Source organism: Anopheles gambiae, chromosome 2 (assembly GCF_943734735.2).
Source record: "Anopheles gambiae chromosome 2, idAnoGambNW_F1_1, whole genome shotgun sequence".
NCBI lineage: Eukaryota > Metazoa > Arthropoda > Insecta > Diptera > Culicidae > Anopheles > Anopheles gambiae.
This window is the reverse complement of record NC_064601.1, coordinates 107,304,692-107,359,784: the sequence shown is the minus strand read 5'-3', so window position 1 is coordinate 107,359,784 and position 55,093 is coordinate 107,304,692. Positions and strand designations below refer to the sequence as shown.

At 46.7% G+C, this 55,093-nt stretch overlaps 1 protein-coding gene across 1 annotated transcript; it reads right to left on the bottom strand.

Moving 5' to 3' along the window:
• Positions 1-14,124: 14,124 nt before the first annotated feature.
• LOC1270271 (mucin-5AC) lies at positions 14,125-46,672 on the bottom strand. Its single transcript, XM_061644033.1, has 3 exons — positions 45,816-46,672; positions 45,068-45,667; positions 14,125-16,863 (listed from the first exon to the last, which is right to left on the bottom strand). The coding sequence occupies exons 2-3, from the start codon at positions 45,648-45,650 to the stop codon at positions 14,480-14,482; spliced, it is 2,967 nt and encodes a 988-aa protein (XP_061500017.1). The 5' UTR covers positions 45,651-45,667; positions 45,816-46,672; the 3' UTR covers positions 14,125-14,479.
• Between the last annotated feature and the right edge of the window lie 8,421 nt (positions 46,673-55,093).

Genomic DNA, 55,093 nt, shown 5'->3' with positions numbered 1-55,093 from the left:
CATCACCCTTCCTCTAATCGCACTATTTACTAATCGAAGCGTAATGCGCTAATTGATCCGGTACAATAATAGGCTCTGGTGTCGATTTCTTGCTTCTCTGTGAGTGCTGCTACTAAAGTTTTGAATCAGTTTTGTTTAACGTTTATTACTTTTGATTCATTTCCTTGACAGGTTTTCATTGCAAACCGAACCGGTATCAAACGAAATAAATTGCTTTGACTCTCTGCAGTATGCAGTTTGCTACTAAGTATATCGTACAACTGGCGTGACAGTTAAAGCAGAGCAATGCCGCGAGAGGGCGCTTTCAGTAAAATAATTAAAGAAACATTTTGAGTTTTAAAAACATAAAGAAACAATGTAATTGTACTGATTAACTCATTGTAACAAAAACAATCTCTTATTACTAAGAGGGTGTACTATTATCGTAAGTCGTTGCAGTTTGAAATCTTTGCACTCTGCGAATTAAAACCTTTCTCTTCCTCGTCAAGTGGGGTTTAACCTTACTTAATATGGTTCGTAAAGAGGTTTTCCCTCCCATTCGTAGCGGAAGCCCAACCGCCGGACATTAAATATTCATTCCCGCTCTCATTACTTGGAAATAATTGCACAAACATTCCCACCGCCTGAACAACACGGTATGGAAGGTCAAAATACGTGTGCGAAAAATCGTAACATTCAGACGTCTCAAATGACGTCCAATATTGGGTACGCCAGATGAGTGGAACTGTGGCCGCGATTCTTCGTGGAAAAAGCATAAACCTTGTGCTGCCGAAAAGTTCTGCTCTAGGAACCGGGAGCACCTTTTACCCCGAAGTAATGGCGCAATGGTGCAGAATGTAATAAAATTTGATTCAAAATTTATTTCCCCCATTTCACGCTGCACGGCCGTACGGTTGTTCTGGGGTAGGACCGTTTTGGTTGGTGGCTGGTGCGACCCGGTGGCTAAGGTATTCCCGGGAATGTATACTGGTAAGGCCCGTGTTGCTTCTGTTTCAGTTATAAAGTCGCATGAAAACATTTGGTTTGAAAGCAAGCTTAAGCAAGTATCGGGGAAACAACAGCGGAATCTTATATAAAGAACATCTACGGGAATAATGCTACAGTTTAGCGGGGCGAAAAGAATTCATCTCCCGGGGAGTGACATATTTTACGGGCTTAAACTGCTTCACGCTCTCCTCGTCCTCAGCCAAAAATGCGCCGCGAAAGAAACATTTAACTGTCGTAATTATCACATGGCAGGCAGGTCGTAACCTCTTGCCTCCACGGTGCTAATTGAATTTAAAACAATAATAATTTTGGTTTTCTCATTAATTTAACCCAAGCCGCTACTCGAGCAACGCGTCAGCTTTGTGTGCTGTGAGAGTGTGCTGATTAGATCACTGGAGCAGCGACTGGTGGCAAACCCCACCACCGAGCTTCCTGCCGTAAGGAATAAGGTCAATGGTGCAACAACGTCCAAGCTAGTCCACTTAAATTGTCGTCCTTTTGCCGCACGGCAGGCAGCAGCATGCAGTAGGGCTGCATTGTCTGTTCTCAGGGAGGGACTCTTTCATGTGAAGAACGGCTCTAACGAACGACGAACCGCTTGTTTAAAGTGTGTGCTTGGCGAGAAACAACAAGTGCCGCTTCATCGAGTTGCGGCACTGGTTGTGTGTGTGTGTGGCGCGTTGTACAACGTTGTCATCCACTACCACTACACTGTTGCGCGCTACAGCTGCGCCATCTACCGTATTATCGTAACAACAGCCACTGCAATGGAGGCGCGCGGACAAGCAAAGTGTGCCACGTTTCCGCATACCCCGGCCCTTGTGTGGAAGTATTCACTTATGCAACTATTTAGCTACGCTAGATTAGTTCCAGCCGTGGCAGACACGCGGCAATGGAATGTGTGCCGGCGATTTCCCAACGATCTTCCCGCTTCCCGGAGCGCCAAACCGCACGCTGTCCATCGTTCGCCATCGTGCCAGCATCGCTCGAAGCAAATGTTCTGTCTAGTGTGTGCGACAGGTTTTCACACATTTTGATTTCGGACAAGCGGCAGGCTGACACCGAGCTTTTGAAGGCTCTTCATAGCGTGTGCCTCCGCCCCCGGCGGGCGCATCAGCATTGGCTCAGCCGGCCGAAACTAATTCCGCAACGTCTCGGATGTGGCCCGTTTTGGCTGGGCGTTTTGGCAGCGTAAGGAAAGTTTGCCCATCATCATCATCTTCTGGTCGTCATACGTGCTTGTAGGGGAATTTTCGGGACTGTGTGTGTGTGTGTGTGAGTGCGGAATAGACAAATGAGCAAAGTTTTACCGATACCTGGAACAAGAGCTGGTTTGCTGCGTGTCCAGCTCTTGTTCCATACTTTTTTTAATATTTTAATAATTCTAGTTGAGATAAAGGAGGATGGGATTTTCTGTTTCTTTAGAATCTCTTTGGAACCACTAAGTGTAAATTTTAAACTTACGAAGTTTTGCTATCTTAAAAAATAATAGAAAAGAATAGAAATTAGAAAGAAATTAAGGGACATTCCTAATACTTCGCATAGAACACTTCCATCCGGGTGCAATAGATAACTTCCCAAGTACAAGTGAATATGATCTAGTTTGGAGACGTTTTTATCTCAGAAAAAGAGACATAGCAAAGCAAAGCAAGAAATAGCAACACACGTCTTTCTACACCCCTTCACCGGACGGGTAGTCTACACCCCGCAACCGTCTATACCGTGTCCAACCTCATTTCCATCCAGTGCCACCGTCACCACAACAATAGGGGTGTCATAGTGTGCGAGATTTTCAGGAGAGTCGTGCTGTTTTTTGTGCTGTTTTTGCACCACATCTTCTTATCACATTCGCCCTGTTCTGCCATGACGTTTTTTTTTCTTCCCCCTCAACTGCACTGAAGCAGCGTACGAAGCTGTCGCAAAAGAAACAATACCATTCCGCTAAAGAAGCTACTTCTACCCCGGAGGAGCGAGAGGGACCGGCCTATTCGACGACGACGGGGTCGCAAAGTGCCAGGAAGCGCTCGCTTGTACCGCCAGCTGGCACTTGTTCCTTGGCCGGGCGGTAGTTGCCGTCGCCATCATCATCACCATCGCCAGTGCTCCCCGTGTTTGCTAGCAGTTGGAAGCAATCCCTGGGCAAAGCGGGAAATTGAAAATCGAGCGTTTCGCCTCTTTACCCGAGCAAGCTGCTTTTGTTCTGTGTGTGACCGGCTCCCGCCCGCTTAAGGGGTTTTCGTATGCTTCTTCTTTTGGCCGCCTTGCCGTTCGACGGTTTGGGGCCACAGTGTGTCGGATGGAGAGGATGGAGTCCCGGTTGCAATTGGAAATAGAATCATTTCTTTTGTTCATTATAAAATCGCAATTTCTCCCTCACTTGCTGCGAAAGGGCATGGTAGGGCGATGGCGTTTAGTGCTGGCCAGGAGCCCTTACTAGTTCCTGCTGGCCCCTCCAGAATGGGTTTGAAATTATGTAATTATTTTTAATTGAATTTAAAGAAAAAGCATTCGTTGCATTCGTTTGTGCTGGCGTGGGGCAGGATAGCGCGGCAAGGCGCAAAGATTCGCCATGATGTTCCACGGTGGAGCACGAAAAACGACACACGCGCGCGGGCAGTGAAATGCTCCACACGCCGGCTCAGTTTGGCCTGTCAAAAGAGGCGCACACCAAAAACCACGTTTGGTTCGTTTTCGCGATTGCAGGGGAGAGGTTGACAATGTTTCGGGTTGCGTTCAACCGTCGTGAAGCTTCATCAGCAACTCTCGATCTGGTGGTGGTGAACAGGTCTGTGTTCGCCTGTTCTGTCTCTTCTTGTTCCGCGTGGTCCACCGCTTTAGAGCCACTTTGTTTCGGGCCTCTTTCGCGCGGACACTACCGCTTGTAGCGGACAGGAAACGAACCATAGCCCATTCGCGTGGCTATGGTCCGTTTAAAGGCAGACTTTGGGGCACAGTTTTGTGTGTTCGGCGCGAGTTTTACACACTCTTTTTCACCCGTTGGTTGACTCTCTCTGTGTGTGTGGATGAGTAGCCGTGGAACTGTAGCGCAATTCAACTGGGCAGGGGAAATGAAAACAACACTTCCAGACACAAGCGAGAACTTTTGCTGGCGTGCAAAACCGCACCACAACCACCGGGGAAGGGGGTGGACGGTTTGTGGTGGTGCTGGTGGGTGGTTTCAGAATTGCCCTCCCGAGGCGAGGTACCATGAATTTTAATGACTTTTACAACCCGGGCTCGCTGGAGCGAGCATTAATCGAACTTTTTGCGTTAAAGAGTGGCGGGGACTTTGATTTTTATTCGAGTGACTGCCAGGCAGCCAGGGATGCTGGGCTGTTTTCCCGGTTCCCTGGTTCTCGGTCGGGCTGTCGGGAAACACGAGAAAAAAACAAACGCGTGGAAAAAAGGGCAGCTTCAGTGGGCAGTTGGTGCGCTTAGTGCTTAGTGGTAGATTAAACTGCCCTTTTGCAGTACGCAAGTAGTCCCCAGATGGAATTGAACTATTGGAGCTGTTGGGTTCGTGCGATTCTGTACTGGTGTTATCAACTGTTATGACCTTGACTTGAACGACTATTTTGTGTACTGTTTTGTTTGGAGCATTGTCGTTGAAAAGGTATTTCATCGATTTTCTTTTCGATTATTTGCTTTTAAAAGCTTACTTTTGAGAGCGTTGCTCTTTGCCCTTGTAGAAGTACAAATTTAGTGCCAACTTGTTATGAATTTTTGTCAAAATTGCCATACAATTGTATTACGAAATTATCTCTTCTTCAATACATTTAACATATAACAAATATAACGTTCTTGATAAGGAAAGATGAAAACAGAACAGCAACAGAAAGCGAAAAAATCAATTTCCACCCTACCCAAAACGCTATTCCGTATGTTCAGCCAACCAATAACATCCTTATCCAGACACTTGCATCGTTTTTTTGTTGTAGATCACATCAGCACTTCGAGCAATACTCCATTGCGCGCAAAAACACACACTTAAAAAAGGCGCACAACCAATCAATAACCATAAAACCGCCAGTGGCCAGCAGCGCCCACGGGGGTTGAGTCGAGTCTGGGATGTCTTTTTGCCCGGCGCGTAAGGTAAGTGCGCGACTTTACACACACACCCGTGGCCGCTTTACGGCCACCAGAGTGTGTTAATGATGACGCTGTCCAGTGCAATGGCATAGGTTCTTGGGGTTGTGTTAAATCCGTTTGGTGATAATAATAAAAAAAAAACAAACCCATCCAGCATGTTTGGTGTTACCTCTCGTGGCAAACGTGGGAGGAACAAATGGTAAAAGGGTGACAACAAACCTAAGGGCTAGAGGCTAAGTCAAGTGACTTACGAGCGATGAACTGTTGGAAAATTGGTGGCGATGGCGTTGGATCCATCGGCTTGGTCAATGGGATCATAAAATTCGGCCACGGTCGGGCTCGATGGTCGTACGACCGTTTGGCGAAGTCGCAAGCCGATGCGAGCATATTAAATCGTTCGAAATGGCCCCCCTAGAATGGGGTGTAAAGTGGGATTGTTGTTCCTTAGGTGAGCTAACGCCATTTTTTTGTGTTTGGCCGTAGCCACTGCAGTACGGACCGTAGTAGACAGATCGAGTTGATTTTGAGCACGTCGGAAGTCGGAAGCTAGGCGCTAGATAATCGTTCCGCTCGTTCAGCAGCGAACAAGTGGGAGATACCATAGATTGTGCTTTTGCAATCTCAAACCGTTTTTTTTTAGATTGTGAGGTACGGAAAGCCGTACTTTACACTGTGCACTGCGAGCACTGTCCACACGTGGCCATTGAATCCACTTACTTGACTCTCGGTTCGGTTCCGGCGCTGGTTCTTATTGATTCGCTGATTGCAGCAGCCAAGCATCATCATGCAGCGGGCGTGGAATCAAAGCGGGCAACAGAATCAATCTAAAAAGCTTCCCGTTTTTTTGGATGTACGGCCACGGGCGAGCTTGGACGGGTTGGAAAAGGTGGATGCTTCGAACGACCGACACGGTGACCATCGAATGCATGGACGGGGGGGACAAAACCGCAAACGCGCAAGAGCGAAAGTTATAAATTCGATCGGAAATTGAATTCCGTTTAGATAATATTTTAGATAAAATGATGATTCAATTTCACCCGCCGCGGACACGCGAACGTGGACGGTGGTGATGATGATGCGATACGAGCGGCCATTTTCTGGTACCGGCACCGTGATCATGTCCAATCCTCCACTCCCCCGCAGCATTCACCGTGTGCTGTGTCACTTTCATTCGACACGATACGAGAAATGTGCCCACTATCACTGCCCCGTGTTCCGAGCGGGTGTTATCAATTGCAGACACTGGAATGCCTGGTCCCCAAAAAGGGGAGTGCGAGAGACAAAGAGCGAACAAAAAATTGGGGAAAAATGTACGCCCATTTTTCATTCGCTTCATTCATGCGGCGTTACAGTCCCGACCGTCACGGATCGGCCCAATGGATGGGTTAAAATTTATTCTTATCGCCCTGCGCCGGAATCAGGTCCATCCTGACTGATTTCACGATTATGTGGCAGGTCACAGCCAGACTCTCGGCAGCTCGGCGGTGTTTGATGTCACACGCATGTGCTCGTCCAATCGTGATCATTGATTATGGAAGTTGTTCACTGTTTTTTCGTTGTGTTTTTCGTTGCGTGGGTTGTTTCAACTACGTGGTTTAGAAGTTCTTTAAAACATCCAATCCATTGTCTTGCGCTCTCGCTTTCTATCGTTCCCATTACGGGGGCATAATTTTCAATCGCTTGGATCCTTTTCACATTCTCAATGTTTTTTGTGTGTCCGTTTGTGGGAAGACCGATTTGCTGTATAAGTTATCGGCTGGGATCGTAAGACTGAGATTGATTTCGGGACAGCCCCCTGAAGCGCCTTTCGTTGGTGGCGCCTTGTTTGTCGGCTCTGTATACATATATATAAGAATAAAACCTTTTGCTCTGCCCGAGGGCTGCGACAAGGATCGAATCGCCAAGGATAAGTGAATTGACATCCTGCACCATCCAATCAATCGTGACACGTCCTTACTTGCCATAGCCCGGCCAAGGGATAGGAAGTTAATCTTATCGGTCAGGCGATAATGGGTGTGATACAAAAATTTATCATCTGCCAGTGACACAACAGCGCGTCGTTGTGGTTGTGTTGGGGCTGGCGAGATCGTGATTGAATTTTGGGATCCTTTTGCTCACCGAAGGCGTGTCACGGAAGGGTAAAAATAGATCAAGAATATATGCCCAAGACATTGCGGTTGGTGAGTGTTGGCTTTTTGCTGGAATTTACGATTTAAGTAGACGCTAACTGTACAGCGTACACCTTCCAGGATTCGAGCGTCATGGTAATTAATGAATAAACGACTACTTACATTACGCACTACTTGTACCAAGAACCCAATCCAAGCCTTTTCCCTTTCCAGCATCAAAATGGTGGACAAATTTATCGCATGTGTTGCGTGTGCGGTTGCAATTACAGGGTCCGGTTTCTGTGAATCATTTGTCATTGCACACGGTGACATACGGTCAATGGGGGGAGGAGAAGTAGTGGGCAAGGTGCGAAAAGTGAACCGACGGCTGGAATTTGCCGCATTTGTCCCGTGACAATTCCCGCGGTCACACCATCGTACACCACCGGAAGGAAATGCCCGGGAAATGGAGTGTGATTGAATTAAAATACACTCACCCAGAGGTTTAGTGTCTAGTGTGCTGTTTGACGAAAAGGGATGGTGCCAGCGTAATGCAACAACGGGGGCTCATTAGTCGCACCAAGCGTCAAGGGAGAGAGCAATTGTAAATTTCGTGGCCGCTTTTGGTGCGGTGCGGTGGTGAGACTAAAATCCCGCTCATCAACGTTCATGAAGTCATTGGTTCGATGTATTTAGTACTAGTTGTACTTGTATGTATAGCATTATGGAATGTTTGATGATTATAACATGGAGTTTGACATTTAGTGAAAAAAAATATATCAAAACTCCATACTTAATCACACGTCAAATGAATTTGAAATTTGTTGGTTTATATGTTTTTGTTTGAAGAAGTTTACATAAATCCAAATACCTGTAATAGCAGGACAAGGTTACCCAATATTTAATTGCATTTTTACTAAAATAATGTGTAAGAAAATGTTAAAACCAGGTAAAATCGTGATATAAACTGTTTGCATAAAATTATGATTATTTTAAAGCGGGAAAATAAAATAATAATAATAATAATAAGTTACATAATTGTTTGCACACAATTGTCTAATTCAAATACGCTGGTACGCAACTGTCAATTAGAGATGAAAAATTCAACTCGGTTGATGAATTTCACCAATAACACAGACTAGACATTCAGATTTCCAACTGAAACCGTCAAAGATACCTGTAGTTAGATTAGTTTTAAAAGATGACCCAATAAAACTGAAGTAATTAAGCAAAGATAAAAGTTGTAAGGTAGATGTATAAAGTAAAAGTGAAAGATAAAAAATAAAGATGTACCGCAGGATTAGATAGTGATTAAGTAAATCATTTAAGTTCAAATGCGAGGGATCATTCGCCATCATTTAATAATAATTATTATGAAGCTATTTGTGCATTAGCTAAACCTTTGGCTCATGTGTTATAATGAACATCTCACTTAGGAGTTAATTTTAAATAACTTTAAGGATACTAATGAAATAATTCTACTTTTCAAAAATTACCTTTTTTGCACGCTCTTCCAATTGTACGATCACCGTAGCTAGATTGCTCCTGTCCACTCTGTAAATGTCTCCAACATCTCCATCTCTCTCTCTCTCTCTCTCTCTCTCTCTCGCAATGCACCGTAAAACTGTACCGCAAGAAACGAACTCAACCGAAAATCTATCATTTAAGTAATCAGTTTTGTTTTATACACCCTCCTCAAACTGCTAGCGCATTGACACACGTTCCAAAACATCACAAAACCTAACCTTGCTTGCAAAAAACGTACTCCCTTTAGTGCTCGTGTGGCTTTTCATATATGTATGTATATATCTATATTGCTTATCCTCATTTGGTTTACGCACGCAATGGATGACTCTAACGACGGAAGTGTGGCTACTGACTAGCGGTGAAAACTTATCTATACAACCTTAAACACTACGACTAGCACGCATGAAAATCACTGCCACTACGCCTACAGTTACAGCCGCAGAAGCGTTACTACGTTTTGGACGCTTCTTCGTCTAAAAACTCCCAACCCCGCAGCTTAAAGCAAAAAATGTGCACAAAGTGCAGGCATATCTAGTGCCGGTGTGTGTATTTGCTTGTGTCTGTTTCTGTCCTGTTGTTCCGGTCGGTGTAAAATATACCCCATACAGGCGGAGCATTGCATATTGGTGTTTGGTAGGACTTTTGCATCTCTGTTACAAAAAGGGAACGAGTTTAATGGGGGAGCCTCTTGTTGCCGTAAGTCCTATCGTGTGTTTTTCGTTTTGATTCTGGATGGTCCAGGGTCCATGGGGTTGTACACACGGTTGTAGTACAGTCGATCTGCTTTGCAGTGTGCAGCTTTTGTATAGTTTGGTTTGGACTTTTCTTCTGTTTCTGTTCGTTCGTTTCCAGTTTTTCGTTGCTTGTTTGGTTTCATTTGGTATTGCTTATACATTTCGTTCATTGTTTCACTTGTTTGTTTTCTGCTTCTCTTGTATGTGTTGTGTGTCGTTTTCTTTAAATGCCATTTTCATGTTCTAAAGATTGCTTTTAAATTCCGGTACTACACGGTACTCATTTTTCATTTTGTTCTGTCTCATTACGATACTATTTATGCCTACACTTGCTTATACTTACTTATAGTGTAATTTTGCTTACTTAAAATAAGTGTATATATAATTTTGCATCTGTATATTGGTTTGCAGATTTTTGTCCCTTCCCTTCCTGGCGACAATCATTTTGATCACTCTGGTTTGCATGTATTGCGGGTTTTCATCTGCCCCACCTTCTGCTTATTATCTTATCTCATCAATGAGTGGCTACGCTTGTATTGCTACCGTCTCATTACACGCACATTGTATTGCACTCGCTCGATACTAAAACTACCGTTACCGTTCGTTCGTTCGTTTGCTTTTTGTCTTGTAAGTTTTAAATTGCTCGTCAAGAAGAATTGGCTTGGATAGTACCAGGGGGAAAAATGTTAAATCTCAAAGCTAACCGAAGCGTTATACAATTTCGAATAACAATCTAACGGACCACGCCACCGTAAGCCTGTCCCTTTTTAAATTTAGTTTAGTAATAACGCAAAGCCAAAACTCTCAAAACTACGTTTCTAAATGTCGCTAAATAAATCTATTTAGTAAGTAGTAAGTGTTTAAATGTTTTCCCTCTCTCTAGTAGAAAAGTTCAGCAAACGCTACGCTTTATGGAAGAATGTGTTCGTTGACCTCCCGGTTCGCAGGCCGTCCCTCGCGCAGTTGCCGTCGAGCTAACCTGGATCCTGGGAGGTCCAATTGATGTCAGAAATTGATAGTAGATAGAGTTTGTTTGTTTTTAGTTTTGTTTCATTTAACAACCATTTTGTTATCAGCCGTGTGGGTTACAGCTATGTATTGCTTTTCATTTAAATCTCTTTGTGTGTGTTTCTGTTCTCTTCTTTTACACCGTTTTCCGGAAAGGGGTCTGATGTCTTTATGTTTTTTTTCTTCTTTCCCTTCCCGTTATTACTTCATCTTCTGCACTAGAATGCTCCGAAATCGAATCACCGTTTTTTTGTTGTTGCTTTTTCTTATTTACCACAATCGCTTCTGTATTTCATTCTGTTTCCTTTTCTTTTTTCCTGCGTATTTTCCTTACATTTGGGGCGGTTTGAAACTGCTCGACCGTTCATTAAATGGAAAAAAGCACAACTCTCTATAAAATAATTGACATTTGCGATAGCAAAACGCAATATTTTTTCCAGTCCGATTTTTTCAACCCTCTCCTTTGCCTCGCCATTGCTCGTGTGGGGGTCAGTTTTGACGTGTGATGCTTTACGTGATTTGTACTGTCGGCCCGGAAGGACGGAGATCGACGATGAAGAAGCGTTACGCGAAGCGTTGAGTGTTGTTTGGTGTGTGGAGAATAATTTTAGCGACTGACGGAGAAAAAAAAGAACCACCCAAAAACCTGATTGCACTGACTACGGTAGCTCCAAGGGTTCGCGTGAAGTCTATGCCCCAGCCTTACCGAGGGGGTAATGAAGATTGATAATGATTTTACCACCGTGAACCGGTTTGTTGACGACGGACGATACGGACTTGATAGATGCTGTGCCTTCGTGTAGGCTCGCGGCATTAACCGGAAGCGGGTGGAAATGCGATAGCGTTCCGGAGTGAACTGGAGAGGAAGAGTGTCTTTTTTTACATCGTCTCTCGTTGTGCGATGTGAACCCTTATCGATCGTTCCGTCAACTAGTACTGTACTACTGTATGACAAGCACAAGCACCGATCGGGACGTTCAGATATTGGGACGGGTCAGGGGGGGGGGGGGGGGGGGGGGGGTACTGCGGGTGCTGTATTTTGATCGGTTTCGGTCTAAAATGGAGCGACAGCATTCCGGCACTGGTGGCGTTTTTGCGGTCCAGCTTGCCACCGCCAAACGCTTTGACGTAAAGTAGTGAAGATTGATGGAAGGTGTCATTATGAGCTCAGTACGGGAACTTCAGTACGGGTCTGGGGCAGGGAATGTTTTTTTTAACTGTCACCCATTTACCGACCCACGTCTACATGTTATGAATTTTTATTTTGTTCGTTGATGAGTGCTGACCGTCGGTGGAAATTTAAGCTCAAAGGTTCAACGTACTCTCAACGCGGGAGGTGCAATTCGTCTAATAGCACACCACACTGATTAGGCGTAACTCCCATCCATCCGTAACCGATGGAAATTGTCACCTTTTCAAATCAAACCCATCGCCAACCTCGGACACACAGCTACACGATTTGTTGAAATAAAAACGGAAACGCACACACACAAACACACAGCGCCAACAAATCTGCCCAGGCCTGAACCGCTGGGAAACAAATTCTGGTTGTCATTTGCCGGCCGAGAAGTCATCAATTTCCAATAACGCAATTTTTCAAACGAAATTGACTGTCGCAAGATCGATAGATAAGCGGGAAACATGGGGAAGAGATGCCGGGATCTGTATCACTCCGAACTCGCGTGGGGGCTTCACCGTTCAATGGTCGGTGCTGATGGATTCAGCCTGATGGATGGACGGGGTGAGCGGGCGAACCAGAAAAGAATATAAAAAAAATCCGCGGCAAAAACGGAAACCAAACTAAACCATTCTTTGATGGAAACGCTCGAAAGGACTCGCTCTCGCAGGAGGGGTGGGCGAGGGGCTTGAGGACTGCCTTACAAAGGACTCCATTCCACGATGGGTCGGATCCATTAATAAACTGGCTAGCAGTGTGTTTGTGTGTGTGTGTGTGTGTGTGTCTGTGTTTGGTGTGCGTTGAAGCACAGTCGCTCGTTACGTCCACGTTGGCAAATAGACTGCCGTGAGAGGGTGAAACACTAAGACCACCCACTGGAAAGGGGACAACGTCGGTACACATCCTGTTGCGCCATTTTCATCCTTATCATCATCATCATTATCATCATCGATCGAGAGAGTACGGTACGGAACCGAGGGTGAAAGTGGCCGGAAGGAATGGTAAGCTAGTTTAGAATGTGGTCGTTCCAAATACACAGCAAAAGAAAAAGAAGAAAAAAACGTTGTTTCAATGCGGGACATCGTACCTACCCCGCTAAAAAGCGGGTGCTAGTTCCGGTGAAAGACTCCATTCTTTTGCGCTCGGTAGCTTTGCTACTTTGTAACGAGTCGAGGATGTTTCGTTCCAGAGAATTCGGTTTTGTTCTCGCAAAGTGCGCTCCTAGTGAGGGAAAATCGCATTCCCATTCTCCGCAGGTGACGCGTGTCCTGCTGGCGCGCCAACAACGCGCGTTCGACAGGCGGGTGTCGAACGAGTTGTTTTGCATTCCGCTCAACTTGTCATGGCTTACTCGCGCTTCGCCGCTCGAAGGTAGCTCTGGGTGGTGCGAGGCAAAATATTTGTGTGTGTAGCTCCAGTAAATGAAAAAAAAGAAAGGAAAACCATCGCCCTTTAATGAACGTCTTCCAGGGCGAACCTTGCCGGGAGATGGAGGACCAAAACACCGTTTCGCCTAGGACACATCACCCACCTTTTTGCCATAAGCGCAGCAGAGTGGGCTAAATTTGAACGCGCCAGTAGCGTCCGCTTCCGGTGCGCGTTGCGACGTTGCGATACTGTGCTGGTGCGTTCCGCGCAAAGCGTTTGGGCCACTGCGTATCGGCGTACCACCAATAGGGCAATGAGTCATCATTTAAAAGTAATTTATTTTCTTTCAAAATTACTTTTCATCAATGTGCGCCTCCCGGTCCCGGTTTCCTTAGCTAAATAGCAGCCGAGCCAAGAATAGTAGCAGGGGTGTGTGTGTGCGCGCAAGCTCGCGCTTGCTACGCGCAAATGGAATGTCATTGGCGTGCGCTTTTGGGTGGCATCATAGTACGAGTGAGAGAGAGAGAGTGTGTTTCTTTGCATAAGGTGGACTAAAATGAATGATGTCTCTTTCCTTCGTTTTCCAAACGAGCAATCTTAAGATGCTCGTGCGCTCCATGCAAATTCTTCAATTTGTTGTAATTTGGAGTGAAGTTATTTAAATTTTCAAGTCGTTGGGTTTCGTTGGGTTGATTAGTTTGGAGAGAAATTCGTGGCAAAGCCAGCGTAGGTCCTTCATAAAACTGGTTGATGGAATGTTGTATCCATGTTCGAGATAGCTGCCCAATATTGTCCCTTATCAATCTCTCTCCCCCGAGGACACTTAAATATCACTATGTCCTAGGGTTCTTACATCAGCAAAAGTTACATCAAGCTAACAGTTTGTTGTACAGCCGCTGTACAGTAGATTCCCGCTTCGGCTGCTCTAGCAATTGATCCACTGCTAAGCGAGCCGGATTCGAAAATCCAACTAATTTCCGTTTTCCGGCCCCCGAACGGTCGTTTAATTTTTCACACCTGTCCCGTTGGGTGCCGACGGAGAAGTTTTGCTGCCGAGCGGCAATTTTAGATTTGCCTGTCAATTTCCTGTCGCGGAGCTGCTGCTGCAGGTCAGGAAGAGTGAGGGTTCTTTTTTTTTAGTTTGAAGAAGAGGCCCTAAAAGATATTGAAAGGAAGGTGGTTGAGGTAGGAAACCGGGTTTGTGACATTTCCGGTACAGCTTTCCGAGCCGAGGCGGTACGGATGACAGTAATTTAGAGGGTTTGGTGGTTTGGCTACTGATGCCTTGATTGCTGTGAGTCAACTTGAGCCTATGAGACAGGAAGGCAGTGAAGGGCTATGAAGGGAACGCAAAAAATGTTATTGGAGACTTCGGAGATGATTGGATCAGAGGAAAGAGCAGACATTTTCGCGAAAGGGGAGTCGAAATCAGTCGCAAGAGAAACAGTTCAAAGAGTACAGAGCATTGCCGGTGACGTCCATTACGTCGTAATGATATCGATATCTTCTTCATCGTCGTCCTCATCCCCCGGATCGGCCGTCACGACATCGATCGTGGTCGTCGAGCAACTGTCATCGTTGTGATAGTTCTGCCTACCGCTAGCCATACGCATCGCGTACTCATCCCGATCGATGTCCTGGCTGCTGTGGTAGATCTTCCGCCCACCGATCACACTGACAGGCGAGTTGTCACCCTCCCCGGGTCCAGGGCCGTTCGGATCATCATCCTTGTAGCATGCCGACTCCAGATGCTTGTTGAGGTACGACTTAAGCGCGAACGTTTTGTGACACCGGCCACACTCAAAGTTCTTGTCCGTGGAGTGTGTCTGCATGTGGGCGCGCAGGTTGGACCGATCGGCAAACGCCTTGCCGCAATGACCACAGCCGTACGGCTTTTCGCCCGTGTGCGACCGCAGGTGGCCCTGGAGCAGCCAGGGCCGCGAGAAAAGCTTCCCACAGACGCCGCAGCTGTGCGACAGCTTGTGCGTAAGCAGATGCATTGCCAGTGCGGGCATGGAGACGTACGCCTTGCCGCAGGTTACACACTTCTTGGCCGACTGCGAGTCCAGGCTGCGGTGCGTTTGCTTGTGGCGCGACAGATTGCTCGAGGTGGCGTACTGCTTGCCACACTCGGGACACTTGTACTTGCCCTTACCGTTGGACGTTCCGTTCGAGGCGGTCGCCGACTCGCCGGACGAATCGCAATCCCCTGCCGTTGATTGGTCCGGACTGTCCGCTTTCGAAGCGGCAGAAGCCGGCGGGCCCGCTTTGGAGGAGTGTGAAGCGGCCACGGCCTGCACCGGAGTGGTTTCCTTGGAAGCTTTCTTGCGATTTTTCGACCGACCGTCGCTCGATATCAGATCATCGTACGTGTACAGCTCGGCCGTCTTACTGCCCGAGAGCTTTTGGCCGGGCGCGGGAGCAACCACCTTGGCGCTGGCGCTTACGGCGGGCACCTTGGCCGCCGTGCCACCGGAAGTGGAAGGTGTGGAAGATTTATGCTTGCGAGTTACTGGCGCCGTCCCAGCGGCAAGCGCGGAACCGTTGACAATCACCGACGTGACGGAGCTGCTGGCCGATGGTTGCTGGTGTGGCCGGCGACTGGTCCGTCGGCCGGTCGGGGGAGCCTCCGGGACCGGCGGTGTACCGTTGGACGAGCGTGAGGGTGAATATTTGGAAGCGATTGACGAGGAACTTGAGTGTACGAAGGAGAACACGCTCGAGGAGGACGAACAGGAGGTGCCGGGTGAGACGGAGCTGGCCGAACATTCCGTGTCGGACGAGTGCTCGGACGTGGGCGGCGTTAGCGGGCCGGCGGTGGACGGTGAGATGGTTTTTATCGTCGTTGCACTTTCACCGTCACTGTGCGCCGAAGCCGACATCGTTGTCGTCAGCTCGTAGCAGGGTATTATCATCGAGATTGGTCCCGATCCGGGCGGACACTGGTAATTAGCTGCCGTGGCCGCCTCCACAATACTGATGATGCCGCCCTGGCAGGGCGCGTTCGGCTGCTGTGGCGGATGATGATTTTGTGCTCCATTGGTCGGGGGATGCTGCGGGCTGGTGGATCCCACCAGCGGCAGCGGTTCGCTCGACGCACCAGTGCCCCCCGGGTGCAGGATCGTAACGACGCACGGTGCCGTCAGGGGCGGTAGGCTTTGGGACAGTGACAATAAATCATGTGCGGCTTCCGTTTCTTCTATGCTGCGATCGCGAAATATGGCCGCCGTTGTGTCGTAGCAGGCGGGCGCAGTCGTGGTGGAGGATGCGACCGTCGCCGGTGTTTGCGAATGGGGCTGGTAGATGGCGGCAGCACTTGACTGTTGCTCCGTGCGATGCTGTTGCTGAGCGTGTTGCGTGGCGGCAGTTTGCACCAGCAGCGTGGCTGGCTGTTGCCGACCTGTTACGGACTTGTGGTACGAGGAAACGAGCGATGATTTATCTTGCCTCTTATCGGACACTTGAGCTGCAGCGGCCGCCGCCACAATCGGCGCAACGGGGGTCGTTTCGGCATAAATTAGCGTTGCCGTGGTCGTCCCCGGCAACGGTGACGGTGTGATGCTGTTCGGCCCATTGGCGTTACTGCTGCCGATGCCATAATTAGGATTATTACGGCCAGATTTAGCGCCTATCGAGGCGAGCAGCACTGGTGGCTGCTGCTGGCCACCGTTGGATGCGGCCGCCCGTATCGTCACGATCGGGCCCGGTGCAGTGGCGCCCGTGTCCGGTTGCGGCTGGCTAGGGGAAGCACTTACCGACAGATGCCGGGAGGAGTTGGTCTTCACGTTGATTAGATTGGTGTTGCTGTTGCTGTTGTTTGGCCCACATTTGAACGTCCGGAAGTCGCTCAGAGGTATGGTGAATCCTGCGCCAAGGGAGCGGAAAAAAAGAAAAAACGGTGGAAAACGTTAGTGTGGTCATAGCTATTGCTTCGCTATCTTGAAGGAATCTCTTAATGAGATTTATGCGCATGTTGACGATGTTTGAGATGAATGTTGAACATAAATATTGGGCTTTGGATGGGATGTGGCCGAAGCTGGCACGGGCTGCCATTTTCTGTCCCATTGGATGGTCATTAGGAAATGAAACAATGCCGAGGTACATTCACGATAAAGTTAGAAGTACACAAGGAGGGTTTGTCTAAATCAATGCGCTCAAATTATGAGTCGATTAGTTAACAGAGCTACAAATTAGTTTCATTTTAATACAAAAAATGTGAGAAAACACTTTTTAAGTGCTAACCTTTTCCTAAGCGCTTTTTTATAAAAAAAAAATGAAACAAAGGATATTAAGTAGGTTTACTAAGCCTTAAGCTCTAAAGAACGAAACTAATAAAATGAATGCATTTTTTATTGAGAAATATGGATAGAGCGTAATGTTGTCTGCACATTCTTTAAAAAGTGCGTTAAATTACAAGTCCCGCGCGATTCTTACTTCCCTCAAATTAATGTGATATACCAGCAAGCTTAATGGGTTTATCGTGCAATTAAAGCGAATCTTACGCCTTCTTCTAAAACTACACTACTAAAAACTGATATGAAACAATCAAGCAAATTGCTTACTGGGCTCATATTGTTAATCCAATCAGCTTTCAACCCCATTCTTGTAATACTTTAAATCGGTTACGATTAACACTTAGTTGAATGTTTGTAGGCACATTTTACGCACAATTATCCATTAGGGCAAACGGTCCTAGTATCTCCTAGTCAACGTCTTATGCTGTGCCAATTTAATATAAAGTTATGACCACTCGCCTAACCCTTACGTCCACAGCTAGCGAGTAATAGTCCCCGTTCGTGTCAGACCGTTCTGATTAGACCCTCGGAAAACAACAAACGGCAAATGGTCAAACATCATCAACCTCAGGGAGAGCAGGGAGGTAATCGCACGGCCCGGTCGGCTCTCGGCAAATGACAATTGATGAGTTGGAGGCGGGTCCGGTCATCGTCAGTTAAAAATGCAAACGATTCAAATTGCATTTACGATTAACTTAACGCTGGCCCCCGGGGTTGGTGGTTTAGGGGCGGGTAGGGAAGGGCCGTAATAATTACCGTCCGCTACGGAAAGGTTGCCACATGGGCAAGGGTCAATGCAAATGAAGGTGTATTGTGTCTTTGGAACTCTCTTTGGTAGGATGAACTGGAGAGGGATTTTGAAGCAAGAGCACGAAGCCCGCAAAAGGATCAGCGCCAGACTTTGTTACGTGCACGTATAGTGTGAGTGTGTTGGGAAGCGTATACGCATACGCGAGCATCCTTTTTGCAGCACGGTAGGTAGAGAGCTCAGTCCAAAATGGGACGTGCTGGTCAATATCCGTTTTCACCCCCGTGAAAGCACTGCTGGACAGTTTCTTAACCAGTGCGTAATCACCTCTTTCGGCACCTTTCAGCCCGACCGCTTGTGGGTTAATCCTTTCGGCACGCGGTAGGGAATTTAGCAAAAGATAGGGAGCAAGCCAGAGTAATCCGGAGTAACAATAGACCCGCCTACCTACTGGGACGGTGCTGCTAGGACAGGCTCACTGGACAAATCCTGCCATCGGTGTGCGGTGGGATTGATAATGTGCTTCTAATTGCAATTAATGCCAACCGTAAGCAATGGAAATAGACAAAACTGTTGACTTGCCCTTGTTGTAGTAGTCTGTGCCGGTGGGCATTTAGGAACCCCTGGGAGGGGTTTTGGATGCTTGGACGCTCCCAGTTAACTCGTCGTTTCCGGAACGAGCGCATGCGAGTGTGTGTGTGAGTGTTTTTTGTTGCTACGCAAAAACTTTGCCCAATGAAACAGCCGGATAAAGGTAAAGTCCTTTGCATTATGTGAAGGAAGAAGTTTCGTTTGTTCGCTTCCCGTTCCGTTCTGGGTGCTGGGTGCTTTCCGTTTGCTGTTCCGTGTTGCTGGAGAAAAATAAAATTTTATGCAAACTTGCACATCCCTTTTCTGGGTGTCTTGGTCGCTTCGACACCCAGCACCGGGCGGGAGGTTTTGCTCCGTTCCAGCGGGATAATTAATCGCCATTGTCGGTGGCTTTGCTCGTTATTTACAGTGATTACCGAGAGCGTTTTGTTGGTGCCAGTGTTCACACCGGCTCTATTATGTTAGGTAGGGTTTTGTTGAGCGAGTCGTTGGGTGTACTTTTACGCCATTTAGATAACGCGATATAGAAGTACAAATAACGGCATGTTGAATGCTTTTTCTCAAAAGCAGCACAAGTTTAGGATCTCTGTATCTTATATTAGCTTAGTTTCTTGTTAAACCAAAGTACATAAAATGAGATATTTTTGTTAAAATATTGAAAAGCACTGTTACAGTAACTGGAACGTAGATATCCTTTATTATTGGCAAATTGAAGTAAGTATCGCTCGGGCACAGAAACAAGGGTCATCAGTGAATTAAAATTATACCCAATCCTTTGGTACAGGGCATTTAGAGCACCAACGGACGAAGCTAGCCATTGAATTTCGCACGCCGAAAAGGACGTCCACCAAAATGCAGACGATCCACCGGCAGACCGACACTCCGGACAATGATCTGCCAGCCGTTTCTGATGCCGAATTCCCAAACCGTAGCTAACGAGCTTAATCGAATTTGAATGAAAATTACCGTTTCCCGGTCCGGTGCTCGACCACCGCCACATCGGTCTGACAGTAAGTGGAAGTTACAAGACCGCCCGAAAGGAAAGGGCCGGACGACTTTTGGTTTCCGGGAGCACTGCACACATACAGACAATGCTGGATCTGGAGGGTGCATTCACCTGGGCTGGCTGATACTCTCCCTTCCTCGTCTCAGTCTCGGCTGTACACCGCAGCGTAAAGTATCGGTTGGCCAGACCGGGTTTCCCGAACTGCCAAAAGGCGAACGAATGAAGGTGGCGTATGCCTCGGTGACCGGGCTACCGGCAAATCATCATTCTGAGATTTCTCGATTTTCTGCGTTTCGTCTTCTGGGGTCTTCTCCCATTGTTTTGGAGCATCAGGGCTCGGGACAACACGGTGGTGAACTCTGGTGTCTGTTCGTGCCGGTCGGCGCTGCGAATGATGGGGCCCATTTAAATAGGTAATGTGCACAATTAAACTCTGCAGATTAAATATGAAATATTCATGCACAACCAATCCCCTTTTCCGCACGGTTGGTCACCATGGGATGCACGCTCTGTTTGGTAGTGAAGGTGCAAGGTGGATGTCTCGGATGTCTCGACCGCTACCGTTACTTAAATTTCCTAGGAAGACCAGTTCGATGTCACTACGGTGCATTTGCAGTGGAGTGGAATGGTCATATCGGTTCTGGATGCAGTTTTGTAAGCCATTAACGATTAGTGTACTTGTGCTTTTGGTTGCGCTTGAGCTCTGGACATTTTAAAACTACCAAGAGTCGAGCACAAGGGTCGGTTAACTTTTAAAGATACCGGACAGAATTCGAGAAATTCATGACCCCGGCGAGTGAGCTGTTAGATAAGAAACATTCATTGTTCACTAGCTTTGTTAATAGAAAGACTTGAGCTCTGATGTTGTTACATTTTTTAAACGAAGTTTTGCATGAAACTTCAATCGCACTGTCGTCTGACAGTGATATAAAAGCCTTGTGACCGGCATTTCCGCGTAGGACGTTACGCCAAGTAGAAGAAGAAGAACAAGCCTTCAATCAAGATACAGTAGTTTCTTGATAATTACTCCGAAATATTGTACGCTGTAAGTCTTCTTCAATATTAGTTGTAGTTGTCATATGTTCGTATTTAAAAGACCTTGAAAGAAAATCTTACAAAATCATTGCTCAGAGTATACAGTTCGTCTTCAGCTTCTAACCCTAGTAAACGGTTATTCTGTCATAAACCACATCGGCACATACTGGAAAACATGTCCTTCCAGTACTTTTTTAAACCGTGTGACCCGGAATTTTGCCCACGTCCCACAATCATCGACTGCCGAAAGTGTGCCCAAAATACTCGAATAATCGAAAATACGCCCAGAATCCAGTTAAGTGTACATCCTCTTGATAGAGTTGGTACGACGCTCTAATCCATTTGCAAGACTGGAGCAACCGCAGCATGTCACTATCTGCAAGCATCCTATCGCTCGTGAATCATTCAGGGAGCGTTGCAAAAACTGAATAGCCTTGAACATCCCGTTCGACCATGATTGCAAGCATAGAAATTGTCGAACCATCTTCCAACGGGTAGGTCCCACACAATTCTACAATCAGCGCACGGATGTGCAACAAGGAAGAACGCATGGATCGTGCAGGCAGCCCTGCATACTGCTATTGGCGTATTTAATTTAAATATACAAAACGATTGTATTTATAAACATAAATCATGCGAACGCTACGTTCTGTTGAAGGTGGAGCAGTAAAGGTCACAGCATGGCATTGTTTCATGATGTTATTCGTGGCGTAATCGTGGCTAGGTTCATGGAGGCGAGGTGTGTGGAAAATCGTTTTCCAAGATTGCAAGATTGCACCAAACAATGGGCAAATGTAATCTGCTATTAAGTTCATATCGAATGCTCTTTTAAGAGACCTGTTGGATAAAAGTGAAGTATTTGCATGAAATGTCCAAACTATTCGTCGAATCGTCAATATTCCGATTGATATTAGCACGTCATCAGTTTTGTCCTCTGCCCAAGCTACCCGCAAACCATTGTCCAATGCTGCTTCAAAAGACATCGGACCGTTTGGTTTCCATTATCGTCGCTTTCGGGCCGCGCGCCCGATTTCACTGTGCGTCACGCGCGCGCAATGTCGTTTTTGTCCACGGAGAGCGCACACACGCACACGTGCCCCGGAATTGGCAACAAATGGCGGCAAACAGCGATAAAATAACATCATGTACAATCACAATTCGCCTGCATTCTGCCGTCTGCAAGCCAAAGCAGGCTCTCGTTCAGGCGGCTCCGTCTGTTGGCTGCTATCTAACGGGATGCTCGCTCAATACGTCCCCATACTACTAGAGCACAATGGCAAATTGCACCCACAGTTGGTCGATTCTGGTGCCCGCGTTGGGTGACAAAACAAATGGGAAGGGTTGAGAAATGGTATTGAAATGCGAGGAAGAGGAGGATGAGATACGCAAGTAATAGCGGGTGCGACACTAAAGGCGTCGTCAGCGAAAGGATTGTCTTGGTTGGATGGGCCTGTAAATTCATCCTGAATGTAGGATCGTTCGGTCTATCCTGGGTGGCTATTGTTCAACGAAAGCATCCTTCATGTATGTTGGGTGGATGTGATGGGGTACTATATCAGACCATGCGGGGAGTTTGCTGTAGCTCTGCGTATGGGCTGGACCGACCAGGCATATAAACACATCCGCATACGCGTTCGCACAGGTGCAACGGTGGGGATGATTCCCTACAATGGATCAGGCACCCTCTTTAGGAGGCATACACGAACACGTGAGGCATGCACGGAGTGTTAGCTTGCCGGTGCTAGACGACGCATCGAGATGGTGTTTCTGAGATTGGAATCTATTCATCGTACACTGAGTTGCAGCGCACAGGAGTATATATAGAGAGAGAGACGAACAACCACGAAATGATTGTAGAATGCGCTAAACTAATGGCGATAATTTTCAACGTCGAGACCATCTCCAGACAAACCATCCTGCGTCAGGGATGGGAAGAACCAGAAAAGGAAAGCGTAAGCGTTCTTCCTCTGGTGAAGTGTCCTTGGTTTTTGTTTCCTGTCTCTACTACTGGTTGCACCGCAACTTTTGTAACTTTTGTGTCCAACAACGTGCAGCTCGCAGCTGGGCAGAATCGTGAAGCTTCCGCGTGTGCTTGTGCTATGTTGCTATCGTTCGATGACCAATCCTCCGTATTGGTACGAACGGTCGCGGTCGCGGTCTTAGAACCGCCAATAGCATCCAGCATCCAATAAACCCCGGGTTGGACCATGTGGTGACCGAAAAAGTTCTTTTATTGTGCGACTACTGTCCAGCGTCGTACGCGCTTGCCAGATGCAACGAAACGGTTGCATCGCGGAATCGTTCTCCCGGATGGTGGTGGTGGTTAGTTTTTCAATTTGTTGCGCCAGTGCACTGCAGTCGCTGCACATCAGCTGGCCGTTCGGCATCGAAGCAGCAGCGAGCAGTTTTCCCCGAGACGGAGGACCGAGGCAGATGATTGGGCTGACTTCGGCAATGTGTGCAATAAATTAATTACTTCCCGATAGCGATTGATCGATCTGGCGCGTTTCGGGACGTTCGTTGGGAGTAGTTTTAATCGATTTTGCTTCCCCTCTCTCTTTCTCTATCTGTTGCGATTGTTTCAGTGGAGTGGAGCGTGCATAAAGGCAGAAGGGGGTAAATGGCGCTATTGGCATTTCATTTTGCAATGATAGTTCGGTTGGCGAGTTTTGCCGATGTTCTTTTGGGCGGTGATTCAACATGTTTTCGGTTCAGAAATCGTTCCGAAGTTTGGGCGATAAAAATGTGTAAATAAATCGATAAAATCAATCAAAAACAATACTCTTAAGAGCATGATTGCTTCTCCGTTAAGCGCCCTGATCGTTTGTAATAACGTACTAAATTACTTCCTCCAGCCAACCAGGACCCCACGGGGGGGGGGGGGGGGGGGAGGTGGAAACCGCTCCCTAATAAGCTCCAACTAATTGGAGGTCATTTTGTCATCCTCCACCACATTAACGTGACGGGACAGAGATGACCAGTAATGCGTACCGACCCGAGTTCATTATCGTCAGTGCGCCAGGGAGGAAAATTACGCCAGTGAGTCTGTTGTCTTACTTGGTTTTACGCCACGCCACGTTCGAAGTGTGACAAATGGGCTTCGAAATTTGCAGAATCACTCAAAGAGTGAAGTGATTTTTGTGTGCTTCTTTGCGTTGTGTTGTGTAGCAGGCACAGAAAACCATCACCATCCCTAAACGACACGTTAATGCGCACAATTGACCACTAACGGCGTTGTCCACGCGCGGGCTTTACTTCCTTTATCTTGCCAAGCATCACGCATCACGCCGTTTTGGCGCAATGGCAAAGTGGCCGAAAATCGCTTCACCACCGTTGCGCGGTGCGGAATTTACAAACACTAATCCTCACCCATAAATCAGCGTTTAATTGCTTTATTAACGAAACCATGGCAGGAGGCAGGCGAAGGCCGTTCTTGCGGGCATTTCTTACGCCCGTGGAAGTTTCCACACAGCTCCGGTCTCGCTGGTAGAAGGCCTCGAACGGTCGTGGTGCGAGAGAGCGCCGAGAGGAAATTGGTTTTTCTTCGTTAGCGTGGAAGCGTTCTGCTTCTGTTGCTCTGGTGTCCTTTTGCCGTGTGTTGGACCTTTTAATCATCGTGGTTCCCAAATCCCTTAGCCACGCTCTGACGATAGGTAGGCGGTAATGGAGAGCAAGATTGGGAGGGTGCGGAACTCACGGGGGGAATAAAGAGCACCGGAAAGCGGGTGAAAACTTTGCCCAACCAAAGGAAAGATTGGCAGTCGAGAAAATGGCTCCCGAAGAGGGAAATAATAGAACGGAGACGCCTCGATACTTGATCATGACGTACGCACTACGGCAGGTTTTTTGTTCGTCTTTTCGCCTCCCGACAGCTCTCTGTTATGAACTGTGGTATGAATGGTGGCGGTTTGCGTGGAGCAGAAAGTCCGGTGCAAAACCCGCACCCTCTCGGTACCCGTATGATAAAGGTGCGTTCGAAGTTTCCAAATCGGAAATGGTTCTGATTACGCGGAATTCAGGATTACAACAGGCGTAGGCAGGAAAGGAAAGCGGGTCTAGCGTTTCCACGTGCCGAAAAGAGGCAAGCAGAGGGTACAGCCGGGATGGCAGCATGGTAAAGCGGGCGCGCGGTAACGATGGATGGATCAGGAGGGGGATCTTTATCAACTTTATCAACGCGCCCTAATTGCGGCTATTCAGGTGTAATTAACAAAGATTCGTTTCCGGTCCGTGCTGGTGCACGGTGCTGGTGCTTCCTTTTTTCCTTCGCGTAGTGCCACTTCCGGCCGTACTACGCGCCTCGCTCCAGTTCAATAGCTCGAAGGAATATAAAGAATAAAAATGATTCGTGCACGAGGGATAACGAAGTGGGGTTGCTGTTTTTTTGTTGCTTTCTTATTGTTCGCCGTGAAGTATCGCGTCGAACTCACACCCGGTGCTCATTGCCTCCAGGAGGAGTGGGAGGAAAACCACCCGCCGGGGAGACACGATGTTTTGGAGTTTTACTTTATCTTTGTGCATCGTTCGTATGGGTGTAGATGGAGTGTTGTTGTTTTTTTTACTCCCTCAGGTATCAGATTTTTCCCGGAGGTTGCATGAAGGAAGCTATTTTTATTCCCCAGCAAAACGGACGGCACGGCACGGTCGCTAATCGGCCGTAAGCCGCCGTGAGTGCGCGGGAAATCCATCCTTCTGCTCTGCTGTTGGACGGATAAAGGACACGAATCACAGGACACTACCGCAAACGGGTGCGATTAGCTAGATGGTGTTGTGTTTTCTTTTTTTTTTTGAGTTTGGTTCGGCTTTTCGCAAGGTGACACAGGAAGTATCACCAATTGTCGTTTTGTTTGAAAAGGGTCCAATATTTAGCGATCCCTTGAGCATTGCGTGTTATGCAAATTTATTCGATAATACGTTTTAAAGGAAAGATGCAGTGGACAGGTGATCAGAAAGGGTACCGTAAACGTGTATACTTAAGATTGTGAGCTGTTGGAATGTGTTTAGAATATCGGAAGATAGGAGCTAGACATCGGAAGTAACCTTGGCGCTGTGTAGACAAAATTGCAATAGATGGCGCCAGTAGGTGGTTTAAGTGGTCAAAGCGAATTGACGAATGCCACGAGGGGCATTTCAAAAGCGTTAAGAAAATGTGTCGATAGAGAACAGTAAAAAGTTTACATAAATCTTAGAAAATGTCTGTTTTCATAGCTGAAATCGTTAACTAGATACTTTAGATTACTTGTTCGATAGCAAGTCGAATTACTGAAGGTTCCGTGTACTCTATCAAAGTCTATGTACTCAGTGTACACGGATCGATAGAATGGTAAGCATATGTACTCTAGCATCGTACCCTTTACGGGCCGGTTAGATGTGTCATTTTATATTAGATGTTTTAAGAATTGCTCTTAAAATTTGGAATTAAATCCCAAGGGAAATGTAGTTTAGTTACTCTGGTAACTAGTAAGAACTGTGCGAAACCACCCATGGAACCTATAGTTTTGTAAAACTGGTTTCTAAACCCGTTTTTCCTTACAATTATATTTGGTGAAGGGATGTTATGAATGTATTTTTCATTCGATTAATACTTCTCAACTGCGAGTTTTGTAGGAATACAATCGTTTTCAAGCCTACGGCCCCATAAACGGCGTAACATTTAGCGCATTTAGTACGCATCGCACGTCGGGCAGCTCGATTTAAATCCCAAACGCCCGTGTACCGCTTTCCAACGCACAAATTGTGTACCAAACAGGTGTCCGGACACGTTTGCAGGATGCAGTCCGCAGAGCTGGGCAGCATTTGCAGCAAAGCACCAGTCACATGAGCTCATACGTACGTCCAGTGTTGGTTCGCTGCTGGCCACGAGAGGATACGAATTCTAGCGTGTATCTCCAATAGGACACGAGAGACTGCCTGATCTCTACAAAGCCTGGGAAGGGGCTGTATGAATTTTAAATTATTTCTAGCCTCCATTGTGTAGCCAACGGTCTGCAGTGTGTGTGTGTGTGTGTGTCTGATGGAACGATTTGCTGGCCCAACCGACCAAGCTGGACCACATCTATAAATACCTATTTATATGCAACCAAATATACCTCCGCATATCGGATCGGTGCTGATGAAGGGCGGTTGTGCATGGAGATGCATTACATCACGGGAGACCTCGGAGCTCACTGGACCTTTTGAAGAAGACACTGTGCATTCCAGCTGACGACCCTCTAGACCTTGATTTCGAATGGAAAAGTAGTGTGGGGTTGGTGTTTAAAAAACGAGCCGGAAGTTATCGCAAGCCACCTGCTAGAATGAGATAATGTGCGTTGCCTTTTCGAAAGTAACGTTCCACAGAACGATTAGAGCAGCTAAGAGTCTGCTGGCCGTTGGTCTAATGTCACACCGTTGATGGACCACTGGGCCAGGTGGGCTTGTGGGTGGGCAGCAGCTATGCACGAACAGTGCACGTATGCAGTTCATGCCGTGCGTTCGGTCACGTCTGGGACATGATCCTTGGATACACTTTGCGTACGTTAGAAGCAGCACCGGCAAGGTTAATTTGCTTATAGCGACTTTTATAATTGAGACAAATCTTCCCGAGCGAAGGACAACGCACCAGCACAGCACCACACACAGTAGTGCACGTTCAGAATTGCGCCAGAAGATGGCGCACTGTCCCGCGGGAGAATCTGGCCAGCAGCAGTGGGGCAGATGGCGTTGCCAAAGTGTTCACCTCATTGCAAGAATGCAAACAGTATCGTGCCATCGTGCCCGCAAACAGCCAGCCAGCGAGCCAGCCAACCGGCTGCAGAACCAGTCTGCCAGAAGGCGGGCGTGATGCGTTCCCCGTGCACTTTGGAAAGGTAAATTTAATTAAACTGCGACAGAAGGCAAACACCATGTTTGCTGCGGTGACCGGGGCTGGGCTGCAGAAGAACGTGCGATAGAGCGATGTTTGTGTGCGAGAGAGCTGATTTGAAAGGGCAGACACTGTACGGCATCTCGTCTTCAGGCGCACAAAAATGTGGGCCTCAGAAAAGGCAGGATGGGGGAAACAACATTGACCGATGGCAGAGACGGTGGCCATGGCTGTAGGGTGAAATTTTTGAACCATCATCATCAGCATCATCGATCCGTGTTTGTCGCAATGGCGAACAAGTGTTTGAATGGTGGCGAGTAATTGATTATTCGAACAGATGCTTGAATCGGGGGCTGAGATTTGCATCCTGTTTGGTTAGCATTCATACAGTCGCCATACAGGACGGTGTTGTGACCAGTGCAGACCTGGCAGTGGGAAGCAGTTGTCACTTTCGTGGCCTGGCCCTGGAAAAATCAATCAATCAAGAAGATCATTTAAAGAGCGCTGATCAGCCTGTTTTACCATTAAGCGACTGCTAAACGACGGTACAATATGATGTGTAATGTATGCAACACTTGCTGTAGAATAAATAAACTCTTCCGCTTTACCGCGTTTACCTTTACAAAAGAGCCGTTGTTTTGATATTGAAATATATCCCTGCACAACAACAAAAAAAAGGCCAACAGAGCGCAATTTTGCGGTATGTAGCACCCTCCACCTACTAACGCCAATTGCATGACATCGTTACGGCAAGCTTTATGGCACCACAGCGCAGATTATACAGCTGATTTCCGTGTATATGGTACCGCATTAGTACGGCCGTTTGGTTGTTGCAGCAGCGAATACCAATTGAACCCACCGCGGCTTGGTAGGGCCAAGCCAGAGGGAATCTGTTGTTGTTCGGGATCGGGGGGGGCCAGCGAAGCAAATGCCCCCGTACAACAGCCAACCTTGTGGCTTGTTATTTTGCCGATGCAGGAAAGGAAACAGTGAAGTGAGGATCGTAAATTGCTCACCGCTACCCCTCCCTTCTCTTTTCTCTATTTATGGGGCGCTCCGTTTTGCAAAAGAGAGTGAAAATTGGACGCCCGTTTGGGGTTCGAAAAAAAAGGTTGGCCCGTCAGAACGGTACGCGCGAGAGGGAAAGTGCAACAGCCATTTCTGCTCGTCGAACACGTCGCGCATTTGAATATTTTTGACATAAATTCTGATTATTCAATCAGATTTATTATTGAAATTCATTCGGTTTTATAACTGTATGGCTCATAATTTCAATAAATAAAACATTTGTATGAATGTTGAGCAGCGAGAGGGAAAGTGAGACAGAGAGATAGAAAGGGATACGGTGAGAGAGGGTTATGTTTTCGGTAGGGCTCTATCTGTTCGAATTTTTTATTCGCTCGTCAGCAAACCTTCAATGCAACACCATAAAAGTTTTGCCATTTTTTCCACCCCTCCCCCGACCCGGTGATGAAGATAATGTTTCGGCACGGGATGGATGGATGGCATGATAGCTGGGGCACACCCGGTAGAATGATCAAAAGGGTTCAAACAGTGGAACACGCCGAACAGAAGAAACGTATTACAACCGTTGCGTGTATCGTTGTTTTCCTCGATTCCGTTGGTTTGTGCGGTGAAAGTACCAGAAACGGAGGTTTTGTTTAATGATGGGTAAAAAAACGGCCACCCCATGGAGCAAGGGGAAGGGGAGGGGAGGGGGGGGATATAAAAGGAAGAAAATCCGCAACAGTCTCGCAGTAAAGTTGTTTTCTTTGCGCCCAATTGAAACACCATAAAAACGGGCCCACCCGCACGTGGAAGTGGGAAAGGAAAATCGAACTAACACGAGCTTCCCGGGAACCATATGGAAACACGCCGGTCGGCTATTGTGTGTCTGGGTGGTGCACCGATGTTATGGCTGGTTGTTGGGTTGGGTTGGGACAGCCCCGGGTGGGTGGTGATTGTTGTGGTTGGCCACTTTTCCACGTTTCACCTCCACTCAACCGCGCGGCCCTTGCTCTGACGCTGCTCCTGGTCCTCCGGGTGACCAAACATAAAATCAATAAATTCATTTCCCGTAAACATAAATTTCCTGCTAATGGTGTTTTCCTTCGTTTTTACGCGCCCGCCGTACGCATTTTCGGGTGGCGCGTCATCGCGGTAGCACTGCACGGACGAGCGAACCGCAAGCCGACGCGCGTGTTTGATCGGTTGGAAGGAATAAACGGCCCCCTTCCTCCCCGTCCCTGCCCTGACGCAAGGACCGCAAAGGAAATGCATGCGGGAGATGAAAAGTAGTGTATGTTGGGTTGGGTGATGGAAGATGCCCGGTGGGCGCGGGGTAGGATTAAGGTCAACGAGGAGGCCAAGAGAATGAAAAGAGGTTGGAGGGTGGAATGGAATATCGTAAAAGTTGTTTGATAAGTTATCAAAACTGATGTATTGCCTTGAGAGCGCTCGTAAAGCGCCTAAAGATATGCTTTATTCTTCAGAAATTGATTTAAAAAGGGAAATTGATCACATTTGCATACTTTTAGGAACTAGTGATTGTGTTAATTGTATCTTTAGCTGAAAGTTATTTTTTATAAACATCAATATCGTTTAAACGAATACACTGAGGCATGAAAATATAATGGATTTGAAAGAAAATTATGTTTCGTGATGCTAATTACACCTGATCAAAAGCACGTGTACGACTGATTGCATACTTTCTGGCGACATAGATTCATTTGCAATTCTTCTTCTATTTTCGAATGATTTTACCTTTTTTTCGATGATTTATATTTTTGACACAAATATTGTCATTCTAGAAACGTTTCGCATCATTCCATAACGAGCCTATTCATCCCATCCATCGCGCGTAATACGAATGACAACTAGGTGACCCATCCTCCCTTTCATTTCGCACATCGAGCCAAAATGAAAAAGGACACCGAATGTTTACCTTCGCAAGGGCGAATCCCTGAGCCATGAGGCCGAGCATTTCGGGCGTGCTAGCGTGTGCGTAAGTGCATTTGGTGCAACGAGATAATTGGATACTACACCATAAAACAAATTAACAGCTTCCAAAAGGGTGATTAATTCTCACCGGTGTAATAGATTTTCCTCAGCAGCACCCCCTCCCTCCTCCCTTGTTGTGCCCGATGCGTTAGCATTGGGTGGTGCCGGAGGGAAAAGAAGAGAGTGAGAGAGAGAGGAAGGGGGGGGGGGAGCGAACGCATACTCGGCGCTGTCCAGAGCGGTAGAAACGAATGAAACGCAAACCGACAGGCTTAGGGATGTCGGCATAAAATATGCAACAGCCTCTGGGCGTTCCGATTGGAACCGGGCTTCGTAATTACGAGTGGCCGTCTTTTGCATTCCCCTCTCCACACACCAGCAATAGCCTCATACTTCTGCTGGCGGACCTGCGCCTGGATGTGGTCGGGTGGTTATAAAACTAATCAAAATGGATCAGTGCCTTCAAAACGGGCGCTACATCAAACAGCATGGCTCGGGACACTCCTACCTGCACGACGACCTGGTTGAACCTGTACGGAAGGTACGGTGAGGTGGGTAGGCAGTGTGAGCGTTGGAGGAGGGATTCATTCGTTACATCTTCGTCGTAGGAGCAAGTCAATTGGTTGACCTCTGGGGACATACCAAAGGTGCATCTGCACTTTGCCCGGTCGAGACAAACACAAACAATTAAACGGTCCGGTGCATTCTACGGGGTTGTGGGCGAGTGAGCGTTGTCTTGTAGTTGGGATTACCGGTGACATTTACCACCTTGCAACAACAGTCGGACGACATCTTTATTGGAGAATCAATTTAATCTGGTTGTTAAAATATCGTTCGCAATGCATTTTTAAGCTTGTTTGCAAATTGAAATTCTACTTCAATAACTGAAGGTTTTATCCAAATATTTCTCAGCTAGCTAATACTCAAGCAGTCAGTAGTAGGCAGTAAACTTGTTAGTAATAGTTACCATCAATATGTAATTATAACGTAAATTGAATAAATTCAGCATTGACTGCCATGCGGATTGCATACTGCATAATCGCGTTGTTGAAATCAGCCTGATAGTATGCAATGCAAATAACAAACCGTTCTTTTTAAATTTTTGTACAGTGCAGACGTATTTTACTAGATTCTTGTACAGGGGAAAAGCTTATCATACCTTAATCTGCGGATTTGTGAATGAAATTTGAATACATTTTGCAGTACACATTGTAATGCATCCAGAAATTCGATTATTACTCTAGCAGCAAACTCCAGCAAAAAAAATCGTCTTCATGTTTGTGCTGAATTGACAACTGAATACTTTACAATCGAGACATTAGCCATCGACGCTCTTCACTACAATCCATGTACTAAAATATTACGACCTGTTTCCTGCTGCTTCTGTCGCCAGTTTGAGCGTTCCATTGTCACCTCTAGCAGCGAGCGGTACACAGTCTATAACTTGCTTGCACGTGAAGTTACTTTCGCCCCGAAATGGATCCATCATTTACCTTTAACGAGTGCATCAAACCGTTTGGTGGCACAAACCATCCACACAAACGCACTTACTGTTTCGCGTATTTTTTGTTTGTTTGTTAGATATGGTGGAAGGAAGTAATGCGCCTTTCCCTTTGTTTTTGGCCTATTCTGCACGCGTGAGCAACACGTTTGAACGATTATGGTTATTTTATGAGACGTTTGTGAGACGATCGTGTGAGTTGGTGTGTCCTTCGGTGTATCTCCTTCCATGTGCAATGCCTGCGTGCACGAAGAATTCCTTAGCACGAAGCATCGTGTTATCTGTGTGGACGATGTTTGTGTACTCTGTGTTTGCTTTCCACATCTCCCATACACCCAACCGCACGGACGAAAGAATGTGCACAAAATTATCAAACAAAATATAAAAAAAACAAACACATTCACACGAGCACATCCAAGCGCCCGAAACATGCGACCGTGTCAGGATGAAGGCTATAAAAATGAAATAAAAATAAGCAAATCAAAATATCTGCTCGCTGCCGTTACTGTAAAACCAATACCGCTCGGTCGTTTGGGTGGCGTGTGTTGGTGTGGCAGGTGGGTGGCTCTTAACAAGCATAAAGTGTTGCTTTATTATCGCTCATTGGGCAGGGGAGGAAGCGCCCATCGCGGTACGGATTATTATTGATGGTCGTTGCGTTGACCGTACCAACGGGTGGTTGGTTGGGTGGTCCAAGAGAAAGAGTGGTTGGTTAACGTGAACAACGGCAGCGCGGGCTCGTTCGGGAAGCATATGGTATGCGATCGGGTTTCGGGGCCTTTCAAACCCGGTGAATAAATATGAGAAATTGTTATAAATTTATTGATCAAACACGAAATATATGTAATCAATTTCCGTGCTGGAGAGGATGTTTTGTTGTCTTCTGTGTGCTTTGTGGGTTCAGCTGGTGCGGGAACGCGAAGTTTGAAGGATAGATTTGGTCCTTCTATGATTCATGTTACAGAAAGTATTGCTCAAGCATGTTCTTTGCAAATATGCGCATGAGTTTCGATCTTTGTTGGACCTAAAGGGCATTCATAAAGAAATATTATTGAACTCTTAACTCCAAAAACTTCAATCAATAGTTTAACCTTTTCGTCAAAGTGGTGAAATGTTACATTACACCCAAGAAATCGCTCTTCTTGAATGTTGCCTTAGTATACACAAGAATCGCTGCCTTTCGAAGGTGTGTTTCCCCCTTTCATCTGCAGATTTCACCGGGAGTGCAAACGAGGCAAAGGAGTGAATCTACTTCAATAAATATTTATTTAATACACGTTTATAAGGGATTATGTGTTTTTATAAGCAAGATTAATGACCTTTAGCGCGGGGGTTGCTGGAAGCCTGATGGTTAACTTCACTCCCTCGATTCTTTGCCGCTATCGGTCTTGTTGGATAACCGGCGAGACAGCCTTACATCCCCACCAAAGGCTACACACCGGGCCGTGCTGCTGCCGACGTGGCAGTTTCGATCGCCACTTTGGGTGTTTCGGCGAAACAAGTGCAGCGCAAGGGGGATGAAACGGCAATTGACGCACGGGAGGTTTTTCTGTGAACGATACCCCTCGGGGGAGGCATCTTGTTTGAGAGTAAATGGTGTTATGATGGCGTTTGTTTGCTGTTTGGAGGGCTGTTTAGAGTGTTGTTTTCGTTGCGTTTTGTTATGTCAAAATGGTTCCAGTTTTAAGCGACCTGATTTTAAGGCTTAAGTGTTGTTGTTGTTGGATGTACTAGTTGCGTTCGAGATAGAAATGATAAATTGTTGATGCTAAAGGTAGGTGTGTAGTTGTGAGTTTGATGTAGTTCACTGTGAGTGATTTTGAAAAATATGAGAGTTATGACGCTAAGATAGTTTCTCTCGCAATTTATTATTGCTTGTGAAAATTATATACATGCTGCTTCGATAGATGTAAAGTGCATCTAAAGCATTGTAGAACTATTTCTACCATATTTCTACCATATTTGTAACGCTTGGAGCAAATACGGGTGTTAAATAATGCGGAATTGCATAGTAGCAGGCGTTTATACGGTTCAAGCGCTACATAAATGAAGATTTGCTGCAGTTCGAACTGGTGATAGTTTCAGCAAAATAAAAGCCAAATCGAACATTAACTTCTTTACATTTGCTTTAATATTCACCGGTACGAAACTACCCACAGCAAACGACTATTGTAGTGACCATTACTTCGGGGCCGACGGGTTTAACGTGTGATCATAAAATATTTACCAATTACTTGCAAACGCTTTCGCTGCGGGCCCGTTTCCGCCAGCTTCCGAGCTTGAAAGTAACCAGCACCGGGCCATTTGGCCAGTGTGACACCAATTTTGTGGAGCAATGATTCTCGCATCAGTTTCCTGGTCCAATTTTGGGCATCAGGTTCGCCGAAAAATCATCCAGGGCGGGAAAACCTGGCAAATAGTCCGGCCAAAGAGATAGGGAGGGAACGAGACAAACTCACACGCAACACGCGCCCCGGTAGAGCGGGGCCGTAGCTCCACGTGGCTCGAGGGGAGCGCCGATCCAGGAGCGCATAGTCTAGCGGCCAGTGTTGGCAATTACTTTCCAATTAAAAGTGAAGTAAAATAAAATTTAACTGCATCCATAAAATTTTAATTGATTCACTGAGGACCACTGAGGTTCTGGTTGCGACAGGGGTGGAGGGCGAAATCTGGCCCCAGGCATGGAAGTTGACGTTTCTCCCGAAGGGTACTGCCGCTGGCGCGTAAAAACTCCGTTGCGGAAGCAATGGCAGGACGAGATACTGATCTACTCGCGTAAGTATTGCGCGAGTGAGAGGGAAACCTGAACGATTCCCGTGGACAAAAAAAGGAAGATAAGGCAGGAAAAAGCGGAAACCACCACCATGCCAACCGAGTCGTCAAAAATAGCACAACAGGCAATCGCCGCGTTACGGGTACGGTTTCTTGAGGTTAAATTAAAGTGCGATAGGTGTGGCCGATGCTGCCGGCAAATGTTTAGAGTAATGGTCAGTCGTAAAATAAATTTAGCGAAAATTTTCTAATTTCCACCACTACAGTGAGTGTTGCTGGCTGCCTGGCTGGATGGCTGGCTAGGGATGGGGTGCACGGTGCCGCATCTGCCATGTGCGGGCTACGGTTGGCGAGCCGTTGGATTGGTGTGGTCTGGCGAGCTTCAAATCTGGCAAGCGTGGTGAGCCAGAGATCGTGTGATTTGATGGAAAGTTGGGATAAAGTTTTACGATAATTATTCGATTTTTCGAGAAGCCCCACACACACCGTTGACCGTTTCAAGGGAGGAAGGTTAAGGGATAGGGGCCGGGGGAGGTATGGCGATTTGATTGGACTGAACTCTGTGGTAGTGTGAGTCGAACGCAACGGTGAGTTTGCCCCCGCGAGTGGCAATCAAATTATGGACAAATGGGAATGCGAACGGGTGGCTGGGGTGAAGCATCGCAAAATTGGAAGGAATTAGGTGCGACTTGTTGGTGACCTTAATTGGTGGTGCGTTCGGGCGGGAGAGCGTTGACGTTTAGGAATGATCGTGCTAAAGCGATTAAGATTTATTGTGCTGCATTGATAGTTTTAGTTAGAACGGTTAGTAAGAGGCAGCCATGCAAAATAGCCGAAATTTAGGGCTTTCATTGCAGGAATAATAAGGCTTTGTGCTTCATTTGGTTCGATATTAGGAGTATCAATGAGCTTAAAGCGTTTTTAAGACATTTAGACGAATGTTTTTGAAAAAAACGCACATTTTACTCGTATTTAACTATGTATTGATCAAACTTTTGTCAAAATCAAAATTAGAAAAGTGCTCTATCGACACGACTCGATTTTACTTCGATGAAACAATATTTAGGCTATATTGCGGATTGGGTTGAATATAATTATTAATTATTTGTTAATATTCATCTATCTCTTTCCAATGTTTCTTGGTACGTTTTACAGTTGCTCAATAACAGTTGCTTACAAGTGAACTATTGCCGTCCTCGGCTTCAGCTGATATTGAACCCAATTGCACACCTTTCTGATCGTTCTCATTGCTTTTAATAAACAAGAACGGATATGCTAAGATTCTTCAAGTGTCTTTGCGAGATCTTGCTGGATTTTCACAGAGTATCGCCTCTCGAGTGTCCATCTTCAAATTGACGCCCTAAACCGTTCTTTGTCTTCTTTATCCGTTATAACTTGGTTGCCAAAAGCCTCCACCAACATGCAATGGCCTTCGTGCAGACGTTTTCTCCACATTGTAATCATTCAAGAAGCTATGCTCACGAAAAAAAAACAATATTTAATAATGCAAAAAAACAACTGATGGAAGGGATTGTATAAAGATGTTATCTTCAAAAAACGATTATTATCTTGCTCACATGTAATATGCAACATTACGACATTTGTCGTGTAAGATATTTTACATTAAGAAAGAACTCGTTGCATACTCAAAAGTATTGAAATAAACAAATTATACAAGACTCCAGCAACAACTTCATGAACATTTTTTTTTTAAGTTTCTGTATCGCAAAAAATGCGGAAAACACCACCACAAAAATGCTCGCTTTAAAGTTGCAGCCAATCACCGGGCAGGAAATGTCGCCGGTAAATGCTAAGCCATTGCGGTGAGCCTAAAAAGTGTCCGATTTGCATCGTTACGTTGTTTGTACTTCATTTATGACGACGACATTGATGACGATGATGATGATGATGATGTTGATGGAACGTGCTGACTTGGTCCCGGGTCTAATTTCGCATCCCAAACGGTAATGCTGGACTGCTCCGGCGGTGGTAAGTGGGAGAACGGTGTGCTCATGTACATCCTGTGGCTGTGGTCTATGGATAGCGCAACGCTGGATGACTAGAAACGATGCAACCCGGCCGGTGCTGCCAATGAAACTGCAATGAGTCCTTACCCCGATCCGACCGTAATCCCTGCTCCTTCTCTCCCAAGGTGTAAAATAAACGGTAAACGTAGGCTTAATTTCTCTACCGCCACCCACCACGAGCCGGCGCACCACGTGTGAGTGTGCGAGGGCAAACCGGAACGGTCAAGACACGAAAGGTCGGATGGTCTAATTTTGCCAACGCTGACCCGTTGCGGTCAGTTCAGCGAAAAGCAGCAGCAGCAGTGGTGCTGGTGGTGGTGGTCAATTTAGTCGTAATTTACCGAGCTATCGATGCCTTAATCATTGTCTGAAATAATGGGATCATAAAACTACTCAATTAAGATTAACTCGAGAGGGAGCGTTTCGGGTTCGGGTTTTTACACTCCGGAGGTCTATGTTGTCGGGGGCGCATCCGTCGGTCGTTCGCTTCCATACTTCGCCCGTGGGGGTTGGCCGGATCCGTGTTGTAGTATACTTGAAACTAACCATTATCTATGCTCGGTAAAGCTAGGCAACAATTAAACCTCAAGCTTTGCGCTTGGTGCGTTCGTGTGGCTTCGAGACGTGCAAGATTTGAGGAAGATATTCCTCCAATTCCTCCCCCTATGTCTTTTAGTGCTTCAGTGCAGTTGCTTCCGTCTGCTAAACACAACTGCTAGTGCCGGTTCTTCTCGTCTGCCTCTGGATATCTTTCATCTCTTGGCAGCAAGACTTTAAGAGAGCGTGCGAAAGCGTGCTGAGGGATGTTGTGAGGTGCCTAGCGCCAATCGATACTGTACGGTCGGGTGCTTAATGCGGCATGAATTATCCTTTACCACCGGGCGGCGGCACGATGCTGCATGCATACATGCGAGCTGGCGGGAGCTGAGCGATGCAGCTCGTGATCGTGCCGAGACGTGTTGATTCTTTGTAACGACGTGAGATGAACAAAGGAAGTGATATTACCGGGTGCGGTTCCGAGAAAATCTGCTTTGAGGTTTACTTGAGTGTGTGTCTGTGTTGGGGCGATGAAGTGAAGGATATGCTGTATTCTCTTAAACATTAAACAATGGTTCCGAAAGTAAATTCTTTTAAAACACAAACCGTAGCTTACGTATGCGATATCTTTGCTTTTGCTAAATCAGGTTAGGCGTTAGTACTATTACAAAATATGTTTTCTCACGATAAATGGTAAATTAACACTGTTGCCAAACAAATCTACCTTTACATACATTCGGGCGTATAGTAAGTGTTGTGCGCCTGAATGTATGCGTAGTATGTAAATGTTCGAACTACCCAACAATTTAGTAACTTAAATTGGTTAGCATATCCTTCCAGCTTATTGTTCAAATGGATTTCTAAATGAATAAAATAAAAGAAAAAAAAACTAGAAAACATAAACAATTCCATTTTTACACGAAACAAACACCAGCATTTTCCGAAAAGCATTGTTGCCTCTTATAACTTGCAGATTGCTTACATCGTAAAATATTCAGCGAAAGCTACTTGATCCAAGTTGGCAAGTTTAAGGTGGCAGTACAAATTTAAATGATACCCAAAACACGCTACCAACTATGTCGTCAATGGCTTTGCACCTTGTTTATTACTGGAACAAATTCGCCGTAAGCATTACACGATCGTCCGGTGTAGCTATTGCTTGCCGGACTGACCTGCCGGTGCGATCCAGCATACGTACGAAAAGTGAAGCCATAACAGTAGGAGATTTCATAAAATGTCTTAAATTGACTTGAGCTCTTAACTCTCTCAACCTTCAGCTTCTGTGTTTGCTTCTGTTTGATGGAGCAGATTGTGTCCTTTTCTCCTGCCAACTACTACCACTCACCCACTCGTATTCTAACTCCGGCGTTTGCCAACTTGTTTGACCGACACTTGTTTGACATGCTTCCGGAGTGCCTTTTTCCGAAATTCCAATTTACATTACCCAGCTAGCTCCACGTGGGGGTAGTGTTGCAGGCAGTTCCACAGCGCACCACCTTCACCGGCACCCGGTTTGTGCTACATTTTGGTGCACCTTGCTTTTCCTGAACTTCGTTTTGGCGCTGTGGCTCTTTGGCGCTTACCTTTTTTTCATTGGTTCTTTCCTGGTTCGTGTACCCTGTTGTTACCTTGTTTGAAATTATGCAAAATCGATACACGCCACTCAGTCAGCCTCAGTGTGTGTGTGTGTCTTGACAGCAAGTAACCCGTCTCCGAGGAGTGGTGAGCAGGCAGCACCAGCGAGAAGCATGGGGTGTTTGTGCAGTAGTAACCTGTTTATGGTGCGATATGCTAACAACAACAACATTGTTGATGTTTCGAAAACAGCAGCAGCAGTGGCAGTGGTAGAGGCAACATTTAATGGCGCCTCGTCGGGTGAAATGTTGCCACCTTCGATAAGCTTGTGAGTGGGCGAACAGTGAGCTGGATAAATGTTGATATGTCGCTGTTTCGGGGCAAACTTCCCTTTTTTTCAAGAGGGAACAAGAGCAGGCAAGGAAACGCAAAACGCCGAAGTGAACAAAATCATCCTTTGAATAAACATAAACCGTAACCAACGAGACCCTTGCACGTCTGCCGGGGGTGAGCTGCAATTTTTCCCGACCAAAAACATGATTTTGGGTTCTTTTCTTTTCGTTCGCGCACCGGGAAAACAAGAACGAAGAGACCTCCCGCGGATTTTATGTTATGTTTTTTTTTGTTTCTGGAAGGGTTTCCTAAAGACACACACACACACACACTCTCAATATTACGAACTGTTTCTTGGCGCTTTTCTTCATGCAACACGTTTGATTACGTGTACCGAATCAGAACAAAAGGGACGTTTTCGGGCACGGCGGGTGGCAAGCTTAAACTGTTGACTTGGGTGAGTTTTCGGCGCGTTTTCCTCCCGTTCACCATTTCGGGGGCTAGCTGTCGCTTACAACACCACTCCACCGGGCAGCCTCGGTAGTCGGCATGCTGTTCGACGAGTGGCACCTGTAACAGTTTGCCCTTGCAGCTACTACTACGAATAACGAACCCCAAGGCTCGATGGATCATTCGACACCCTACTGAATGGAGCTTGGTTTTGCTGTGCGTGTGTTTCATCGTGTGTGTGTGTGTATATGTATGTGTGAAAATCGGGTTGGTTATATTTTACGTGTCGCACGCAACGTCAATGGCACTACAGAAAATTTGGCACTTTTTTTTTCGCGAATCAACATTTCTGACATTTTCCGCAAAGCGCCTACCGTGGCACTTATGTTGCGTCTCATGTTCACAGCAATGGCGGTGGCGGAGAATCGGGAAGGTCACACGTAAAGTGCACTCCAGCGCCACGCTGGGATGACGTTGATGACGTTGGCGCTGTGAAGGGAAATGGGGCAAAAAAGTGTCAAAATTGTTGCACCGCATAAGGAGCGCGATGGACAGTTCGAGGTCCCTGGTGGGTGTAGCCGACGATTGGTTACATTATAGTAGTTTGTTTCCATTTACCTTTCGTAAATGATTGAAGCACAATTTGGGTTACCTGTCAGAAGAGTACCGAGTTCACACGTTTTCTACCCGCCGGAAGCGTCGGAATGGTACAGTGACTACTAAGTGGTACGATGAGCTAGAATTTACAATTTATTTTGTACGCTTTGAAGTAGTCGTGGTATCATAGGTGCTTTCAGCAGTAAAATTCTCAATTCAAATGGAGCTGGAAAGTTTGTAGAACGTTTGGAAATAAACTAAATTGATGTTGAAGTATAACCAAACTCCTTATTTGCTTTCATTGTATTACAGGATTGCTTCCCCGTCCAATAACTAGCAGTCTACTAGTCCAATAACTGCGCTGCTTGAAGTGTGGATCAATATTTGATTGCGAAGGCAATTGAAACATTAGCTTTAATCAACGCTCGTTGCCATCCTCCGATGAGTGTTGGAATGATGAATAATAAATGAACAAGTGTCACGTGTTGAGGTAACCCTTAAGACCCCAAGAGAGTTATCACTCATTAGTGACGTTGCTAGTGGCGGCGTTCGATAAAGGAATATTCATAAATCGACCATGAAAAATCAACAAGTGTGATGTATAGATTAACACAATTGTTTACAAATATATTTTTGTTGAAAACGCATTACATCTGCTCTTTCTCAGTAGCATCAGTGGAGTAATTTAAATGTAAGTGTCCAAACAGTCAAAACACTTGTCTCAAAACTAACACAATGCACACACCACTATCACACGCAGAACAAAACATGCAATAAAAGAAACACACATACATTTTCAACAAATCTCCCTTCGCGTGGAAGACGGTAGCGTGCGTGGTGCGTTAAAAACATGTTTCGTAAACAATATCGCAAACACGAAGAACCGTTTCTGCCAGCAGGCAACACGCACTTCCTGTCTGCTGGCCACGGAAGGCCAGTTTTAAAGCGTTCGTTACCACGGTGGCGAAATGTAGCGACTTTTCTATTTCCCGAACGCTAGCCTGAATCCGCGGGGCGTTTAAACGGCGCTTCTACCTGGGTTTAAACGGCTGTGGGCGGTGAGGGTTGCGGTGGAATCAGTTTTCTGACTAATTAATGTTGCTGCACCCTCCCGTGTACCCTGTTTGTGCGCCTGTTTGTGCGGGCCCGTATTGCTTAACTCGAACCACCTGACTGCTTCCGGCATTCTTGATTCTTTTATTAGATTTTACTCCTTCCCGGCCCGGTTCTTATCAGTTGATTCGATTAGGTCGGCCAGTTTCAATGTGTTTCTCTTGGCTAAAAGGGGATCGTGGCGGTGGTTGGGGTTTGGTTTTTTTTTATCGGGATTGTACATCAAAGGTGCAAATAAATCACCATTTCAAATATTTCTTGTTTAATTATTGGTAATAGCAGAAGAAAGCAATGAGTATAAATTTGGTGCATGAGATATTAAGTTGTACAGGCTAGTGTGTAAGTGTAATTTGCTGTTAATTTCGTAATTGTGGCAGACAACAACATAGTTTGGTAAACAAAGTAGTAAAAAGTTAGTTAGTACGAAATGATTGCATAATTTTAGGCGCTTTTCAATATACACGATGTGTCTTTGTATATTTTTGTTTTATTATAGCCTACATTTAGGCGCTTTTTATCTTCCTTTATAGTAATTCATGTAACCAAGTGAAATTCGCGAATAAGAATTTACTCTCTTTATTTTCGTGCAGACCTCCAAACCAACGAAGTTAGTACAGGCTCCAAACATATTTTATTTAAACAAGATGTTTTGAATAAAAGCATCCACGTGTCACTTCATTTTGGCACGTGCAGTAACATTTTATCGATTACTGAGGCTGTGAAAATCGCCCGATACACTCAATATGCTCTCACCAACTTGTCGCGACAGTATAGTTGCACAAAATTAATTATGACATGCTTTTTTCAACACTCTCTTTACTCCTACCCATCCCCACTCGCGCTCAATTGGATGAACATGGGAGGAGAGTGTGCGGGCATCAAATCCATCGTAATTGCTCGTCACTTTATGGCGACCAAATCAGATGGTGGTCCACCACGCAACACTATCCTACACACCCAAACACACACACATACGGTATTAGTTACCGTTCGTTCTACACCTCTGTGCAAGGGTACATAATAGCTGTACGTATTTTATTTTATTCTCGTTCCCCCGCCAACGGGCGGAGGCGTGCGAGGCCGGGACAGAAAGGCTCGCAGTAGACCGGAGCGTCCGAACTGTCCGAACATGTGATGTGACTAATTGGATTATGAGTTCAATCAACGGACAACTTGTTGGACCAGCCGGGTAGTGCGAGCGAGTGAGTGTCACGGTGCCCAAACTTCTCTTTCCCATACAGCTCACACATGCTGACACAGACGAACGCAACCCAGTGTGGCCAAATTGGCGTATTATGTAGCATTCGAAAACTTTGTCAGTCGTGTATGAATGATTTTGTGCCGGCAGGTTGCGCCAGTCCTCCTCCTTCCTGCGGGCTCGGGTATATGCCCAAAAGGCACGGTGTGACGGTGACAGTTTTTGACTTATTCTGTCCAGTTCAACACCTCCGTTTCGGTTTCTCCTGCTTTCCAAGGGTTGTACCGACGCCTCCTTCTTTATATACAGCAATTAATGGTTACCATCTATGGGCGGTATAACCGGTGGCTTGTATGCTTCCAAACAAAAAATGTCCAATTTCAGGCTGGGCTAACCCAAACACACCCGCAGCCGCATCTCCCAGGTAGCCGTGATAAGGAGGCACGAAAGGAGCGAGAATAAATACGCAACACGTACCCGGGTGTCCGAATGTGTCACTATGAATGTTTTACGAAGAGCCCTACACTTCCCTTGTTCGTAGCCCACACGTGTTTCGAGTGCGCTTACCATTTTCCCTTTTTTTTTCGCGCCCGCTTTTATGTTGCCTTTTGCCATTGTTGCGTGTTATGGTATTACAGGAAGACACACGAAATAATTAAATGACAACGAGAGAATCGTACCCAGGATCTTGTTTGCCGTGCAGGTGCGATGCGAAAGGCGCAAGGGATTCGATACCGAGCGCGAATGGTGCAGGCTTTCGCAGGGTGTAATCAAATTAGTGTTAATTTAACTGGCCCGCTTCGGTACCGTTGGATTGAGGGTATGGATGTATTTTTTTTCGTTTGTTTTCTCTCACCTCGCACCAATATTCAGCGCCAGGTTTAAAACAACCGATTCGCGAAAAGGTCACGCTTGTACGCGTACTTACGCGCGCTGCTCCATGTGAGCGCTATCCAATTTTTTGGTTTGACGCAACACGCTTCCATCGAACGTGTGTAATGCGGTTGGTGGGGATTCAGGCGGTTTATTTTCGCCCACACTGATTGCGAATAATGTAAGATACGTCCGTGAAGTAATCGTAACGAGACCTTTACCTGTCCCACCTCGACAGCACAAACCACCTTGGCACCTTTCGCGGGGACCATTTCCAGCCAAACCCACTGTGCAAGTGTGGCCACAAGGGCGGCTTTCCCAAACGGACATGGTCACGGAGCACGGGTCCACGGGTGTGCGTTGCAGGCTTACGGTGTGGCGACACAAATTAGGTTTCGCTCACAATCAACCGGCTCGTACGTCCCGTGCCCAGCCCAGGAATGATGATTGCTGCGGGGGATTTTCTTCGTTTGCATTGTGGTCGGGTTTTGGCGAGAGGTCGTTGACTGTGCGTGCTGTGCGGGAGACTTGCCTGCGGTCAGGTGGGAGGGCTATAATAATGTTACGGTAAGGCTTTAGAAATCGGTTAATTGAATGCTCCACGGTAAGTGGTCTCGGTGACGATGGCTTGAGGCTGATTTATGGTTTAAAGACGGTAAGCGGGTTAAAGCTGACACCGATTGGTATGCATCGTATAGGAATTTAAAGCCGTGTCGAGATTGACACGTTAGATTGATCAGGAAATTGATACATTGCTTTTCTGGCTTGAATGGACAAATGGAACCTGTCACAAGGCAGGACCGAAGTCGATGAGACACGTCAAGGGACATCGGGCGTAACTATTAGAGGTGACATTGCTTGGGTAATGATCATGAACAAAACTGATTCTCTACTTTAAGCCTGATAAATACAAAAGTAGGATGTGACATCATTTCCCAAGATTTGTAGTTTAGTAGACAATATCCAGTTCGAATTATGTGAATGAGGATATATAAACACTTGAAGTGGATTGTGAGGCTCATAGCATTTGGTTTGTCTTGACTTTTCTAGTTGAGGAGAAATGAAACTCAGTTAAAGACTAGCAACTTCAAGGAGCCCTTTAAAAACTCCGATGCTAGTCTTAATGTTTAGTATACAAATCTAGTACATAGCCTTTGTTTTTGAAATCCTTTATTTTTATTTTTAAGTCAATGAATAGTTTTCAGAAGGAAGAGCTAGCCCTAATTGCGGATAAATTCACTTTGAATATGTGTAAAAGATACAGAGAAGAAATCTCTCATAGTGATAATCGGAATAGGAGCGGAAAGCACTTGCTCATCCAAGTGTTCCGAAGATTTCCAATCATCTATTTCTAAGAATACCTTGCTTAAATACTGCCCCAAAATTTCTGCAAATTATTTCAGCAACCTTCATTTAACAATTTCAATGTTTCATTTCATCTTGGCAATTGATTTTCCACGAAGGACAAATAAAGAATGTACCTGCAAGGCTCGGACAAAAACCGCTTGATACTTTATGCATAAGAAAAGGCAGAGTTGGGGAGGGGAGGGCAAAACGAGCACCCCGGGACTTACCGCTCTTGTTTTCCGAAATGTTGGTGTAATAGATCGGCGCAACGCAGCCCTCGGTCGGGCTGACCGGGCCGCTCGTATCATCCTTGCGCTGCACAATGCCGGCCCCGTTGCTGCCCACCGTGCTCTGGCCGTTCGCCAGCGTAAAACTAACACTGCCCACACTGTCGGCCTTGCGGCCGCTGGCCCCGTCCAGCTTGCTGGAGCCCTCCAACACTCCACCACTGCCGGCCGGACCACCACTAATGACACTGACACTGTTCAGCAGCACCAAACCGTTGCCGCCCGTTGGCTCTTTGCCGTTTTTCACAATAACATTTCCCAAGGCACTGCTACCACTCAAGCCGGCACCGCTGCCCCCGCCTCTGGCCGCGCCGGCTGACCGGACTGTGGCGGTACGGTTGCCCTGTTCACTTGGCTCCTTGAGCGATTTACCATTGACCACCACCACCTGTCTGGTGGTCGTTTGATGTTGCTGCTGATGATGGTTGCCGGAGCCACCGGTAGCGGTTACCACCGTGGTTCGGTTCCGGTACGCCGGCATCGCCGGGGGTTGTTGCTTTTTCACGATGTAACAGCGCGGCATGGCGGGCTGGGCTTCAGCTGCGTTGTGTTTTGGTTGTTGGATGGAATACAGATTTTGAAATCGATGGTCGATTTAAAGCAGCGAATCGACGCTTCGGTTCGCTTTGCTTTTTGTTTTGTTTTTGCTAGTGATTGCTAGTTATGCTAGTTAATTGATGTTACATACCAGAAGGCGTGTGGATTTACCAAGGGATAGTTTCGATTTATACACAACTCAACAGTAGTATTGCTTATCCGTTTCGAATCATGTACAGTTTTTTGTTTATCACACTTCTTTCCACATTGCACTTCAAGCGCTTTCCGCTAGAGAGCGCCACCTAGTACGCTAGTTTAGTGGAGTGCGATTGCATACATGCTGGCGCAAACAGTAAGCGCCGGCTTTTGTGTTGTTCGGGTGTGGTGTAATCGGCATTAAAGCGGCACAATAATTTCACTAATGCTGTGCGTGTCACTCGTGAGTATGAGCGAGAGAGTTCCGTTCGTCATCGATCAACCAAAAATCACACACACACACATGTACACTTATTGGGTGTAGTGAACTGGCTCACAACACCACCCAAGCACCTTGGTTACTTTTTCTTCGTTCGGTTCGTGTCGCTTCTCTGCAACCAGCACGAAGGAAACGCGCGCGTGCAAAATTTCCCACCACCACCACCAACGGGACCGTTTTTGGAAAGCCCGGAAAAGGAAAACACACTTGTTGGATTTATGAAATATGCTTCACTGCCGCCCGAAACCGAACCGAAAGGATGGCGAAGGCGAGATGCGCACGAGCTGATTTCTGGCAGCCGATCAGCATCAGTGGGCCAGTCTGTGAGCTGGGGCCTGGGCTGGACGGCACTGGCGGGTGACGGGCGATGTTACGCAGCGGACCATCTCCCGCTTAGATGCTTTGCTTCATTTCCGAACCTTCTGGGACGGCTTCGTGGCCTTCGTCGAGCACTGTGCGTCTGTGTTTGCTTTAACGCATCCTCACGCACACACACACACAAGTGCGAAGGTGCACAAACACACACACACACACAAACACAGTAGGTCTTTCCGGTATGACGCCTAGCGGTGGTACGCGTTCGTCCTGCCCGATTGCGATAGACCGAAATTGATGGGCCACAGGTGCACCGAAAGCGGGAAGGGTGCTCAAGGAGTGAAATGGTGCTGATGATGTTGATTTTGGACGTTTGCAGCGATTCCCTTTCACGGCTCGATAGGCTTGGCGAAATTGCACACCAGCTTCGGGAAGGGAAAGGGTTTCGTTCGATCTCTCCCACTCACTCTCTCTCTCTCTCTCTCTCTCTCCGACAACACTGTTCCTGCAGTCGACACTGAATTGCGGGATAATTTTCCGCTGATCCAGCACGCTGATCCTTGCGACACTTGGCGCCCTTAGTGTCGATGGCGAATTGCCCCGGCGTGTCTGTGTGTGTGTGCGCTCTCGGTTGACAGCCGTCAGCATAAATCGTTGCCCAACGCTATCACATCGCGTGTGTTGTAGTTTCCGGTCCGGCTGTCTGTCTGCTGACTCTGGTAGTTTGTCTTTTGTGCCCTGTTGCCCTGCTGGGAACACACACTACGAGAGCTACACGAGAGCCTAAAGTAATTGTTTGTGCACTATACTGTGCCTAGTGTGGCCAGTGATACGCTCGGCTAATATCAAAATGGCGCAGAGTATATATATGTTTGACAAGCGAACGTACCGAGGGAGCCAGTGCTTGTAACGAGATGCTTTCCGCTGACTCAGCGCGTTTGCGATTAGACGTCTTTACTTTCGTTTACTGCTACTAATTAACACCGTGCTGGGATAGTATATTGACATAGTTGGGTTGCTTTTTCCTCCCTTTTGCGAGTACCGTACATTGGATTTGCCATTTAAAATATATCGCTCTATCGACTACATCTCCTCACCGTATCGTATTCTTCACAGAATGGTTATTGCTTTCGTTGTCTGAATATTGCTTCCGCTCGCTACATGATGCGAGCCGGGGCTCCGTTTGCTTTTCCGCTTTTTTGTTGTTGCCAGTTTTTCACATCCACATCCGTGTATCACGCATCTTAATGTTCTCGTGCCGCGAACGTACTATCTATTCCGGCGTGTGTATGGGTGCCGTGTACGCCCGAGCGTCCATTAAAAAGAAACGCGGTCGTCGTTACTGTGCTTCCGGTGGCGTCCGGTCGCAAATGAAGAACTCGGTAGATCAAACCGAAGCAGCGGGAGCGAGCAGGATAACCGACAGCCGTCGGTTGGCCAACGTGCGCCGACAAGAATGGGAGAACCCGTGGACACGTCCGCACCGCGACGACGCCTTCGGGCGGTTCGGGTTTTCGGGAGGGAGGGGGGGGGGTTTGATGGAAGAGGGAAGTAATTATTACAACGGTGCGGCAGTAAACGCGGGCGCAGAGGTTGACTGGGTGGCCCCAATGCAACAAGTAGCTTTTAAGTGGTGGTAAGCTAAGCTCGCTTACGATCGGTTCGTAGTGAGGGTTCGTAACTGGAAAGGGAGGGTGCAGTGTGTGTGTGCGGTAGACTTCCTGCTGGAGCAAGGGAAGGGAAATCGTTAGGAAAATCGACCTTTTTCTGTCCGTCGAGGTCGTGGTGAAACATAGAACCGTCGGGAAGATTTTTTTTTCAAACAGGTAGAACGTTACAGCGCGTTACATTACCGCGTCGGACGCGCCAACCTTTCCCACATGCCAACAGGTGCTGCACGGGGGTATCCTTGTTGGTAACGAACTTCACAAGGACAACTACGCCTCGGGAGCTGTGGCGTAGCTCACCGTCCTGGCTGGCTGCCTGTAAGCGTAGTTTGGCTGCGTTTACACTTCGCTTCCGGTTACACAATTGCCGCAAGGATGTTGTATGTACCCAACACGGCCGTTCGTTTGGCGTGGAATCGATTTCCTCGCGGGCTTGTTTCGCCGCACCAGCAAACACACTTGTTTGCAGGCGGTTCTCACTGGTGTTTGGCTCGTTGTTCCTGCGCCACTACGCTTCAGCGTTCACAGTTTCACTAGCAAACACACACACACACACCTGACTGTCTTTGGCCGTCTTCACGAAGGGATTTCCCTGTTTTATTTTGCGCCGCGACTGACCACGGATAGGAGACAACCGCCCTGCCGGAGTTTTCAAGCGACCGTCGACCGTGAGGCCTTTGCGGCCATTGTTCACTGCACATTGGGTTTGCACAAAACGCCAGCCACACCGGGCCCGGCGGCCATGCTTGCTTTTTGCTGTCGCACTGTGGCCACTGCCGAATCTGTTTTTTTTTCTTTTTGTTGCCTCCCTACTGCTGCTGCTGGTGCTGCTGCTAGCGCTGCTGTTGCTGCTCACGTCGGCACTACAGTGGCAGAGAATGGGCGCTACCACCAATACATGCCCGTCGGCACGGGTAACTCGCGTCGCGGGGATCGGATCCCGTTGTTTTCCCTTTTGCCTGGCACACAGACACAAACGCACACAGTGTTAGCGGTGACGCTGCGACAAGTGGGTTTTTGGGCCGATTCGTGTGCAGCAAACAAGTTGCTATCGTCAGCACTCAACACGGTACACTCAGTCACCCGCTAGCGGTAGCTCATTTTCCTGTGCTGCCTGTGGCATTCGACCGTTGATGCTTTCGTTCGCTTGTTGATGCCTTTCACCCTACAGGGAGGGTCTCACGAGGGAAAATGTGTGTCCTTTTTCTAGCAAGCGGCTCTCACGTGCGCTCTCACTTGTGCTCGCTGCTTGTGCGTGTATTTGTGAGGGGTTTGCTTTTCCGTTTCCTGCCCTACGCCTTTTGTGTGTTCGTCTCTGTTGCTGTTGCTGCTGTCGCTCCCTCTCTCACTCGCTCTCACGCGCTTTTGCTTTTTTGTGTTCCAATCGTGTCACGCACTGCGCGTATTCGATCTTTTCACCCCTAACCACTTTTCGCACTTGTTTGGTACGTGAAGAAGATGGATAAAAGACGGACCGAGCACGGTCGCTTGGAAAAAGTGGCAATGCAGAATCAAAACACACATACAACACACACACACAGAGGAGCGAAGGAAGCACACACACACAGCACAGCAGCACTGGTTTGAGAGGAAAGAAAACACACCGAAAACTGAACGAACCGAGCGCCGAGCACCGAGCCAGCAGCAGTGCGGGCAGCCAACTTTGCACGGTTGACAGGATGTGTTCGGGATTCGAGCAGTGGCAGCAGCGGCGATAGTAGCAGAGCTCTGTTCGGCCGTCGAGCAGTGGTTGAGTGTTTCGCATGCGTTTGTTTGCGGCTTCGTCGGTGTGCGTGTTTGAGCGCTCACGTTGCTGTTGCTTTCGCTTCGCGGCCGTAGTGGTAGTGGTATCGTCCGGCGCACTTGTTGTCCCAAGAAGGATTCGAGCAGTTTCGATGAGGCAATATCGGTGCGCCTGCGCCTACATTTCCCGTTGCATGTTGAAACGGTGTGACGGTGTGTCCTGTTTTTGTGTTTCGCTGTCAAATCCACCCATGAGCGGGAATCGAAAAGAGACTGGAAGGAAAATTGAAAAAAATCTTCGTAATTTTACTTTTGCACCCGGTTAGATACTAAAGTACTATTTGATGGGATGGTACAGCCTTTAAAATCCGAAAGATCATTTGGGGAACAGTTTAAGTAGCGTGTCTGTAACGTTCATTTTTGTTACATTCGTTACACTATGCAAATGACTTTCAAATCTGCCAAACGCAAACGGACGAATTAAAGCAATCGATAAACTAGCACGGTTCCATGTAGCGCTCATTAACATGCTTCATTTTTTTTCGTGTAATGACGCAACAAGTGAGTTGATGCGTTATTTAGACTTCAGAATTCTGTAGTGTAAGTTGTAACAAATATTGCTTATGGAGTAGAAAAGTAGTTGGATGTCTAAAAAAAATCTGCAGAAAAATTCATATTTTGTATAATGTAAAAAAAATATTCAAGAACGCCTGATGGTATGCAAAACAAAGGTAATATCGTTTATAAAAGTATAACTTTTATTATTTACATACCTTTAGGCGAAATAAGTGTCGAATAAAAATCAAAATCAAATATAAATCTCGGTTTGACTAGCCTAATAGTGAATAGAATCATCTGCAGAATAGTAAACAACATATAAACCAATAAATCTACGGATGTCGTTCCCGAAGTAAAATACTTAAGCTGCACACCAGCATGGGAAAAAAAAGAAACCGGAACGAAGTGCGCCAGATCAAGCATCAGTTGTTGATTTAAACTGTCGCACAAACTACCAGCCGTTACTCAATCGAACACGCATGCAGTAATAGCGCTTATGGCAAGTGCAGCACGATTGCGCCCGGGGTGTATGAAGAAATAAATAGATGCACCATAACCCGTAACGATCCCGGGGAACAACGCTCGAACAGTACGCCGCCTCTGTGTACGAGAGTGTCGCAGCGCAGCTATTATTGGCGCCTGCCGCCTTTCCAACGGCTCGCTGGCCAACAGCGATAAACATAATTCTAAACATAATTTTACAATTTCTGCACGGACAATGAAAACACGCATAACAAGTCGTGTAGAACGTGGCGTCGAGGTCGTGCAAAAACGGGGGGCCGACCGTGGTTTGAGGGAAAAGTTTTCCCTTCGAAAACGGTTCTTTCCGTAGCGCCGTAGTTCCGTTCCGTGGGCAGGGAGTAAAAGTTTTTTTCCCCTCCCCAACCGTCCGCTCCTTCCCGTTTGTCCCCATGGTTGAAGGTGGAGGTGGAGAGGGAAAGAGGGATCAGCTTCGGAACGTGAGACGTTATCGATGTGTCCGACAATGGTCGTACGTTTTTCGGGCAGCCGTGTAGTTTGGTCAATGCAGGTCGAACTTTTGGTGCGGAAACATTTTACCATTGCGCTACGGCCACGGCCAGCGCTGCGGTACCGGGCGGGCTTTTCCCCGCGTTGTATGCGTCGTCGTAGCTAGGTACGTAGGTTTTGGGCCCGAGCTCGAGCACGTAACGAGGCGGTTGACGAAGGGGTAGAGCGGCAAGTCCTTGCTCGAATGCATCGGGACATACGCCGGGAAAACAAACAAGTTTCCGCAGCTTAATGCACCGCACTGGTGTGCTGCGTTTCGTCGTTTCGTTCGACGTCCTCTGCCTCACTCCCGGCCAACATTATGTGTGCGAAACATTATGTTGTGTGTTTTTGGTGCTGTTGTCCGCCGCTCTTCCGTTGGAAGCAGTAACACATACGCTATTGTTGTTGAGTGGATGCTTATGCAGTAAAACGGATTGGGTTCAGGTTTTGGCAAATAATTGAATTGCAATTTAATTTGCTGGACAAATACTTTCGCTCGTTATATCTCGTTACTTTTTGGACTTTATTTTACTGGATTGCGAAGGAAAACTATGTATGACTGTAGTTTATATTGACATGATTAAGCAAAATCTTTGAAAAATGACTGAAACCATATTTTAAATGCAAATCTGTATATTGGTTGTTTTAAAACAATATAAGATTAATTTATGCTGCTTTGTGATCCTTGTAAAAATACATGATTTTTCATCCGAAATTAGCGAAGTCACTGATGTTGTGATTCAAAACATTGATTACTTCTGAACGAATGACCAGACGGAAAGTAATAATAACAAAACATTGCATATATTTAGGCGATGAATTGCATTGCATCGTATCCATTAATTTGCCATTATGCTAGTTGTTATTTCAATCAATAAGACTAAAAAATAAAAGAAAATAATAGAAACCTGTTTATATTTTTCATAAGAGTTATAAACTAGCAAATGAAGTATTATTTAAGGAAAAAACATAATTAAACATTTACACAGCTTTTAAATAAACTAGCATACAAAATAAATGCTCTGGGTCAAAGGATCGCGAGCATTCTTGTTGAAATAAGATTGAATAGATTATCTTCTTCTTCTTCTTTGGCTCAACAACCGATGTCGGTCAAGGCCTGCCTCTACCCACTTGTGGGCTTGGCTTTCAGTGACTAATTGATTCCCCCCATAGCAGGATAGTCAGTCCTACGTATGGCGGCACGGTCTATTTGGGGATTGAACCCATGACGGGCATGTTGTTAAATCGTACGAGTTGACGACTGTACTACGAAACCGGCTCGAATAGATTATACTTTATACAAATAATGGAAGACATAAATACAATTATAAACAAAACAAATATTCAAATAATTACCTTCAGAATTTAAAACGTTTAATATTATAGCCCAGCAACAATATCACACAACGAGATTAACAGTAACCATGAATTGGTATTATAAGTTAAATCAAACGCACTAGTTATCCTTGCCTCTACTTCAACTAACCTGTGTCATGGCATTGAGCACGAAACAACAGTACTGTGTACCGTTCTGCAGCGTTAGGTTAGAACGAGCTACATGACGTTGGCCTCGTGTTAACCTACAAACACTAACGCACCCGAGGCGAACCATTCTGTACGTGGGAAGACATACAAGCCTTGCGTAATATCAACTCTCACTCGTTACCACCGGCACCGACCCCAATGCACGGGGATCGATGGAGGCATAATACCCGTCCTGGCTCTGGGTGGAAGGTGAAACGGTTTGTACCTCAACAAGTGCAACAAGGCAAACATATTGAAATAAACTTGTCCGACAATGTCCGCTGGTTTCGAGTCCGGTAATTCGGTACACACGGGATGCAACACGGGATGGCCAACCCGAATCGATGAACATGAACACGGCGTGTCGTATGAGGGTGGCGGTTGCCGACGACGCAAGTGGTTTGCGGGCAGGATGGCAGGCAGGTGTTTTAATTTGATGTGACAAGAAACGGAGTGTCTGGATGGATCTGGTTTGTCTATCTTCTGCCCGACTGTGCACGCTGGAGGCGGCGAACCGTGCCAACTGAGCGCCCCGTTTGCGTTACGACTGCCGGGGAACCATTTATTCCACCCCTTCGTCAGGCTGTGAACGAGGCTCTCGTCTCACCGGGGCCGCTTGCCAGCACTGGCGAGAGTTTGGGCAAGTCCGTTGCTGCACCACGGTGTGCGGATCATCTTCTGTGACAGAGCAGGTACTTAACACGTTCGTAAAATGGGGATAGGTAGCTCAAATTGAAAAAGTTACCGAACGATAGTATGCTTTTCGGCTTTTTGGGACGTCGTGCTTGGCGTACCTTGAAAGTGGCACTATCAGTGTATGATTTCTCCATTTCTCCTCGTGCAGGGACGTGTGTGTTGATGTCGTGTTGATCGAGAAGCTTGGATGGTAAGTGGAATTTTTCTGGTAGATGTACTGGATTCGGGTGGAGATGAAGGAGCAAACGAATGCACTTGTTTTCACTGAGATTTGGTCGATAATTCTGTACATTATGTTGGTGTTACTGTGGTTGAACTCAGTAAAGAGCAGAACTAATGGCAGGTCACTCGTTATGAGAGATACGATACATTTTTATATTCTAGGTTTAGCTTCTAGGGATGCCAAACTATAAAGTACGGGGGAAACTATTTGTAGCACTAAAGGCATCTTAATGTTTGAAGCAAGGAAGAGAGAACATCAGTTCGAGTTCAGGGTTTTTCATCGATCATGTTCTATAACGAATTTAAACAAGTTTGTAGCATTGATCGATTAACTTATTCTTAGTACACACCCCTTCCAGAACGTCCAGAAGCAAGCAAAAGTGTACTGTGCTACTTTCTATCGAAGCTCACGTTTATCTGTTCGAGGAAAGTTCCGCATTACGTTTCGCACTCCTCTGAGCGATGCAGCTTCGATGCATCGGAGTGATTGAATAAACATGTTTCGGGTGGAGTTTCGGGAGAAGTGCTTGACACCTGCTGCCCTAAGAGTGCCCGCTTTGATATGCTGCCTAATGTAGCGGAGTGTTTTGCAGTGAGTGTTTGCTTTCTGTCCCGCTGTTGACTCTGCTCCAAGTCGCCAAGAGCATCCTAAGCGGTGAGATAAGGATAAGGTCACACGGCGGTGCCACGGTTGTTGGGTGAAATCGCTTAAGATGGTCTATAAATTTTATCACTTAACGCAATCATTCCGAATTCCGAATCAATACCTTCTCGGTTGGGCAGAACGAAAGAGAACCTCCGCTTAACGCTTCCTGCTGCGAGTGGCAAGAGCTCTAGCAGAATAAATTTAATTCTGGAAGAAGTTGTGCTCGATGCACCGTTCCAGTACGATTACGGCGTGACATTCTCGTAAGCTAGCTAGGAAGAAGTTAGTATCGGGTACCCGGGTGTCCTTTTTCCCATCATTAATCGGTAATCAGGGCCGGTAAGTTTCGCAAGCCGGGTGGGTGTAGTATGCGAGCGAGATGTTTGAGCATCAAGTGGAACCAAGCATCCCAGCATTGGTACATGGGAAGCGGAATTTCGCGCCGAGCCCGGGACAGGCAGACGTCCCGGAATGTTTTTGGGAGCTGTTGAGGGTGTTTTGCGAAACTCTTCAAAGCTCTGCACCGTTGCAAAAGTTATCAAAGGGAGGGATGAGAAAAAAAAGCATAGAAC

What these genes read in the sequence shown, in the direction of transcription:
- LOC1270271 (XM_061644033.1), bottom strand. Translation starts at nt 45,650, where the DNA reads ATGCCGCGCTGTTACATCGTGAAAAAGCAACAACCCCCGGCGATGCCG. An exon ending in CATTTCGGAAAACAAGAGCG is followed by an intron (nt 16,864 to 45,067) that starts GTAAGTCCCGGG and finishes CCCTTGGCGCAG; the next exon opens with GATTCACCATACCTCTGAGC.